Source organism: Passer domesticus, chromosome W (genome assembly GCF_036417665.1).
Source record: "Passer domesticus isolate bPasDom1 chromosome W, bPasDom1.hap1, whole genome shotgun sequence".
NCBI classification, from domain to species: domain Eukaryota; kingdom Metazoa; phylum Chordata; class Aves; order Passeriformes; family Passeridae; genus Passer; species Passer domesticus.
This window is the reverse complement of record NC_087511.1, coordinates 38,250,341-38,321,249: the sequence shown is the minus strand read 5'-3', so window position 1 is coordinate 38,321,249 and position 70,909 is coordinate 38,250,341.

Sequence of the window (70,909 nt, the reverse complement as noted above, 5' to 3'; positions counted from 1 at the left end):
GCAGGCAGCCGGCCTCTCCGGGCCACCGGGCCCTGGCTATGAACCATGGCCTTTAGCCAGAGAAACAAAAGTCATCAGGCCAGGTTCCTGATGTCAGTTTGCAGGAGGCACTTGGCACTGTCAAACCAGCCACAGTTACTTGAGGGGGCACCTTTCATCGGGGCGGCATCCTGATCCGTGCGGAATTTCAGCAGGCAGCCGGCCTCTCCGGGCCACCGCGCCCTGGCTATGAACCATGGCCTTTTGCCAGAGAAACAAAAGTCACCAGGCCAGGTTCCTGATGTCAGTTTGCAGGAGGCACTTGGCATTGTCAAACCAGCCACAGTTGCTTGAGGGGGCACCTTGCATCTGGGCGGCATCCTGATCCGTGTGGAATTTCAGCAGGCAGCCGGCCACTCCGGGCCAACGGGCCCTGGAGAAGAAGGATGGCATTTCCCCAGAGAAACAAAAGTCACGAGGCCAGGTTCCTGATGTCAGTTTGCAGGAGGCACTTGGCACGGTCAAACCAGCCACAGTTGCCTGTGGGGGCACCTTGCATCTGGGAGGTATCCCGATCCGTGCGGAATTTCAGCAGGCAGCCGGTCTCTCGGGGCCACCGGGCCCTGGCTATGAACCATGGCCTTTTGCCAGAGAAACAAAAGTCACCAGGCCAGGTTCCAGATGTCAGTTTGCAGGAGGCACTTGGCACTGTCAAACCAGACACAGTTGCCTGTGGGGGCACCTTTCATTGGGGCGGTATCCTTATCCGTGTGGTATTTCAGCAGGCCGCCGGCCACTCCGGGCCACAGGGCCCTGGCTATGAACCCTGGACTTTCGCCCGAGAAACAAAGGTCACCAGGCCAGTTTCCTGATGTCAGTTTGCAGGAGGCACTTGGCACTGTCAAACCCGCCAGAGCTGTTTGAGGGGGCACCTTGCATCTGGGCGGCAGCCTGATCCGTGCGGAATTTCAACGGGCAGCCGGCCTCTCCGGGCCACCGGGCCCTGGCTATGAACCATGGCCTTTAGCCAGGGAAACAAAAGTCACCAGGCCAGGTTCCTGATGTCAGTTTGCAGGAGGCACTTGGCACTGTCAAACCAGCCACAGTTGCTTGAGGGGGCACCTTTCATCGGGGCGGTATCCTCATCCGTGCGGAATTTCAGCAGGCCGCCGGCCACTCCAGGCCAACGGGCCCTGGAGAAGAAGGCTGGCATTTCCCCAGAGAAACAAAAGTCACCAGGCCAGGTTCCTGATGTCAGTTTGCAGGAGGCACTTGGCACGGTCAAACCAGCCACAGTTGCCTGTGGGGGCACGTTTCATCGGGGAGGTATCCTGATCCGTGCAGAATTTCAGCAGGCAGCCTGCCACTCCAGGCCACCGGGCCCTGGCTATGAACCATGGCCTTTAGCCAGAGAAACAAAGGTCACCAGGCCAGGTTCCTGATGTCAGTTTGCAGGAGGCACTTGGCACTGTCAAACCAGCCACACTTGCTTGTGGAGGCACCTTGCATCTGGGCGGCATACTGATCCGTGCGGAATTTCAGCAGGCAGCCGGCCACTCCAGGCCAATGGGCCCTGGACAAGAAGGATGGCATTTCCCCAGAGAAACAAAAGTCACCAGGCCAGGTTCCTGATGTCAGTTTGCAGGAGGCACTTGGCACTGTCAAACCACTCACAGTTGCCAGTGCGGGCACCTTTCATCGGGGCGGCATACTGATCCGTGCAGAATTTCAGCAGGCAGCCGGCCACTCCGGGCCACCGCGCCCTGCTACAAAAAACAATGGTCTTTCCCCTGAGAAACAAAAGTCACCAGGCCAGGTTCCTGATGTCAGTTTGCAGGAGGCACTTGGCACTGTCAAACCAGCCACAGTTGCCTGTGGGGGCACCTTGCATCTGGGCGGCATCGTGATCCGTGCGGAATTTCAGCAGGCAGCCGGCCTCTCCCGGATACCGGGCCCTGGCTATGAACCATGGCCTTTAGCCAGAGAAACAAAAGTCACCAGGCCAGGTTCCTGATGTCAGTTTGCAGGAGGCACTTGGCACTGTCAAACCAGCCACACTTGCTTGTGGAGGCACCTTGCATCTGGGCGGCATCCTGATCCGTGCGGAATTTCAGCAGGCAGCCGGCCACTCCGGGCCAATGGGCCCTGGAGAAGAAGGATGGCATTTCCCCAGAGAAACAAAAGTCACCAGGCCAGGTTCCTGATGTCAGTTTGCAGGAGGCACTTGGCACTGTCGAACCAGTCACAGTTGCCAGTGCGGGCACCTTTCATCGGGGCGGCATACTGATCCGTGCAGAATTTCAGCAGGCAGCCGGCCACTCCGGGCCACCGCGCCCTGCTACAAAAAACAATGGTCTTTCCCCTGAGAAACAAAAGTCACCAGGCCAGGTTCCTGATGTCAGTTTGCAGGAGGCACTTGGCACTGTCAAACCAGCCACAGTTGCCTGTGGGGACCCCTTGCATCTGGGCGGCATCGTGATCCGTGCGGAATTTCAGCAGGCAGCCGGCCTCTCCGGGATACCGGGCCCTGGCTATGAACCATGGCCTTTCGCCCAAGAAACAAAAGTCACCAGGCCAGGTTCCTGATGTCAGTTTGAAGGAGGCACTTGGCACTGTCAAACCAGCCACACTTGCTTGTGGAGGCACCTTGCATCTGGGCGCCATCCTGATGCGTGCGGAATTTCAGCAGGCCGCCGGCCTCTCGGGGCCACCGGGCCCTGGCTATGAACCATGGCCTTTTGCCAGAGAAACAAAAGTCACGAGGCCAGGTTCCTGATGTCAGTTTGCAGGAGGCACTTGCCACGGTCAAACCAGCCACAGTTGCCTGTGGGGGCACGTTTCATCGGGGCGGTATCCCGATCCGTGCGGAATTTCAGCAGGCAGCCGGCCACTCCGGGCCAACGGGCCCTGGAGAAGAGGGATGGCCTGTCCCCCGAGAAACAAAAGTCACCAGGCCAGGTTCCTGATGTCAGTTTGCAGGAGGCACTTGGTACTGTCAAACCAGCCACACTTGCTTGTGGAGGCACCTTTCATCGGGGCGGCATCCTGATCCGTGCGGTATTTCAGCAGGCCGCTGGCCACTCCGGGCCACAGGGCCCTGGCTAGGAACCATGGACTTTCGCCCGAGAAACAAAGGTCACCAGGCCAGTTTCCTGCTGTCAGTTCGCAGGAGGCACTTGGCACTGTCAAACCAGCCACAGCTGCTTGAGGGGGCACCTTGCATCTGGGCGGCATCCTGATCCGTGCGGAATTTTAACGGGCAGCCGGCCTCTCCGGGCCACCGGGCCCTGGCTATGAACCATGGCCTTTAGCCAGAGAAACAAAAGTCACCAGGCCAGGTTCCTGATGTCAGTTTGAAGGAGGCACTTGGCACTGTCAAACCAGCCACACTTGCTTGTGGAGGCACCTTGCATCTGGGCGGCATCCTGATCCGTGCGGAATTTCAGCAGGCAGCCGGCCTCTCCGGGCCACCGGGCCCTGGACATGAACCATGGCCTGTCCCCCAGAGAAACAAATTCACCTGGCCAGGTTCCTGATGTCAGTTTGCAGGAGGCACTTGGCACTGTCAAACCAGCCACAGTTGCTTGAGGGGGCATCTTTCATCGCGGCGGTATCCTGATCCATGCGGAATTTCAGCAGGCAGCCGGCCTCTCCGGGATACCGGGCCCTGGCTATGAACCATGGCCTTTAGCCAGAGAAACAAAAGTCACCAGGCCAGGTTCCTGATGTCAGTTTGCAGGAGGCACTTGGCACTGTCAAACCAGCCACAGTTGCTTGAGGGGGCACCTTTCATCGGGGCGGTATCCTTATCCGTGCGGAATTTCCGCAGGCCGCCGGCCACTCCGGGCCAACGGGCCCTGGAGAAGAAGGATGGCATTTCCCCAGAGAAACAAAAGTCACCAGGCCAGGTTCCTGATGTCAGTTTGCAGGAGGCACTTGGCACGGTCAAACCAGCCACAGTTGCCTGTGGGGGCACGTTTCATCGGGGAGGTATCCTGATCCGTGCGGAATTTCAGCAGGCAGCCTGCCACTCCAGGCCACCGGGCCCTGGCTATGAACCATGGCCTTTAGCCAGAGAAACAAAGGTCACCAGGCCAGGTTCCTGATGTCAGTTTGCAGGAGGCACTTGGCACTGTCAAACCAGCCACACTTGCTTGTGGAGGCACCTTGCATCTGGGCGGCATACTGATCCGTGCGGAATTTCAGCAGGCAGCCGGCCACTCCAGGCCAATGGGCCCTGGACAAGAAGGATGGCATTTCCCCAGAGAAACAAAAGTCACCAGGCCAGGTTCCTGATGTCAGTTTGCAGGAGGCACTTGGCACTGTCAAACCAGTCACAGTTGCCAGTGCGGGCACCTTTCATCGGGGCGGCATACTGATCCGTGCAGAATTTCAGCAGGCAGCCGGCCACTCCGGGCCACCGCGCCCTGCTACAAAAAACAATGGTCTTTCCCCTGAGAAACAAAAGTCACCAGGCCAGGTTCCTGATGTCAGTTTGCAGGAGGCACTTGGCACTGTCAAACCAGCCACAGTTGCCTGTGGGGGCACCTTGCATCTGGGCGGCATCGTGATCCGTGCGGAATTTCAGCAGGCAGCCGGCCTCTCCCGGATACCGGGCCCTGGCTATGAACCATGGCCTTTAGCCAGAGAAACAAAAGTCACCAGGCCAGGTTCCTGATGTCAGTTTGCAGGAGGCACTTGGCACTGTCAAACCAGCCACACTTGCTTGTGGAGGCACCTTGCATCTGGGCGGCATCCTGATCCGTGCGGAATTTCAGCAGGCAGCCGGCCACTCCGGGCCAATGGGCCCTGGAGAAGAAGGATGGCATTTCCCCAGAGAAACAAAAGTCACCAGGCCAGGTTCCTGATGTCAGTTTGCAGGAGGCACTTGGCACTGTCGAACCAGTCACAGTTGCCAGTGCGGGCACCTTTCATCGGGGCGGCATACTGATCCGTGCAGAATTTCAGCAGGCAGCCGGCCACTCCGGGCCACCGCGCCCTGCTACAAAAAACAATGGTCTTTCCCCTGAGAAACAAAAGTCACCAGGCCAGGTTCCTGATGTCAGTTTGCAGGAGGCACTTGGCACTGTCAAACCAGCCACAGTTGCCTGTGGGGACCCCTTGCATCTGGGCGGCATCGTGATCCGTGCGGAATTTCAGCAGGCAGCCGGCCACTCCGTGCCAACGGGCCCTGGAGAAGAAGGATGGCATTTCCCCAGAGAAACAAAAGTCACCAGGCCAGGTTCCTGATGTCAGTTTGCAGGAGGCACTTGCCACGGTCAAACCAGCCACAGTTGCCTGTGGGGGCACGTTTCATCGGGGCGGTATCCCGATCCGTGCGGAATTTCAGCAGGCAGCCGGCCACTCCGGGCCAACGGGCCCTGGAGAAGAGGGATGGCCTGTCCCCCGAGAAACAAAAGTCACCAGGCCAGGTTCCTGATGTCAGTTTGCAGGAGGCACTTGGTACTGTCAAACCAGCCACAGTTGCTTGAGGGGGCACCTTTCATCGGGGCGGTATCCTTATCGGTGTGGTATTTCAGCAGGCCGCCGGCCACTCCGGGCCACAGGGCCCTGGCTATGAACCATGGCCTTTATCCAGAGAAACAAAAGCCACCAGGCCAGGTTCCTGATGTCAGTTTGAAGGAGGCACTTGGCACTGTCAAACCAGCTACACTTGCTTGTGGAGGCACCTTGCATCTGGGCGGCATCCTGATCTGTGCGGAATTTCAGCAGGCAGCCGGCCACTCCAGGCCAATGGGCCCTGGAGAAGAAGGATGGCATTTCCCCTGAGAAACAAAATTCACCAGGCCAGGTTCCTGATGTCAGTTTGCAGGAGGCACTTGGCACTGTCAAACCAGTCCCAATTGCCAGTGCGGGCACCTTTCATCGGGGCGGCAAACTGATCCGTGCGGAATTTCAGCAGGCAGCCGGCCACTCCGGGCCACCGCGCCCTGCTACAAAAAACAATGGTCTTTCCCCTGAGAAACAAAAGTCACCAGGCCAGGTTCCTGATGTCAGTTTGCAGGAGGCACTTGGCACTGTCAAACCAGCCACAGTTGCTTGTGGAGGCACCTTTCATCGGGGCGGCATCCTGATCCGTGCGGTATTTCAGCAGGCCGCTGGCCACTCCGGGCCACCGGGCCCTGGCTAGGAACCATGGACTTTCGCCCGAGAAACAAAGGTCACCAGGCCAGTTTCCTGCTGTCAGTTCGCAGGAGGCACTTGGCACTGTCAAACCAGCCACAGCTGCTTGAGGGGGCACCTTGCATCTGGGCGGCATCCTGATCCGTGCGGAATTTTAACGGGCAGCCGGCCTCTCCGGGCCACCGGGCCCTGGCTATGAACCATGGCCTTTAGCCAGAGAAACAAAAGTCACCAGGCCAGGTTCCTGATGTCAGTTTGAAGGAGGCACTTGGCACTGTCAAACCAGCCACACTTGCTTGTGGAGGCACCTTGCATCTGGGCGGCATCCTGATCCGTGCGGAATTTCAGCAGGCAGCCGGCCTCTCCGGGCCACCGGGCCCTGGACATGAACCATGGCCTGTCCCCCAGAGAAACAAATTCACCTGGCCAGGTTCCTGATGTCAGTTTGCAGGAGGCACTTGGCACTGTCAAACCAGCCACAGTTGCTTGAGGGGGCATCTTTCATCGCGGCGGTATCCTGATCCATGCGGAATTTCAGCAGGCAGCCGGCCTCTCCGGGATACCGGGCCCTGGCTATGAACCATGGCCTTTAGCCAGAGAAACAAAAGTCACGAGGCCAGGTTCCTGATGTCAGTTTGCAGGAGGCACTTGGCACTGTCAAACCAGCCACAGTTGCTTGAGGGGGCACCTTTCATCGGGGCGGTATCCTTATCCCTGCGGAATTTCAGCAGGCCGCCGGCCACTCCGGGCCAACGGGCCCTGGAGAAGAAGGATGGCATTTCCCCAGAGAAACAAAAGTCACCAGGCCAGGTTCCTGATGTCAGTTTGCAGGAGGCACTTGGCACTGTCAAACCAGCTACACTTTCTTGTGGAGGCACCTTGCATCTGGGCGGCATCCTGATCTGTGCGGAATTTCAGCAGGCAGCCGGCCACTCCGGGCCAATGGGCCCTGGAGAAGAAGGATGGCATTTCCCCTGAGAAACAAAAGTCACCAGGCCAGGTTCCTGATGTCAGTTTGCAGGAGGCACTTGGCACTGTCAAACCAGTCACAGTTGCCAGTGCGGCCACCTTTCATCGGGGCGGCAAACTGATCCGTGCGGAATTTCAGCCGGCAGCCGGCCACTCCGGGCCACCGCGCCCTGCTACAAAAAACAATGGTCTTTCCCCTGAGAAACAAAAGTCACCAGGCCAGGTTCCTGATGTCAGTTTGCAGGAGGCACTTGGCACTGTCAAACCAGTCACAGTTGCCAGTGCGGGCACCTTTCATCGGGGCGGCATACTGATCCGTGCGGAATTTCTGCAGGCAGCCGGCCTCTCCGGGCCACCGGGCCCTGGCTATGAACCATGGCCTTTAGCCAGAGAAACAAAAGTCAACAGGCCAGGTTCCTGATGTCAGTTTGCAGGAGGCACTTGGCACTGTCAAACCAGCCACAGTTGCTTGAGGGGGCACCTTTCATCGGGGCGGCATCCTGATCCGTGCGGAATTTCAGCAGGCAGCCGGCCACTCTGGGCCACCGGGCCCTGGCTATGAACCATGGCCTTTCGCCCGAGAAACAAAAGTCACCAGGCCAGGTTCCTGATGTCAGTTTGCAGGAGGCACTTGGCACTGTCAAACCAGCCACACTTGCTTGAGGGGTCACCTTGCATCTGGGCGGCATCCTGATCCGTGCGGAATTTCAGCAGGCAGCCGGCCACTCCAGGCCAACGGGCCCTGGAGAAGAGGGATGGCCTGTCCCCCGAGAAACAATAGTCACCAGGCCAGGTTCCTGATGTCAGTTTGCAGGAGGCACTTGGCACTGTCAAACCAGCCACAGCTGCTTGAGGGGGCACCTTGCATCTGGGCGGCATCCTGATCCGTGCGGAATTTCAACGGGCAGCCGCCCTCTTTGGGCCACCGGGCCCCGGCTATGAACCATGGCCTTTAGCCAGAGAAACAAAAGTCACCAGGCCAGGTTCCTGATGTCAGTTTGCAGGAGGCACTTGGCACTGTCAAACCAGTCACAGTTGCCAGTGCGGGCACCTTTCATCGGGGCGGCATACTGATCCGTGCGGAATTTCAGCCGGCAGCTGGCCTCTCCGGGCCACCGGGCCCTGTCTATGAACCATGGCCTTTAGCCAGAGAAGCAAAAGTCATCAGGCCAGGTTCCTGATGTCAGTTTGCAGGAGGCACTTGGCACTGTCAAACCAGCCACAGTTGCTTGAGGGGGCACCTTTCATCGGGGCGGCATCCTGATCCGTGCGGAATTTCAGCAGGCAGCCGGCCTCTCCGGGCCACCGCGCCCTGGCTATGAACCATGGCCTTTCGCCAGAGAAACAAAAGTCACCAGGCCAGGTTCCTGATGTCAGTTTGCAGGAGGCACTTGGCACTGTCAAACCAGCCACAGTTGCTTGAGGGGGCACCTTGCATCTGGGCGGCATCCTGATCCGTGTGGAATTTCAGCAGGCAGCCGGCCACTCCGGGCCAACGGGCCCTGGAGAAGAAGGATGGCATTTCCCCAGAGAAACAAAAGTCACGAGGCCAGGTTCCTGATGTCAGTTTGCAGGAGGCACTTGGCACGGTCAAACCAGCCACAGTTGCCTGTGGGGGCACCTTGCATCTAGGAGGTATCCTGATCCGTGCGGAATTTCAGCAGGCAGCCGGCCTCTCGGGGCCACCGGGCCCTGGCTATGAACCATGGCCTTTTGCCAGAGAAACAAAAGTCACCAGGCCAGGTTCCTGATGTCAGTTTGCAGGAGGCACTTGGCACTGTCAAACCAGCCACAGTTGCTTGAGGGGGCACCTTTCATCGGGGCGGTATCCTTATCCGTGTGGTATTTCAGCAGGCCGCCGGCCACTCCGGGCCACAGGGCCCTGGCTATGAACCATGGCCTTTATCCAGAGAAACAAAAGTCACCAGGCCAGGTTCCTGATGTCAGTTTGAAGGAGGCACTTGGCACTGTCAAACCAGCTACACTTGCTTGTGGAGGCACCTTGCATCTGGGCAGCATCCTGATCTGTGCGGAATTTCAGCAGGCAGCCGGCCACTCCGGGCCAATGGGCCCTGGAGAAGAAGGATGGCATTTCCCCTGAGAAACAAAAGTCACCAGGCCAGGTTCCTGATGTCAGTTTGCAGGAGGCACTTGGCACTGTCAAACCAGTCACAGTTGCCAGTGCGGCCACCTTTCATCGGGGCGGCAAACTGATCCATGCGGAATTTCAGCAGGCAGCCGGCCACTCCGGGCCACCGCGCCCTGCTACAAAAAACAATGGTCTTTCCCCTGAGAAACAAAAGTCACCACGCCAGGTTCCTGATGTCAGTTTGCAGGAGGCACTTGGCACTGTCAAACCAGCCACAGTTGCCTGTGGGGGCACCTTACATCTGGGAGGTATCCTGAACCATGCGGAATTTGAGCAGGCAGCCGGCCAATCCGGGCCACCGGGCCCTGGCTATGAACCATGGCCTTTAGCCAGAGAAACAAAAGTCACCAGGCCAGGTTCCTGATGTCAGTTTGAAGGAGGCACTTGGCACTGTCAAACCAGCTACACTTGCTTGTGGAGGCACCTTGCATCTGGGCAGCATCCTGATCTGTGCGGAATTTCAGCAGGCAGCCGGCCACTCCGGGCCAATGGGCCCTGGAGAAGAAGGATGGCATTTCCCCTGAGAAACAAAAGTCACCAGGCCAGGTTCCTGATGTCAGTTTGCAGGAGGCACTTGGCACTGTCAAACCAGCCACAGTTGCTTGAGGGGGCATCTTTCATCGGGGCGGTATCCTGATCCATGCGGAATTTCAGCGGGCAGCCGGCCTCTCCGGGCCCCCGGGCCCTGGATATGAACCATGGCCTTTCGCCAGAGAAACAAAAGTCACCAGGCCAGGTTCCTGATGTCAGTTTGCAGGAGGCACTTGGCACTGTCAAACCAGCTACACTTGCTTGTGGAGGCACCTTGCATCTGGGCGGCATCCTGATCTGTGCGGAATTTCAGCAGGCAGCCGGCCACTCCGGGCCAATGGGCCCTGGAGAAGAAGGATGGCATTTCCCCTGAGAAACAAAAGTCACCAGGCCAGGTTCCTGATGTCAGTTTGCAGGAGGCACTTGGCACTGTCAAACCAGTCACAGTTGCCAGTGCGGGCACCTTTCATCGGGGCGGCAAACTGATCCGTGCGGAATTTCAGCAGGCAGCCGGCCACTCCGGGCCACCGCGCCCTGCTACAAAAAACAATGGTCTTTCCCCTGAGAAACAAAAGTCACCAGGCCAGGTTCCTGATGTCAGTTTGCAGGAGGCACTTGGCACTGTCAAACCAGTCACAGTTGCCAGTGCGGGCACCTTTCATCGGGGCGGCATACTGATCTGTGCGGAATTTCAGCAGGCAGCCGGCCACTCCAGGCCACCGGGCCCTGGCTATGAACCATGGCCTTTAGCCAGAGAAACAAAAGTCATCAGGCCAGGTTCCTGATGTCAGTTTGCAGGAGGCACTTGGCACTGTCAAACCAGCCACAGTTGCTTGAGGGGGCACCTTTCATCGGGGCGGCATCCTGATCCGTGCGGAATTTCAGCAGGCAGCCGGCCACTCTGGGCCACCGGGCCCTGGCTATGAACCATGGCCTTTCGCCCGAGAAACAAAAGTCACCAGGCCAGGTTCCTGATGTCAGTTTGCAGGAGGCACTTGGCACTGTCAAACCAGCCACACTTGCTTGAGGGGTCACCTTGCATCTGGGCGGCATCCTGCTCTGTGCGGAATTTCAGCAGGCAGCCGGCCACTCCGGGCCAACGGGCCCTGGAAAAGAAGGATGGTATTTCCCCAGAGAAACAAAAGGCACCAGGACAGGTTCCTGATGTCAGTTTGCAGGAGGAATTTGGCTCTGTCAAACCAGTCACAGTTGCCTGTGCGGGCACCTTGCATCTGGGCGGCATCCTGATCCGTGCGGAATTTCAGCAGGCAATCGGCCACTCCGGGCCACCGCGCCCTGCTACAAAAAACAATGGTCTTTCCCCAGAGAAACAAAAGTCACGAGGCCAGGATCCTGATGTCAGTTTGCAGGAGGCACTTGGCACGGTCAAACCAGCCACAGTTGCCTGTGGGGGCACGTTTCATCGGGGCGGTATCCTGATCCGTGCGGAATTTCAGCAGGCAGCCGGCCACTCCGGGCCAACGGGCCCTGGAGAAGAGGGATGGCCTTTCCCCCGAGAAACAAAAGTCACCAGGCCAGGTTCCTGATGTCAGTTTGCAGGAGGCACTTGGCACTGTCAAACCAGCCACAGTTGCTTGAGGGGGCACCTTGCATCTGGGCGGCATCCTGATCCGTGTGGTATTTCCGCAGGCAGCCGGCCACTCCAGGCCACCGGGCCCTGGATATGAACCATGGCCTTTCGCCCGAGAAACAAAAGTCACCAGGCCAGGTTCCTGATGTCAGTTTGCAGGAGGCACTTGGCACTGTCAAACCAGCTACACTTGCTTGTGGAGGCACCTTGCATCTGGGCGGCATCCTGATCTGTGCGGAATTTCAGCAGGCAGCCGGCCACTCTGGGCCAATGGGCCCTGGAGAAGAAGGATGGCATTTCCCCTGAGAAAAAAAAGCCACCAGGCCAGGTTCCTGATGTCAGTTTGCAGGAGGCACTTGGCACTGTCAAACCAGTCACAGTTGCCAGTGCGGGCACCTTTCATCGGGGCGGCAAACTGATCCGTGCGGAATTTCAACAGGCAGCCGGCCACTCCGGGCCACCGCGCCCTGCTACAAAAAACAATGGTCTTTCCCCTGAGAAGCAAAAGTCACGAGGCCAGGTTCCTGATGTCAGTTTGCAGGAGGCACTTGGCACTGTCAAAAAAGCCACAGTTGCCTGTGGGGGCACCTTACATCTGCGAGGTATCCTGATCCATGCGGAATTTGAGCAGGCAGCCGGCCTCTCCGGGCCACCGGGCCCTGGACATGAACCAGGGCCTGTCCCCCAGAGAAACAAATTCACCAGGCCAGGTTCCTGATGTCAGTTTGCAGGAGGCACTTGGCACTGTCAAACCAGCCACAGTTGCTTGAGGGGGCATCTTTCATCGGGGCGGTATCCTGATCCATGCGGAATTTCAGCGGGCTGCCGGCCTCTCCGGGCCCCCGGGCCCAGGATATGAACCATGGCCTTTCGCCAGAGAAACAAAAGTCACCAGGCCAGGTTCCTGATGTCAGTTTGCAGGAGGCACTTGGCACTGTCAAACAAGCCACAGTTGCCTGTGGGGACACCTTGCACCTGGGCGGCATCCTGATCCGTGCGGAATTTCAGCAGGCAGCCGGCCTCTCCGGGATACCGGGCCCTGGCTATGAACCATGGCCTTTCGCCAGAGAAACAAAAGTCACCAGGCCAGGTTCCTGATGTCAGTTTGCAGGAGGCACTTGGCACTGTCAAACCAGCCACAGTTGCTTGAGGGGGCACCTTGCATCTGGGCGGCATCCTGATCCGTGCGGAATTTTAACGGGCAGCCGGCCTCTCCGGGCCACCGGGCCCTGGCTATGAACCATGGCCTTTAGCCAGAGAAACAAAAGTCACCAGGCCAGGTTCCTGATGTCAGTTTGAAGGAGGCACTTGGCACTGTCAAACCAGCCACACTTGCTTGTGGAGGCACCTTGCATCTGGGCGGCATCCTGATCCGTGCGGAATTTCAGCAGGCAGCCGGCCTCTCCGGGCCACCGGGCCCTGGACATGAACCATGGCCTGTCCCCCACAGAAACAAATTCACCAGGCCAGGTTCCTGATGTCAGTTTGCAGGAGGCACTTGGCACTGTCAAACCAGCCACAGTTGCTTGAGGGGGCATCTTTCATCGGGGCGGTATCCTGATCCATGCGGAATTTCAGCGGGCAACCGGCCTCTCCGGGCCCCCGGGCCCTGGATATGAACCATGGCCTTTCGCCAGAGAAACAAAAGTCACCAGGCCAGGTTCCTGATGTCAGTTTGGAGGAGGCACTTGGCACTGTCAAACCAGCCACAGTTGCCTGTGGGGGCACCTTGCATCTAGGAGGTATCCTGATCCGTGCGGAATTTCAGCAGGCAGCCGGCCTCTCAGGGCCACAGGGCCCTGGCTATGAACCATGGCCTTTAGCCAGAGAAACAAAAGTCACCAGGCCAGGTTCCTGATGTCAGTTTGAAGGAGGCACTTGGCACTGTCAAACCAGCTACACTTGCTTGTGGAGGCACCTTGCATCTGGGCAGCATCCTGATCTGTGCGGAATTTCAGCAGGCAGCCGGCCACTCCGGGCCAATGGGCCCTGGAGAAGAAGGATGGCATTTCCCCAGAGAAACAAAAGTCACCAGGCCAGGTTCCTGATGTCAGTTTGCAGGAGGCACTTGGCACTGTCAAACCAGCTACACTTGCTTGTGGAGGCACCTTGCATCTGGGCGGCATCCTGATCTGTGCGGAATTTCAGCAGGCAGCCGGCCACTCCGGGCCAATGGGCCCTGGAGAAGAAGGATGGCATTTCCCCTGAGAAACAAAAGTCACCAGGCCAGGTTCCTGATGTCAGTTTGCAGGAGGCACTTGGCACTGTCAAACCAGTCACAGTTGCCAGTGCGGGCACCTTTCATCGGGGCGGCAAACTGATCCGTGCGGAATTTCAGCAGGCAGCCGGCCACTCCGGGCCACCGCGCCCTGCTACAAAAAACAATGGTCTTTCCCCTGAGAAACAAAAGTCACCAGGCCAGGTTCCTGATGTCAGTTTGCAGGAGGCACTTGGCACTGTCAAACCAGTCACAGTTGCCAGTGCGGGCACCTTTCATCGGGGCGGCATACTGATCTGTGCGGAATTTCAGCAGGCAGCCGGCCACTCCAGGCCACCGGGCCCTGGCTATGAACCATGGCCTTTAGCCAGAGAAACAAAAGTCATCAGGCCAGGTTCCTGATGTCAGTTTGCAGGAGGCACTTGGCACTGTCAAACCAGCCACAGTTGCTTGAGGGGGCACCTTTCATCGGGGCGGCATCCTGATCCGTGCGGAATTTCAGCAGGCAGCCGGCCACTCTGGGCCACCGGGCCCTGGCTATGAACCATGGCCTTTCGCCCGAGAAACAAAAGTCACCAGGCCAGGTTCCTGATGTCAGTTTGCAGGAGGCACTTGGCACTGTCAAACCAGCCACACTTGCTTGAGGGGTCACCTTGCATCTGGGCGGCATCCTGCTCTGTGCGGAATTTCAGCAGGCAGCCGGCCACTCCGGGCCAACGGGCCCTGGAAAAGAAGGATGGTATTTCCCCAGAGAAACAAAAGGCACCAGGACAGGTTCCTGATGTCAGTTTGCAGGAGGAATTTGGCTCTGTCAAACCAGTCACAGTTGCCTGTGCGGGCACCTTGCATCTGGGCGGCATCCTGATCCGTGCGGAATTTCCGCAGGCAATCGGCCACTCCGGGCCACCGCGCCCTGCTACAAAAAACAATGGTCTTTCCCCAGAGAAACAAAAGTCACGAGGCCAGGATCCTGATGTCAGTTTGCAGGAGGCACTTGGCACGGTCAAACCAGCCACAGTTGCCTGTGGGGGCACGTTTCATCGGGGCGGTATCCTGATCCGTGCGGAATTTCAGCAGGCAGCCGGCCACTCCGGGCCAACGGGCCCTGGAGAAGAGGGATGGCCTGTCCCCCGAGAAACAAAAGTCACCAGGCCAGGTTCCTGATGTCAGTTTGCAGGAGGCACTTGGCACTGTCAAACCAGCCACAGTTGCTTGAGGGGGCACCTTGCATCTGGGCGGCATCCTGATCCGTGTGGTATTTCCGGAGGCAGCCGGACTCTCGGGGCCACCGGGCCCTGGCTATGAACCATGGCCTTTCGCCCGAGAAACAAAAGTCACCAGGCCAGGTTCCTGATGTCAGTTTGCAGGAGGCACTTGGCACTGTCAAACCAGCTACACTTGCTTGTGGAGGCACCTTGCATCTGGGCGGCATCCTGATCTGTGCGGAATTTCAGCAGGCAGCCGGCCACTCTGGGCCAATGGGCCCTGGAGAAGAAGGATGGCATTTGCCCTGAGAAACAAAAGCCACCAGGCCAGATTCCTGATGTCAGTTTGCAGGAGGCACTTGGCACTGTCAAACCAGTCACAGTTGCCAGTGCGGGCACCTTTCATCGGGGCGGCAAACTGATCCGTGCGGAATTTCAACTGGCAGCCGGCCACTCCGGGCCACCGCGCCCTGCTACAAAAAACAATGGTCTTTCCCCTGAGAAACAAAAGTCACGAGGCCAGGTTCCTGATGTCAGTTTGCAGGAGGCACTTGGCACTGTCAAAAAAGCCACAGATGCCTGTGGGGGCACCTTACATCTGCGAGGTATCCTGATCCATGCGGAATTTGAGCAGGCAGCCGGCCTCTCCGGGCCACCGGGCCCTGGACATGAACCAGGGCCTGTCCCCCAGAGAAACAAATTCACCAGGCCAGGTTCCTGATGTCAGTTTGCAGGAGGCACTTGGCACTGTCAAACCAGCCACAGTTGCTTGAGGGGGCATCTTTCATCGGGGCGGTATCCTGATCCATGCGGAATTTCAGCGGGCTGCCGGCCTCTCCGGGCCCCCGGGCCCTGGATATGAACCATGGCCTTTCGCCAGAGAAACAAAAGTCACCAGGCCAGGTTCCTGATGTCAGTTTGCAGGAGGCACTTGGCACTGTCAAACAAGCCACAGTTGCCTGTGGGGACACCTTGCACCTGGGCGGCATCCTGATCCGTGCGGAATTTCAGCAGGCAGCCGGCCTCTCCGGGATACCGGGCCCTGGCTATGAACCATGGCCTTTCGCCAGAGAAACAAAAGTCACCAGGCCAGGTTCCTGATGTCAGTTTGCAGGAGGCACTTGGCACTGTCAAACCAGCCACAGTTGCTTGAGGGGGCACCTTGCATCTGGGCGGCATCCTGATCCGTGCGGAATTTTAACGGGCAGCCGGCCTCTCCGGGCCACCGGGCCCTGGCTATGAACCATGGCCTTTAGCCAGAGAAACAAAAGTCACCAGGCCAGGTTCCTGATGTCAGTTTGAAGGAGGCACTTGGCACTGTCAAACCAGCCACACTTGCTTGTGGAGGCACCTTGCATCTGGGCGGCATCCTGATCCGTGCGGAATTTCAGCAGGCAGCCGGCCTCTCCGGGCCACCGGGCCCTGGACATGAACCATGGCCTGTCCCCCACAGAAACAAATTCACCAGGCCAGGTTCCTGATGTCAGTTTGCAGGAGGCACTTGGCACTGTCAAACCAGCCACAGTTGCTTGAGGGGGCATCTTTCATCGGGGCGGTATCCTGATCCATGCGGAATTTCAGCGGGCAGCCGGCCTCTCCGGGCCCCCGGGCCCTGGATATGAACCATGGCCTTTCGCCAGAGAAACAAAAGTCACCAGGCCAGGTTCCTGATGTCAGTTTGGAGGAGGCACTTGGCACTGTCAAACCAGCCACAGTTGCCTGTGGGGGCACCTTGCATCTAGGAGGTATCCTGATCCATGCGGAATTTCAGCAGGCAGCCGGCCTCTCGGGGCCACCGGGCCCTGGCTATGAACCATGGCCTTTTGCCAGAGAAACAAAAGTCACCAGGCCAGGTTCCTGATGTCAGTTTGCAAGAGGCACTTGGCACTGTCAAACCAGCCACAGTTGCTTGAGGGGGCACCTTTCATCGGGGCGGTATCCTTATCCGTGTGGTATTTCAGCAGGCCGCCGGCCACTCCGGGCCACAGGGCCCTGGCTATGAACCATGGCCTTTAGCCAGAGAAACAAAAGTCACCAGGCCAGGTTCCTGATGTCAGTTTGAAGGAGGCACTTGGCACTGTCAAACCAGCTACACTTGCTTGTGGAGGCACCTTGCATCTGGGCAGCATCCTGATCTGTGCGGAATTTCAGCAGGCAGCCGGCCACTCCGGGCCAATGGGCCCTGGAGAAGAAGGATGGCATTTCCCCAGAGAAACAAAAGTCACCAGGCCAGGTTCCTGATGTCAGTTTGCAGGAGGCACTTGGCACTGTCAAACCAGTCACAGTTGCCAGTGCGGGCACCTTTCATCGGGGCGGCAAACTGATCCATGCGGAATTTCAGCAGGCAGCCGGCCACTCCGGGCCACCGCGCCCTGCTACAAAAAACAATGGTCTTTCCCCTGAGAAACAAAAGTCACCACGCCAGGTTCCTGATGTCAGTTTGCAGGAGGCACTTGGCACTGTCAAACCAGCCACAGTTGCCTGTGGGGGCACCTTACATCTGGGAGGTATCCTGAACCATGCGGAATTTGAGCACGCAGCCGGCCAATCCGGGCCACCGGGCCCTGGCTATGAACCATGGCCTTTAGCCAGAGAAACAAAAGTCACCAGGCCAGGTTCCTGATGTCAGTTTGAAGGAGGCACTTGGCACTGTCAAACCAGCTCCACTTGCTTGTGGAGGCACCTTGCATCTGGGCAGCATCCTGATCTGTGCGGAATTTCAGCAGGCAGCCGGCCACTCCGGGCCAATGGGCCCTGGAGAAGAAGGATGGCATTTCCCCTGAGAAACAAAAGTCACCAGGCCAGGTTCCTGATGTCAGTTTGCAGGAGGCACTTGGCACTGTCAAACCAGCCACAGTTGCTTGAGGGGGCATCTTTCATCGGGGCGGTATCCTGATCCATGCGGAATTTCAGCGGGCAGCCGGCCTCTCCGGGCCCCCGGGCCCTGGATATGAACCATGGCCTTTCGCCAGAGAAACAAAAGTCACCAGGCCAGGTTCCTGATGTCAGTTTGCAGGAGGCACTTGGCACTGTCAAACCAGCCACAGTTGCCTGTGGGGGCACCTTGCACCTGGGCGGCATCCTGATCCGTGCGGAATTTCAGCAGGCAGCCGGCCTCTCGGGGCCACCGGGCCCTGGCTATGAACCATGGCCTTTTGCCAGAGAAACAAAAGTCACGAGGCCGGGTTCCTGATGTCAGTTTGCAGGAGGCACTTGGCACTGTCAAACCAGTCACAGTTGCCAGTGCGGGCACCTTTCATCGGGGCGGCATCCTGATCCGTGCGGTATTTCAGCAGGCCGCTGGCCACTCCGGGCCACAGGGCCCTGGCTAGGAACCATGGACTTTCGCCCGAGAAACATAGGTCACCAGGCCAGTTTCCTGATGTCAGTTTGCAGGAGGCACTTGGCACTGTCAAACCAGCCACAGCTGCTTGAGGGGGCACCTTGCATCTGGGCGGCATCCTGATCCGTGCGGAATTTTAACGGGCATCCGGCCTCTCCGGGCCACCGGGCCCTGGCTATGAACCATGGCCTTTAGCCAGAGAAACAAAAGTCACCAGGCCAGGTTCCTGATGTCAGTTTGCAGGAGGCACTTGGCACTGTCAAACCAGTCACAGTCGCCAGTGCGGGCACCTTTCATCGCGGCGGTATCCTGATCCATGCGGAATTTCAGCAGGCCGCCGGCCACTCCGGGCCAACGGGCCCTGGAGAAGAAGGATGGCATTTCCCCAGAGAAACAAAAGTCACCAGGCCAGGTTCCTGATGTCAGTTTGCAGGAGGCACTTGGCACTGTCAAACCAGTCACAGTTGCCAGTGCGGGCACCTTTCATCGGGGCGGCAAACTGATCCATGCGGAATTTCAGCAGGCAGCCGGCCACTCCGGGCCACCGCGCCCTGCTACAAAAAACAATGGTCTTTCCCCTGAGAAACAAAAGTCACGAGGCCAGGTTCCTGATGTCAGTTTGCAGGAGGCACTTGGCACTGTCAAACCAGCCACAGTTGCCTGTGGGGGCACCTTACATCTGGGAGGTATCCTGAACCATGCGGAATTTGAGCAGGCAGCCGGCCAATCCGGGCCACCGGGCCCTGGCTATGAACCATGGCCTTTAGCCAGAGAAACAAAAGTCACCAGGCCAGGTTCCTGATGTCAGTTTGAAGGAGGCACTTGGCACTGTCAAACCAGCTACACTTGCTTGTGGAGGCACCTTGCATCTGGGCAGCATCCTGATCTGTGCGGAATTTCAGCAGGCAGCCGGCCACTCCGGGCCAATGGGCCCTGGAGAAGAAGGATGGCATTTCCCCTGAGAAACAAAAGTCACCAGGCCAGGTTCCTGATGTCAGTTTGCAGGAGGCACTTGGCACTGTCAAACCAGCCACAGTTGCTTGAGGGGGCATCTTTCATCGGGGCGGTATCCTGATCCATGCGGAATTTCAGCGGGCAGCCGGCCTCTCCGGGCCCCCGGGCCCTGGATATGAACCATGGCCTTTCGCCAGAGAAACAAAAGTCACCAGGCCAGGTTCCTGATGTCAGTTTGCAGGAGGCACTTGGCACTGTCAAACCAGCCACAGTTGCCTGTGGGGGCACCTTTCATCGGGGCGGCATCCTGATCCGTGCGGAATTTCAGCAGGCAGCCGGCCTCTCGGGGCCACCGGGCCCTGGCTATGAACCATGGCCTTTTGCCAGAGAAACAAAAGTCACGAGGCCGGGTTCCTGATGTCAGTTTGCAGGAGGCACTTGGCACTGTCAAACCAGTCACAGTTGCCAGTGCGGGCACCTTTCATCGGGGCGGCATCCTGATCCGTGCGGTATTTCAGCAGGCCGCTGGCCACTCCGGGCCACAGGGCCCTGGCTAGGAACCATGGACTTTCGCCCGAGAAACATAGGTCACCAGGCCAGTTTCCTGATGTCAGTTTGCAGGAGGCACTTGGCACTGTCAAACCAGCCACAGCTGCTTGAGGGGGCACCTTGCATCTGGGCGGCATCCTGATCCGTGCGGAATTTTAACGGGCATCCGGCCTCTCCGGGCCACCGGGCCCTGGCTATGAACCATGGCCTTTAGCCAGAGAAACAAAAGTCACCAGGCCAGGTTCCTGATGTCAGTTTGCAGGAGGCACTTGGCACTGTCAAACCAGTCACAGTCGCCAGTGCGGGCACCTTTCATCGCGGCGGTATCCTGATCCATGCGGAATTTCAGCAGGCCGCCGGCCACTCCGGGCCAACGGGCCCTGGAGAAGAAGGATGGCATTTCCCCAGAGAAACAAAAGTCACCAGGCCAGGTTCCTGATGTCAGTTTGCAGGAGGCACTTGGCACTGTCAAACCAGCTACACTTGCTTCTGGAGGCACCTTGCATCTGGGCGGCATCCTGATCTGTGCGGAATTTCAGCAGGCAGCCGGCCACTCCGGGCCAATGGGCCCTGGAGAAGAAGGATGGCATTTCCCCTGAGAAACAAAAGTCACCAGGCCAGGTTCCTGATGTCAGTTTGCAGGAGGCACTTGGCACTGTCAAACCAGTCACAGTTGCCAGTGCGGGCACCTTTCATCGGGGCGGCAAACTGATCCGTGCGGAATTTCAGCAGCCAGCCGGCCACTCCGGGCCACCACGCCCTGCTACAAAAAACAATGGTCTTTCCCCTGAGAAACAAAAGTCACCAGGCCAGGTTCCTGATGTCAGTTTGCAGGAGGCACTTGGCACTGTCAAACCAGTCACAGTTGCCAGTGCGGGCACCTTTCATCGGGGCGGCATACTGATCTGTGCGGAATTTCAGCAGGCAGCCGGCCACTCCGGGCCACCGGGCCCTGGCTATGAACCATGGCCTTTAGCCAGAGAAACAAAAGTCATCAGGCCAGGTTCCTGATGTCAGTTTGCAGGAGGCACTTGGCACTGTCAAACCAGCCACACTTGCTTGAGGGGTCACCTTGCATCTGGGCGGCATCCTGCTCTGTGCGGAATTTCAGCAGGCAGCCGGCCACTCCGGGCCAACGGGCCCTGGAAAAGAAGGATGGTATTTCCCCAGAGAATCAAAAGGCACCAGGACAGGTTCCTGATGTCAGTTTGCAGGAGGAATTTGGCTCTGTCAAGCCAGTCACAGTTGCCTGTGCGGGCACCTTGCATCTGGGCGGCATCCTGATCCGTGCGGAATTTCAGCAGGCAATCGGCCACTCCGGGCCACCGCGCCCTGCTACAAAAAACAATGGTCTTTCCCCAGAGAAACAAAAGTCACGAGGCCAGGATCCTGATGTCAGTTTGCAGGAGGCACTTGGCACGGTCAAACCAGCCACAGTTGCCTGTGGGGGCACGTTTCATCGGGGCGGTATCCTGATCCGTGCGGAATTTCAGCAGGCAGCCGGCCACTCCGGGCCAACGGGCCCTGGAGAAGAGGGATGGCCTGTCCCCCGAGAAACAAAAGTCACCAGGCCAGGTTCCTGATGTCAGTTTGCAGGAGGCACTTGGCACTGTCAAACCAGCCACAGTTGCTTGAGGGGGCACCTTGCATCTGGGCGGCATCCTGATCCGTGTGGTATTTCCGCAGGCAGCCGGCCACTCCAGGCCACCGGGCCCTGGATATGAACCATGGCCTTTCGCCCGAGAAACAAAAGTCACCAGGCCAGGTTCCTGATGTCAGTTTGCAGGAGGCACTTGGCACTGTCAAACCAGCTACACTTGCTTGTGGAGGCACCTTGCATCTGGGCGGCATCCTGATCTGTGCGGAATTTCAGCAGGCAGCCGGCCACTCTGGGCCAATGGGCCCTGGAGAAGAAGGATGGCATTTCCCCTGAGAAACAAAAGCCACCAGGCCAGGTTCCTGATGTCAGTTTGCAGGAGGCACTTGGCACTGTCAAACCAGTCACAGTTGCCAGTGCGGGCACCTTTCATCGGGGCGGCAAACTGATCCGTGCGGAATTTCAACAGGCAGCCGGCCACTCCGGGCCACCGCGCCCTGCTACAAAAAACAATGGTCTTTCCCCTGAGAAACAAAAGTCACGAGGCCAGGTTCCTGATGTCAGTTTGCAGGAGGCACTTGGCACTGTCAAACCAGCCACAGTTGCCTGTGGGGGCACCTTACATCTGCGAGGTATCCTGATCCATGCGGAATTTGAGCAGGCAGCCGGCCTCTCCGGGCCACCAGGCCCTGGACATGAACCAGGGCCTGTCCCCCAGAGAAACAAATTCACCAGGCCAGGTTCCTGATGTCAGTTTGCAGGAGGCACTTGGCACTGTCAAACCAGCCACAGTTGCTTGAGGGGGCATCTTTCATCGAGGCGGTATCCTGATCCATGCGGAATTTCAGCGGGCTGCCGGCCTCTCCGGGCCCCCGGGCCCTGGATATGAACCATGGCCTTTCGCCAGAGAAACAAAAGTCACCAGGCCAGGTTCCTGATGTCAGTTTGCAGGAGGCACTTGGCACTGTCAAACAAGCCACAGTTGCCTGTGGGGACACCTTGCACCTGGGCGGCATCCTGATCCGTGCGGAATTTCAGCAGGCAGCCGGCCTCTCCGGGATACCGGGCCCTGGCTATGAACCATGGCCTTTCGCCAGAGAAACAAAAGTCACCAGGCCAGGTTCCTGATGTCAGTTTGAAGGAGGCACTTGGCACTGTCAAACCAGCCACACTTGCTTGTGGAGGCACCTTGCATCTGGGCGGCATCCTGATCCGTGCGGAATTTCAGCAGGCAGCCGGCCTCTCCGGGCCACCGGGCCCTGGACATGAACCATGGCCTGTCCCCCAGAGAAACAAATTCACCAGGCCAGGTTCCTGATGTCAGTTTGCAGGAGGCACTTGGCACTGTCAAACCAGCCACAGTTGCTTGAGGGGGCATCTTTCATCGGGGCGGTATCCTGATCCATGCGGAATATCAGCGGGCAGCCGGCCTCTCCGGGCCCCCGGGCCCTGGATATGAACCATGGCCTTTCGCCAGAGAAACAAAAGTCACCAGGCCAGGTTCCTGATGTCAGTTTGGAGGAGGCACTTGGCACTGTCAAACCAGCCACAGTTGCCTGTGGGGGCACCTTGCACCTGGGCGGCATCCTGATCCGTGCGGAATTTCAGCAGGCAGCCGGCCTCTCCGGGATACCGGGCCCTGGCTATGAACCATGGCCTTTCGCCAGAGAAACAAAAGTCACCAGGCCAGGTTCCTGATGTCAGTTTGCAGGAGGCACTTGGCACTGTCAAACCAGCCACAGTTGCTTGAGGGGGCACCTTTCATCGGGGCGGTATCCTTATCCGTGCGGAATTTCAGCAGGCCGCCGGCCACTCCGGGCCAACGGGCCCTGGAGAAGAAGGATGGCATTTCCCCAGAGAAACAAAAGTCCCCAGGCCAGGTTCCTGATGTCAGTTTGCAGGAGGCACTTGGCACTGTCAAACCAGTCACAGTTGCCAGTGCGGGCGCCTTTCATCGGGGCGGCATCCTGATCCGTGCGGAATTTCAGCAGGCAGCCGGCCTCTCGGGGCCACCGGGCCCTGGCTATGAACCATGGCCTTTAGCCAGAGAAACAAAAGTCACCAGGCCAGGTTCCTGATGTCAGTTTGAAGGAGGCACTTGGCACTGTCAAACCAGCCACACTTGCTTGTGGAGGCACCTTGCATCTGGGCGGCATCCTGATCCGTGCGGAATTTCAGCAGGCAGCCGGCCACTCCAGGCCAATGGGCCCTGGAGAAGAAGGATGGCATTTTCCCAGAGAAACAAAAGTCACCAGGCCAGGTTCCTGATGTCAGTTTGCAGGAGGCACTTGGCACTGTCAAACCAGCCACAGTTGCCAGTGCGGGCACCTTTCATCGGTGCGGCATACTGATCCGTGCGGAATTTCAGCAGGCAGCCGGCCACTCCGGGCCACCGGGCCCTGGCTATGAACCATGGCCTTTAGCCAGAGTAACAAAAGTCATCAGGCCAGGTTCCTGATGTCAGTTTGCAGGAGGCACTTGGCACTGTCAAACCAGCCACAGTTGCCTGTGGGGGCACCTTACATCTGGGAGGTATCCTGAACCATGCGGAATTTGAGCAGGCAGCCGGCCAATCCGGGCCACCGGGCCCTGGCTATGAACCATGGCCTTTAGCCAGAGAAACAAAAGTCACCAGGCCAGGTTCCTGATGTCAGTTTGAAGGAGGCACTTGGCACTGTCAAACCAGCTACACTTGCTTGTGGAGGCACCTTGCAACTGGGCAGCATCCTGATCTGTGCGGAATTTCAGCAGGCAGCCGGCCACTCCGGGCCAATGGGCCCTGGAGAAGAAGGATGGCATTTTCCCTGAGAAACAAAAGTCACCAGGCCAGGTTCCTGATGTCAGTTTGCAGGAGGCACTTGGCACTGTCAAACCAGCCACAGTTGCTTGAGGGGGCATCTTTCATCGGGGCGGTATCCTGATCCATGCGGAATTTCAGCGGGCAGCCGGCCTCTCCGGGCCCCCGGGCCCTGGATATGAACCATGGCCTTTCGCCAGAGAAACAAAAGTCACCAGGCCAGGTTCCTGATGTCAGTTTGCAGGAGGCACTTGGCACTGTCAAACCAGCCACAGTTGCCTGTGGGGGCACCTTGCACCTGGGCGGCATCCTGATCCGTGCGGAATTTCAGCAGGCAGCCGGCCTCTCGGGGCCACCGGGCCCTGGCTATGAACCATGGCCTTTTGCCAGAGAAACAAAAGTCACGAGGCCGGGTTCCTGATGTCAGTTTGCAGGAGGCACTTGGCACTGTCAAACCAGTCACAGTTGCCAGTGCGGGCACCTTTCATCGGGGCGGCATCCTGATCCGTGCGGTATTTCAGCAGGCCGCTGGCCACTCCGGGCCACAGGGCCCTGGCTAGGAACCATGGACTTTCGCCCGAGAAACATAGGTCACCAGGCCAGTTTCCTGATGTCAGTTTGCAGGAGGCACTTGGCACTGTCAAACCAGCCACAGCTGCTTGAGGGGGCACCTTGCATCTGGGCGGCATCCTGATCCGTGCGGAATTTTAACGGGCATCCGGCCTCTCCGGGCCACCGGGCCCTGGCTATGAACCATGGCCTTTAGCCAGAGAAACAAAAGTCACCAGGCCAGGTTCCTGATGTCAGTTTGCAGGAGGCACTTGGCACTGTCAAACCAGTCACAGTCGCCAGTGCGGGCACCTTTCATCGCGGCGGTATCCTGATCCATGCGGAATTTCAGCAGGCCGCCGGCCACTCCGGGCCAACGGGCCCTGGAGAAGAAGGATGGCATTTCCCCAGAGAAACAAAAGTCACCAGGCCAGGTTCCTGATGTCAGTTTGCAGGAGGCACTTGGCACTGTCAAACCAGCTACACTTGCTTGTGGAGGCACCTTGCATCTGGGCGGCATCCTGATCTGTGCGGAATTTCAGCAGGCAGCCGGCCACTCCGGGCCAATGGGCCCTGGAGAAGAAGGATGGCATTTCCCCTGAGAAACAAAAGTCACCAGGCCAGGTTCCTGATGTCAGTTTGCAGGAGGCACTTGGCACTGTCAAACCAGTCACAGTTGCCAGTGCGGGCACCTTTCATCGGGGCGGCAAACTGATCCGTGCGGAATTTCAGCAGGCAGCCGGCCACTCCGGGCCACCGCGCCCTGCTACAAAAAACAATGGTCTTTCCCCTGAGAAACAAAAGTCACGAGGCCAGGTTCCTGATGTCAGTTTGCAGGAGGCACTTGGCACTGTCAAACCAGTCACATTTGCCAGTGCGGGCACCTTTCATCGGGGCGGCATACTGATCTGTGCGGAATTTCAGCAGGCAGCCGGCCACTCCGGGCCACCGGGCCCTGGCTATGAACCATGGCCTTTAGCCAGAGAAACAAAAGTCATCAGGCCAGGTTCCTGATGTCAGTTTGCAGGAGGCACTTGGCACTGTCAAACCAGCCACAGTTGCTTGAGGGGGCACCTTTCATCGGGGCGGCATCCTGATCCGTGCGGAATTTCAGCAGGCAGCCGGCCACTCTGGGCCACCGGGCCCTGGCTATGAACCATGGCCTTTCGCCCGAGAAACAAAAGTCACCAGGCCAGGTTCCTGATGTCAGTTTGCAGGAGGCACTTGGCACTGTCAAACCAGCCACACTTGCTTGAGGGGTCACCTTGCATCTGGGCGGCATCCTGCTCTGTGCGGAATTTCAGCAGGCAGCCGGCCACTCCGGGCCAACGGGCCCTGGAAAAAAGGATGGAATTTCCCCAGAGAAACAAAAGGCGCCAGGACAGGTTCCTGATGTCAGTTTGCAGGAGGAATTTGGCTCTGTCAAACCAGTCACAGTTGCCTGTGCGGGCACCTTGCATCTGGGCGGCATCCTGATCCGTGCGGAATTTCAGCAGGCAATCGGCCACTCCGGGCCACCGCGCCCTGCTACAAAAAACAATGGTCTTTCCCCAGAGAAACAAAAGTCACGAGGCCAGGATCCTGATGTCAGTTTGCAGGAGGCACTTGGCACGGTCAAACCAGCCACAGTTGCCTGTGGGGGCACGTTTCATCGGGGCGGTATCCTGATCCGTGCGGAATTTCAGCAGGCAGCCGGCCACTCCGGGCCAACGGGCCCTGGAGAAGAGGGATGGCCTGTCCCCCGAGAAACAAAAGTCACCAGGCCAGGTTCCTGATGTCAGTTTGCAGGAGGCACTTGGCACTGTCAAACCAGCCACAGTTGCTTGAGGGGGCACCTTGCATCTGGGCGGCATCCTGATCCGTGTGGTATTTCCGCAGGCAGCCGGCCACTCCAGGCCACCGGGCCCTGGATATGAACCATGGCCTTTCGCCCGAGAAACAAAAGTCACCAGGCCAGGTTCCTGATGTCAGTTTGCAGGAGGCACTTGGCACTGTCAAACCAGCTACACTTGCTTGTGGAGGCACCTTGCATCTGGGCGGCATCCTGATCTGTGCGGAATTTCAGCAGGCAGCCGGCCACTCTGGGCCAATGGGCCCTGGAGAAGAAGGATGGCATTTCCCCTGAGAAACAAAAGCCACCAGGCCAGGTTCCTGATGTCAGTTTGCAGGAGGCACTTGGCACTGTCAAACCAGTCACAGTTGCCAGTGCGGGCACCTTTCATCGGGGCGGCAAACTGATCCGTGCGGAATTTCAACAGGCAGCCGGCCACTCCGGGCCACCGCGCCCTGCTACAAAAAACAATGGTCTTTCCCCTGAGAAACAAAAGTCACGAGGCCAGGTTCCTGATGTCAGTTTGCAGGAGGCACTTGGCACTGTCAAACCAGCCACAGTTGCCTGTGGGGGCACCTTACATCTGCGAGGTATCCTGATCCATGCGGAATTTGAGCAGGCAGCCGGCCTCTCCGGGCCACCGGGCCCTGGACATGAACCAGGGCCTGTCCCCCAGAGAAACAAATTCACCAGGCCAGGTTCCTGATGTCAGTTTGCAGGAGGCACTTGGCACTGTCAAACCAGCCACAGTTGCTTGAGGGGGCATCTTTCATCGGGGCGGTATCCTGATCCATGCGGAATTTCAGCGGGCTGCCGGCCTCTCCGGGCCCCCGGGCCCTGGATATGAACCATGGCCTTTCGCCAGAGAAACAAAAGTCACCAGGCCAGGTTCCTGATGTCAGTTTGCAGGAGGCACTTGGCACTGTCAAACAAGCCACAGTTGCCTGTGGGGACACCTTGCACCTGGGCGGCATCCTGATCCGTGCGGAATTTCAGCAGGCAGCCGGCCTCTCCGGGATACCGGGCCCTGGCTATGAACCATGGCCTTTCGCCAGAGAAACAAAAGTCACCAGGCCAGGTTCCTGATGTCAGTTTGCAGGAGGCACTTGGCACTGTCAAACCAGCCACAGTTGCTTGAGGGGGCACCTTGCATCTGGGCGGCATCCTGATCCGTGCGGAATTTTAACGGGCAGCCGGCCTCTCCGGGCCACCGGGCCCTGGCTATGAACCATGGCCTTTCGCCCGAGAAACAAAAGTCACGAGGCCAGGTTCCTGATGTCAGTTTGAAGGAGGCACTTGGCACTGTCAAACCAGCCACACTTGCTTGTGGAGGCACCTTGCATCTGGGCGGCATCCTGATCCGTGCGGAATTTCAGCAGGCAGCCCGCCACTCTGGGCCACCGGGCCCTGGCTATGAACCATGGCCTTTCGCCCGAGAAACAAAAGTCACCAGGCCAGGTTCCTGATGTCAGTTTGCAGGAGGCACTTGGCACTGTCAAACCAGCCACACTTGCTTGTGGAGGCACCTTGCATCTGGGCGGCATACTGATCCGTGCGGAATTTCAGCAGGCAGCCGGCCACTCCAGGCCAATGGGCCCTGGACAAGAAGGATGGCATTTCCCCAGAGAAACAAAAGTCACCAGGCCAGGTTCCTGATGTCAGTTTGCAGGAGGCACTTGGCACTGTCAAACCAGCCACACTTGCTTGAGGGGTCACCTTGCATCTGGGCGGCATCCTGCTCTGTGCGGAATTTCAGCAGGCAGCCGGCCACTCCGGGCCAACGGGCCCTGGAAAAGAAGGATGGTATTTCCCCAGAGAAACAAAAGGCACCAGGACAGGTTCCTGATGTCAGTTTGCAGGAGGAATTTGGCTCTGTCAAACCAGTCACAGTTGCCTGTGCGGGCACCTTGCATCTGGGCGGCATCCTGATCCGTGCGGAATTTCAGCAGGCAATCGGCCACTCCGGGCCACCGCGCCCTGCTACAAAAAACAATGGTCTTTCCCCAGAGAAACAAAAGTCACGAGGCCAGGATCCTGATGTCAGTTTGCAGGAGGCACTTGGCACGGTCAAACCAGCCACAGTTGCCTGTGGGGGCACGTTTCATCGGGGCGGTATCCTGATCCGTGCGGAATTTCAGCAGGCAGCCGGCCACTCCGGGCCAACGGGCCCTGGAGAAGAGGGATGGCCTGTCCCCCGAGAAACAAAAGTCACCAGGCCAGGTTCCTGATGTCAGTTTGCAGGAGGCACTTGGCACTGTCAAACCAGCCACAGTTGCTTGAGGGGGCACCTTGCATCTGGGCGGCATCCTGATCCGTGTGGTATTTCCGCAGGCAGCCGGCCACTCCAGGCCACCGGGCCCTGGATATGAACCATGGCCTTTCGCCCGAGAAACAAAAGTCACCAGGCCAGGTTCCTGATGTCAGTTTGCAGGAGGCACTTGGCACTGTCAAACCAGCTACACTTGCTTGTGGAGGCACCTTGCATCTGGGCGGCATCCTGATCTGTGCGGAATTTCAGCAGGCAGCCGGCCACTCTGGGCCAATGGGCCCTGGAGAAGAAGGATGGCATTTCCCCTGAGAAACAAAAGTCACCAGGCCAGGTTCCTGATGTCAGTTTGCAGGAGGCACTTGGCACTGTCAAACCAGTCACAGTTGCCAGTGCGGGCACCTTTCATCGGGGCGGCAAACTGATCCGTGCGGAATTTCAACAGGCAGCCGGCCACTCCGGGCCACCGCGCCCTGCTACAAAAAACAATGGTCTTTCCCCTGAGAAACAAAAGTCACGATTCCAGGTTCCTGATGTCAGTTTGCAGGAGGCACTTGGCACTGTCAAACCAGCCACAGTTGCCTGTGGGGGCACCTTACATCTGCGAGGTATCCTGATCCATGCGGAATTTGAGCAGGCAGCCGGCCTCTCCGGGCCACCGGGCCCTGGACATGAACCAGGGCCTGTCCCCCAGAGAAACAAATTCACCAGGCCAGGTTCCTGATGTCAGTTTGCAGGAGGCACTTGGCACTGTCAAACCAGCCACAGTTGCTTGAGGGGGCATCTTTCATCGAGGCGGTATCCTGATCCATGCGGAATTTCAGCGGGCTGCCGGCCTCTCCGGGCCCCCGGGCCCTGGATATGAACCATGGCCTTTCGCCAGAGAAACAAAAGTCACCAGGCCAGGTTCCTGATGTCAGTTTGCAGGAGGCACTTGGCACTGTCAAACAAGCCACAGTTGCCTGTGGGGACACCTTGCACCTGGGTGGCATCCTGATCCGTGCGGAATTTCAGCAGGCAGCCGGCCTCTCCGGGATACCGGGCCCTGGCTATGAACCATGGCCTTTCGCCAGAGAAACAAAAGTCACCAGGCCAGGTTCCTGATGTCAGTTTGCAGGAGGCACTTGGCACTGTCAAACCAGCCACAGTTGCTTGAGGGGGCACCTTTCATCGGGGCGGTATCCTTATCCGTGCGGAATTTCAGCAGGCCGCCGGCCACTCCGGGCCAACGGGCCCTGGAGAAGAAGGATGGCATTTCCCCAGAGAAACAAAAGTCCCCAGGCCAGGTTCCTGATGTCAGTTTGCAGGAGGCACTTGGCACTGTCAAACCAGTCACAGTTGCCAGTGCGGGCGCCTTTCATCGGGGCGGCATCCTGATCCGTGCGGAATTTCAGCAGGCAGCCGGCCTCTCGGGGCCACCGGGCCCTGGCTATGAACCATGGCCTTTAGCCAGAGAAACAAAAGTCACCAGGCCAGGTTCCTGATGTCAGTTTGAAGGAGGCACTTGGCACTGTCAAACCAGCCACACTTGCTTGTGGAGGCACCTTGCATCTGGGCGGCATCCTGATCCGTGCGGAATTTCAGCAGGCAGCCGGCCACTCCAGGCCAATGGGCCCTGGAGAAGAAGGATGGCATTTTCCCAGAGAAACAAAAGTCACCAGGCCAGGTTCCTGATGTCAGTTTGCAGGAGGCACTTGGCACTGTCAAACCAGCCACAGTTGCCTGTGCGGGCACCTTTCATCGGTGCGGCATACGGATCCGTGCGGAATTTCAGCAGGCAGCCGGCCACTCCGGGCCACCGGGCCCTGGCTATGAACCATGGCCTTTAGCCAGAGTAACAAAAGTCATCAGGCCAGGTTCCTGATGTCAGTTTGCAGGAGGCACTTGGCACTGTCAAACCAGCCACAGTTGCTTGAGGGGGCACCTTTCATCGGGGCGGCATCCTGATCCGTGCGGAATTTCAGCAGGCAGCCGGCCACTCCGGGCCAACGGGCCCTGGAGAAGAAGGATGGTATTTCCCCAGAGAAACAAAAGTCACCAGGCCAGGTTCCTGATGTCAGTTTGCAGGAGGAACTTGGCTCTGTCAAACCAGTCACAGTTGCCTGTACGGGCACCTTGCATCTGGGCGGCATCCTGATCCGTGCGGAATTTCAGCAGGCAATCGGCCACTCCGGGCCACCGCGCCCTGCTACAAAAAACAATGGTCTTTCCCCAGAGAAACCAAAGTCACCAGGCCAGGTTCCTGATGTCAGTTTGCAGGAGGCACTTGGCACGGTCAAACCAGCCACAGTTGCCTGTGGGGGCACGTTTCATCGGGGCGGCATCCTGATCCGTGCGGAATTTCAGCAGGCAGCCGGCCTCTCCGGGCCACCGGGCCCTGGACATGAACCATGGCCTGTCCCCCACAGAAACAAATTCACCAGGCCAGGTTCCTGATGTCAGTTTGCAGGAGGCACTTGGCACTGTCAAACCAGCCACAGTTGCTTGAGGGGGCATCTTTCATCGGGGCGGTATCCTGATCCATGCGGAATTTCAGCGGGCAGCCGGCCTCTCCGGGCCCCCGGGCCCTGGATATGAACCATGGCCTTTCGCCAGAGAAACAAAAGTCACCAGGCCAGGTTCCTGATGTCAGTTTGGAGGAGGCACTTGGCACTGTCAAACCAGCCACAGTTGCCTGTGGGGGCACCTTGCACCTGGGCGGCATCCTGATCCGTGCGGAATTTCAGCAGGCAGCCGGCCTCTCCGGGATACCGGGCCCTGGCTATGAACCATGGCCTTTCGCCAGAGAAACAAAAGTCACCAGGCCAGGTTCCTGATGTCAGTTTGCAGGAGGCACTTGGCACTGTCAAACCAGCCACAGTTGCTTGAGGGGGCACCTTTCATCGGGGCGGTATCCTTATCCGTGCGGAATTTCAGCAGGCCGCCGGCCACTCCGGGCCAACGGGCCCTGGAGAAGAAGGATGGCATTTCCCCAGAGAAACAAAAGTCCCCAGGCCAGGTTCCTGATGTCAGTTTGCAGGAGGCACTTGGCACTGTCAAACCAGTCACAGTTGCCAGTGCGGGCGCCTTTCATCGGGGCGGCATCCTGATCCGTGCGGAATTTCAGCAGGCAGCCGGCCTCTCGGGGCCACCGGGCCCTGGCTATGAACCATGGCCTTTAGCCAGAGAAACAAAAGTCACCAGGCCAGGTTCCTGATGTCAGTTTGAAGGAGGCACTTGGCACTGTCAAACCAGCCACACTTGCTTGTGGAGGCACCTTGCATCTGGGCGGCATCCTGATCCGTGCGGAATTTCAGCAGGCAGCCGGCCACTCCAGGCCAATGGGCCCTGGAGAAGAAGGATGGCATTTTCCCAGAGAAACAAAAGTCACCAGGCCAGGTTCCTGATGTCAGTTTGCAGGAGGCACTAGGCACTGTCAAACCAGCCACAGTTGCCAGTGCGGGCACCTTTCATCGGTGCGGCATACTGATCCGTGCGGAATTTCAGCAGGCAGCCGGCCACTCCGGGCCACCGGGCCCTGGCTATGAACCATGGCCTTTAGCCAGAGTAACAAAAGTCATCAGGCCAGGTTCCTGATGTCAGTTTGCAGGAGGCACTTGGCACTGTCAAACCAGCCACAGTTGCTTGAGGGGGCACCTTGCATCTGGGCGGCATCCTGATCCGTGCGGAATTTCAGCAGGCAGCCCGCCACTCTGGGCCACCGGGCCCTGGCTATGAACCATGGCCTTTCGCCCGAGAAACAAAAGTCACCAGGCCAGGTTCCTGATGTCAGTTTGCAGGAGGCACTTGGCACTGTCAAACCAGCCACAGTTGCTTGAGGGGGCACCTTGCATCTGGGCGGCATCCTGCTCTGTGCGGAATTTCAGCAGGCAGCCGGCCACTCCGGGCCAACGGGCCCTGGAGAAGAAGGATGGTATTTCCCCAGAGAAACAAAAGTCACCAGGCCAGGTTCCTGATGTCAGTTTGCAGGAGGAACTTGGCTCTGTCAAACCAGTCACAGTTGCCTGTGCGGGCACCTTGCATCTGGGCGGCATCCTGATCCGTGCGGAATTTCAGCAGGCAATCGGCCACTCCGGGCCACCGCGCCCTGCTACAAAAAACAATGGTCTTTCCCCAGAGAAACCAAAGTCACCAGGCCAGGTTCCTGATGTCAGTTTGCAGGAGGCACTTGGCACGGTCAAACCAGCCACAGTTGCCTGTGGGGGCACGTTTCATCGGGGCGGTATCCTGATCCGTGCGGAATTTCAGCAGGCAGCCGGCCACTCCTGGCCAACGGGCCCTGGAGAAGAGGGATGGCCTGTCCCCCGAGAAACAAAAGTCACCAGGCCAGGTTCCTGATGTCAGTTTGCAGGAGGCACTTGGCACTGTCAAACCAGCCACAGTTGCCTGTGGGGGCACCTTACTTCTGGGCGGCATCCTGATCCGTGCGGAATTTTAACGGGCATCCGGCCTCTCCGGGCCACCGGGCCCTGGCTATGAACCATGGCCTTTAGCCAGAGAAACAAAAGTCACCAGGCCAGGTTCCTGATGTCAGTTTGCAGGAGGCACTTGGCACTGTCAAACCAGTCACAGTCGCCAGTGCGGGCACATTTCATCGCGGCGGTATCCTGATCCATGCGGAATTTCAGCAGGCCGCCGGCCACTCCGGGCCAACGGGCCCTGGAGAAGAAGGATGGCATTTCCCCAGAGAAACAAAAGTCACCAGGCCAGGTTCCTGATGTCAGTTTGCAGGAGGCACTTGGCACTGTCAAACCAGCTACACTTGCTTGTGGAGGCACCTTGCATCTGGGCGGCATCCTGATCTGTGCGGAATTTCAGCAGGCAGCCGGCCACTCCGGGCCACCGCGCCCTGCTACAAAAAACAATGGTCTTTCCCCTGAGAAACAAAAGTCACCAGGCCAGGTTCCTGATGTCAGTTTGCAGGAGGCACTTGGCACTGTCAAACCAGTCACAGTTGCCAGTGCGGGCACCTTTCATCGGGGCGGCATACTGATCTGTGCGGAATTTCAGCAGGCAGCCGGCCACTCCGGGCCACCGGGCCCTGGCTATGAACCATGGCCTTTAGCCAGAGAAACAAAAGTCATCAGGCCAGGTTCCTGATGTCAGTTTGCAGGAGGCACTTGGCTCTGTCAAACCAGTCACAGTTGCCTGTGCGGGCACCTTGCATCTGGGCGGCATCCTGATCCGTGCGGAATTTCAGCAGGCAATCGGCCACTCCGGGCCACCGCGCCCTGCTACAAAAAACAATGGTCTTTCCCCAGAGAAACAAAAGTCACGAGGCCAGGATCCTGATGTCAGTTTGCAGGAGGCACTTGGCACTGTCAAACCAGCTACACTTGCTTGTGGAGGCACCTTGCATCTGGGCGGCATCCTGATCTGTGCGGAATTTCAGCAGGCAGCCGGCCACTCTGGGCCAATGGGCCCTGGAGAAGAAGGATGGCATTTCCCCTGAGAAACAAAAGCCACCAGGCCAGGTTCCTGATGTCAGTTTGCAGGAGGCACTTGGCACTGTCAAACCAGTCACAGTTGCCAGTGCGGGCACCTTTCATCGGGGCGGCAAACTGATCCGTGCGGAATTTCAACAGGCAGCCGGCCACTCCGGGCCACCGCGCCCTGCTACAAAAAACAATGGTCTTTCCCCTGAGAAACAAAAGTCACGAGGCCAGGTTCATGATGTCAGTTTGCAGGAGGCACTTGGCACTGTCAAACCAGCCACAGTTGCCTGTGGGGGCACCTTACATCTGCGAGGTATCCTGATCCATGCGGAATTTGAGCAGGCAGCCGGCCTCTCCGGGCCACCGGGCCCTGGACATGAACCAGGGCCTGTCCCCCAGAGAAACAAATTCACCAGGCCAGGTTCCTGATGTCAGTTTGCAGGAGGCACTTGGCACTGTCAAACCAGCCACAGTTGCTTGAGGGGGCATCTTTCATCGGGGCGGTATCCTGATCCATGCGGAATTTCAGCGGGCTGCCGGCCTCTCCGGGCCCCCGGGCCCTGGATATGAACCATGGCCTTTCGCCAGAGAAACAAAAGTCACCAGGCCAGGTTCCTGATGTCAGTTTGCAGGAGGCACTTGGCACTGTCAAACAAGCCACAGTTGCCTGTGGGGACACCTTGCACCTGGGCGGCATCCTGATCCGTGCGGAATTTCAGCAGGCAGCCGGCCTCTCCGGGATACCGGGCCCTGGCTATGAACCATGGCCTTTCGCCAGAGAAACAAAAGTCACCAGGCCAGGTTCCTGATGTCAGTTTGAAGGAGGCACTTGGCACTGTCAAACCAGCCACACTTGCTTGTGGAGGCACCTTGCATCTGGGCGGCATCCTGATCCGTGCGGAATTTCAGCAGGCAGCCGGCCTCTCCGGGCCACCGGGCCCTGGACATGAACCATGGCCTGTCCCCCAGAGAAACAAATTCACCAGGCCAGGTTCCTGATGTCAGTTTGCAGGAGGCACTTGGCACTGTCAAACCAGCCACAGTTGCTTGAGGGGGCATCTTTCATCGGGGCGGTATCCTGATCCATGCGGAATTTCAGCGGGCAGCCGGCCTCTCCGGGCCCCCGGGCCCTGGATATGAACCATGGCCTTTCGCCAGAGAAACAAAAGTCACCAGGCCAGGTTCCTGATGTCAGTTTGGAGGAGGCACTTGGCACTGTCAAACCAGCCACAGTTGCCTGTGGGGGCACCTTGCACCTGGGCGGCATCCTGATCCGTGCAGAATTTCAGCAGGCAGCCGGCCTCTCCGGGATACCGGGCCCTGGCTATGAACCATGGCCTTTCGCCAGAGAAACAAAAGTCACCAGGCCAGGTTCCTGATGTCAGTTTGCAGGAGGCACTTGGCACTGTCAAACCAGCCACAGTTGCTTGAGGGGGCACCTTTCATCGGGGCGGTATCCTTATCCGTGCGGAATTTCAGCAGGCCGCCGGCCACTCCGGGCCAACGGGCCCTGGAGAAGAAGGATGGCATTTCCCCAGAGAAACAAAAGTCCCCAGGCCAGGTTCCTGATGTCAGTTTGCAGGAGGCACTTGGCACTGTCAAACCAGTCACAGTTGCCAGTGCGGGCGCCTTTCATCGGGGCGGCATCCTGATCCGTGCGGAATTTCAGCAGGCAGCCGGCCTCTCGGGGCCACCGGGCCCTGGCTATGAACCATGGCCTTTAGCCAGAGAAACAAAAGTCACCAGGCCAGGTTCCTGATGTCAGTTTGAAGGAGGCACTTGGCACTGTCAAACCAGCCACACTTGCTTGTGGAGGCACCTTGCATCTGGGCGGCATCCTGATCCGTGCGGAATTTCAGCAGGCAGCCGGCCACTCCAGGCCAATGGGCCCTGGAGAAGAAGGATGGCATTTTCCCAGAGAAACAAAAGTCACCAGGCCAGGTTCCTGATGTCAGTTTGCAGGAGGCACTTGGCACTGTCAAACCAGCCACAGTTGCCAGTGCGGGCACCTTTCATCGGTGCGGCATACTGATCCGTGCGGAATTTCAGCAGGCAGCCGGCCACTCCGGGCCACCGGGCCCTGGCAATGAACCATGGCCTTTAGCCAGAGTAACAAAAGTCATCAGGCCAGGTTCCTGATGTCAGTTTGCAGGAGGCACTTGGCACTGTCAAACCAGCCACAGTTGCTTGAGGGGGCACCTTTCATCGGGGCGGTATCCTGATCCGTGCGGAATTTCAGCAGGCAGCCGGCCACTCCGGGCCAACGGGCCCTGGAGAAGAGGGATGGCCTGTCCCCCGAGAAACAAAAGTCACCAGGCCAGGTTCCTGATGTCAGTTTGCAGGAGGCACTTGGCACTGTCAAACCAGCCACAGTTGCCTGTGGGGGCACCTTACTTCTGGGAGGTATCCTGATCCATGCGGAATTTGAGCAGGCAGCCGGCCTCTCCGGGCCACCGGGCCCTGGACATGAACCATGGCCTTTCGCGAGAGAAACAAAAGTCACCAGGCCAGGTTCCTGATGTCAGTTTGCAGGAGGCACTTGGCACTGTCAAACCAGCCACAGTTGCCTGTGGGGGCACCTTACATCTGCGAGGTATCCTGATCCATGCGGAATTTGAGCAGGCAGCCGGCCTCTCCGGGCCACCGGGCCCTGGACATGAACCAGGGCCTGTCCCCCAGAGAAACAAATTCACCAGGCCAGGTTCCTGATGTCAGTTTGCAGGAGGCACTTGGCACTGTCAAACCAGCCACAGTTGCTTGAGGGGGCACCTTTCATCGGGGCGGTATCCTTATCCGTGCGGAATTTCCGCAGGCCGCCGGCCACTCCGGGCCAACGGGCCCTGGAGAAGAAGGATGGCATTTCCCCAGAGAAACAAAAGTCACCAGGCCAGGTTCCTGATGTCAGTTTGCAGGAGGCACTTGGCACTGTCAAACCAGCCACAGCTGCTTGAGGGGGCACCTTGCATCTGGGCGGCATCCTGATCCGTGCGGAATTTTTACGGGCAGCCGGCCTCTCCGGGCCACCGGGCCCTGGCTATGAACCATGGCCTTTAGCCAGAGAAACAAAAGTCACCAGGCCAGGTTCCTGATGTCAGTTTGAAGGAGGCACTTGACACTGTCAAACCAGCCACACTTGCTTGTGGAGGCACCTTGCATCTGGGCGGCATCCTGATCCGTGCGGAATTTCAGCAGGCAGCCGGCCTCTCCGGGCCACCGGGCCCTGGACATGAACCAGGACCTGTCCCCCAGAGAAACAAATTCACCAGGCCAGGTTCCTGATGTCAGTTTGGAGGAGGCACTTGGCACTGTCAAACCAGCCACAGTTGCCTGTGGGGGCACCTTGCATCTGGGCGGCATCCTGATCCGTGCGGAATTTCAGCAGGCAGCCGGCCTCTCCGGGATACCGGGCCCTGGCTATGAACCATGGCCTTTCGCCAGAGAAACAAAAGTCACCAGGCCAGGTTCCTGATGTCAGTTTGCAGGAGGCACTTGGCACTGTCAAACCAGCCACAGTTGCTTGAGGGGGCACCTTTCATCGGGGCGGTATCCTTATCCGTGCGGAATTTCAGCAGGCCGCCGGCCACTCCGGGCCAACGGGCCCTGGAGAAGAAGGATGGCATTTCCCCAGAGAAACAAAAGTCCCCAGGCCAGGTTCCTGATGTCAGTTTGCAGGAGGCACTTGGCACTGTCAAACCAGTCACAGTTGCCAGTGCGGGCGCCTTTCATCGGGGCGGCATCCTGATCCGTGCGGAATTTCAGCAGGCAGCCGGCCTCTCGGGGCCACCGGGCCCTGGCTATGAACCATGGCCTTTTGCCAGAGAAACAAAAGTCACCAGGCCAGGTTCCTGATGTCAGTTTGAAGGAGGCACTTGACACTGTCAAACCAGCCACACTTGCTTGTGGAGGCACCTTGCATCTGGGCGGCATCCTGATCCGTGCGGAATTTCAGCAGGCAGCCGGCCACTCCAGGCCAAGGGGCCCTGGAGAAGAAGGATGGCATTTTCCCAGAGAAACAAAAGTCACCAGGCCAGGTTCCTGATGTCAGTTTGCAGGAGGCACTTGGCACTGTCAAACCAGTCACAGTTGCCAGTGCGGGCACCTTTCATCGGGGCGGCATACTGATCCGTGCGGAATTTCAGCAGGCAGCCGGCCACTCCGGGCCACCGGGCCCTGGCTATGAACCATGGCCTTTAGCCAGAGTAACAAAAGTCATCAGGCCAGGTTCCTGATGTCAGTTTGCAGGAGGCACTTGGCACTGTCAAACCAGCCACAGTTGCTTGAGGGGGCACCTTTCATCGGGGCGGCATCCTGATCCGTGCGGAATTTCAGCAGGCAGCCCGCCACTCTGGGCCACCGGGCCCTGGCTATGAACCATGGCCTTTCGCCCGAGAAACAAAAGTCACCAGGCCAGGTTCCTGATGTCAGTTTGCAGGAGGCACTTGGCACTGTCAAACCAGCCACAGTTGCTTGAGGGGGCACCTTGCATCTGGGCGGCATCCTGCTCTGTGCGGAATTTCAGCAGGCAGCCGGCCACTCCGGGCCAACGGGCCCTGGAGAAGAAGGATGGTATTTCCCCAGAGAAACAAAAGTCACCAGGCCAGGTTCCTGATGTCAGTTTGCAGGAGGAACTTGGCTCTGTCAAACCAGTCACAGTTGCCTGTGCGGGCACCTTGCATCTGGGCGGCATCCTGATCCGTGTGGTATTTCAGCAGGCAGCCGGCCACTCCAGGCCACCGGGCCCTGGATATGAACCATGGCCTTTCGCCAGAGAAACAAAAGTCACCAGGCCAGGTTCCTGATGTCAGTTTGCAGGAGGCACTTGGCACTGTCAAACCAGCCACAGTTGCCTGTGGGGGCACCTTACTTCTGGGAGGTATCCTGATCCATGCGGAATCTGAGCAGGCAGCCGGCCTCTCCGGGCCACCGGGCCCTGGACATGAACCATGGCCTTTCGCGAGAGAAACAAAAGTCACCAGGCCAGGTTCCTGATGTCAGTTTGCAGGAGGCACTTGGCACTGTCAAACCAGCCACAGTTGCCTGTGGGGGCACCATGCATTGGGCCGGCATCCTGATCCGTGCGGAATTTGAGCCGGCAGCCGGCCTCTCCGGGCCCCCGGGCCCTGGATACGAACCATGGCCATTCGCCAGAGAAACAAAAGTCACCAGGCCAGGTTCCTGATGTCAGTTTGCAGGAGGCACTTGGCACTGTCAAACCAGCCACAGTTGCTTGAGAGGGCACCTTTCATCGGGGCGGCATCCTTATCCGTGCGGAATTTCAGCAGGCCGCCGGCCACTCCGGGATACCGGGCCCTGGCTATTAACCATGCCCTTTAGCCAGAGAAACAAAAGTCACCAGGCCAGGTTCCTGATGTCAGTTTGAAGGAGGCACTTGGCACTGTCAAACCAGCCACACTTGCTTGAGGAGGCACCTTGCATGTGGCCAGCATCCTGAACCGAGCGGAATTTCAGCAGGCAGCCGGCCACTCCGGGCCAACGGGCCCTGGAGAAGAGGGATGGCCTGTCCCCCGAGAAACAAAAGTCACCAGGCCAGGTTCCTGATGTCAGTTTGCAGGAGGCACTTGGCACTGTCAAACCAGCCACAGTTGCCTGTGGGGGCACGTTTCATCGGGGCGGCATCCTGATCCGTGCGGAATTTCAGCAGGCAGCCGGCCACGCCGGGCCAACGGGCCCTGGATATGAACCATGGCCTTTCGCCAGAGAAACAAAAGTCACCAGGCCAGGTTCCTGATGTCAGTTTGCAGGAGGCACTTGGCACTGTCAAACCAGCCACACTTGCTTGTGGAGGCACCTTTCATCGGGGCGGTATCCTTATCCGTGCGGAATTTCAGCAGGCAGCCGGCCACTCCGGGCCAACGGGCCCTGGAGAAGAAGGATGGCATTTCCCCAGAGAAACAAAAGTCACCAGGCCAGGTTCCTGATGTCAGTTTGCAGGAGGCACTTGGCACTGTCAAACCAGTCACAGTTGCCAGTGCGGGCACCTTTCATCGAGGCGGCATCCTGATCCGTGCGGAATTTCAGCAGGCAGCCGGCCACCCCGGGCCACCGCGCCCTGCTACAAAAAACAATGGTCTTTCCCCTGAGAAACAAAAGTCACCAGGCCAGGTTCCTGATGTCAGTTTGCAGGAGGCACTTGGCACTGTCAAACCAGCCACAGTTGCCTGTGGGGGCACCTTACATCTGGGAGGTATCCTGATCCATGCGGAATTTGCGCAGGCAGCCGGCCACTCCGGGCCTCCGGGCTCTGGACATGAACGATGGCCTTTCCCCAGAGAAACAAAAGTCACCAGGCCAGGTTCCTGATGTCAGTTTGCAGGAGGCACTTGGCACTGTCAAACCAGCCACAGTTGCTTGAGGGGGCAGGTTTCATCGGGGCGGTATCCTGATCCATGCGGAATTTGAGCAGGCAGCCGGCCTCTCCGGGCCACCGGGCCCTGGCTATGAACCATGGCCTTTTGCCAGAGAAACAAAAGTCACCAGGCCAGGTTCCTGATGTCAGTTTGCAGGAGGCACTTGGCACTGTCAAACCAGTCACAGTTGCCAGTGCGGGCACCTTTCATCGGGGCGGCATCCTGATCCGTGCGGAATTTCCGCAGGCAGCCGGCCACCCCGGGCCACCGCGCCCTGCTACAAAAAACAATGGTCTTTCCCCTGAGAAACAAAAGTCACCAGGCCAGTTTCCTGATGTCAGTTTGCAGGAGGCACTTGGCACTGTCAAACCAGCCACAGTTGCCTGTGGGGGCACCTTACATCTGGGAGGTATCCTGATCCATGCGGAATTTGAGCAGGCAGCCGGCCACTCCGGGCCTCCGGGCTCTGGACACGAACGATGGCCTTTCCCCAGAGAAACAAAAGTCACCAGGCCAGGTTCCTGATGTCAGTTTGCAGGAGGCACTTGGCACTGTCAAACCAGCCACACTTGCTTGAGGCGGCACCTTTCATCGGGGCGGTATCCTGATCCGTGCGGAATTTCAGCAGGCAGCCGGCCACTCCGGACCACCGGGCCTTGGATATGAACCATGGCCTTTCGCCCGAGAATCAAAAGTCACCAGGCCAGGTTCCTGATGTCAGTTTGCAGGAGGCACTTGGCACTGTCAAAGCAGCCACAGTTGCCTGTGGGGGCACCATGCATTTGGCCGGCATCCTGATCCGTGCGGAATTTCAGCAGTCAGCCGGCCACTCCGAGACAACGGGCCCCGGCTATGTACTACGGGCTTTCCCCAGAGAGAGAAAAGTCACATGGCCAGGTTCCTGATGTCAATTTGCAGGAGGCACTTGGCTCTGTCAAACCAGCCACAGTTGCTTGAGGGGGCACCTTTCATTGGGGCGGCATCTTGATCCGTGGGGAATTTCAGCAGGCAGCTGTCCACTCCGGGCCACCGGGCCCTGGATATGAACCATGGCCTTTCGCCAGAGAAAAAAATGTCACGAGGCCCGGTTCCTGATGTCAGTTTGCAGGAGGCACTCGGCACTGTCAAACCAGCCACAGGTCCTTGAGGGGGCAACTTTCATCGGGGCGGCATCCTGATCCGTGCGGAATTTCAGCAGGCAGCCGGCCACTCCGGGCCAATGGGCCCTGGCTAAGAACCATGGCCTTTAGCCAGAGAAAGAAAAGTCACCAGGCCAGGTTCCTGATGTCAGTTTGCAGGAGGCACTTGGCACTGTCAAAGCAGCCACAGTTGCCTGTGGGGGCACCATGCCTTTGGCCGGCATCCTGATCCGTGCGGAATTTCAGCAGGCAGCCGGCCACTCCGTGCCACAGGGCCCCGGCTATGAACCATGGCCTTTTGCCAGAGAAACAAAAGTCAACAGGCCAGGTTCCTGATCTCAGTTTGCAGGAGGCACTTGTCACTGTCAAACCAGCCACAGTTGCCTGTGGGGGCACCTTTCATCGGGGCGGCATCCTGATCCGTGCGGAATTTCAGCAGGCAGCCGTCCACTCCGGGCCACCAGGCCCTGGATATGAACCATGGCCTTTCGCCAGAGAAACAAAAGTCACCAGGCCAGGTTCCTGATGTCAGTTTGCAGGAGGCACTTGGCGCTGTCAAACAAACCACACTTGCTTGAGGGGGCACCTTGCACCTGGGCGGCATCCTGATCCGTGCGGAATTTCAACAGGCAGCCGGCCACTCCGTGCCACCGGGCCCCGGCTATGAACCACGGCCTTTCCCCAGAGAAACAAAAGTCACCAGGCCAGGTTCCTGATGTCAGTTTGCAGGAGGCACTTGGCACTGTCAAACCAGCCACAGTTGCTTGAGGGGGCACCTTTCATCGGGGCGGTATCCTGATCCGTGCGGAATTTCAGCAGGCAGCCGGCCCCTCCGGGCCACCGGGCCTTGGATATGAACCATGGCTTTTCGCCCGAGAATCAAAAGTCACCAGGCCAGGTTCCTGATGTCAGTTTGCAGAAGGCACTTGGCACTGTCAAAGCAGCCACAGTTGCCTGTGGGGGCACCATGAATTTGGCCGGCATCCTGATCCGTGCGGAATTTCAGCAGGCAGCCGGCCACTCCGAGACAACGGGCCCCGGCTATGTACTACGGGCTTTCCCCAGAGAAACAAAAGTCACCAGGCCAGGTTCCTGATGTCAATTTGCAGGAGGCACTTGGCTCTGTCAAACCAGCCACAGTTGCTTGAGGGGGCACCTTTCATCGGGGCGGCATCCTGATCCGTGCGGAATTTCAGCAGGCAGCTGTCCACTCCGGGCCACCGGGCCCTGGATATGAACCATGGCCTTTCGCCAGAGAAAAAAATGTCACGAGGCCCGGTTCCTGATGTCAGTTTGCAGGAGGCACTCGGCACTGTCAAACCAGCCACAGGTCCTTGAGGGGGCAACTTTCATCGGGGCGGCAAACTGATCCGTGCGGAATTTCAGCAGGCAGCCGGCCACTCCGGGCCAACGGGCCCTGGCTAAGAACCATGGCCTTTAGCCAGAGAAAGAAAAGTCACCAGGCCAGGTTCCTGATGTCAGTTTGCAGGAGGCACTTGGCACTGTCAAACCAGCCACAGTTGCCTGTGGGGACACCTTGCATCTGGGCGGCATCCTGATCCGTGCGGAATTTCAGCAGGCAGCCGTCCACTCCGGGCCACCAGGCCCTGGATATGAACCATCGCCTGTCGCCAGAGAAACAAAAGTCACCAGGCCAGGTTCCTGATGTCAGTTTGCAGGAGGCACTTGGCGCTGTCAAACAAACCACACTTGCTTGAGGGGGCACCTTGCATCTGGGCGGCATCCTGATCCGTGCGGAATTTCAGCAGGCAGCCGGCCACTCCGGGCCAATGGGCCCTGGCTAAGAACCATGGCCTTTAGCCAGAGAAAGAAAAGTCACCAGGCCAGGTTCCTGATGTCAGTTTGCAGGAGGCACTTGGCACTGTCAAAGCAGCCACAGTTGCCTGTGGGGGCACCATGCCTTTGGCCGGCATCCTGATCCGTGCGGAATTTCAGCAGGCAGCCGGCCACTCCGTGCCACAGGGCCCCGGCTATGAACCATGGCCTTTTGCCAGAGAAACAAAAGTCAACAGGCCAGGTTCCTGATCTCAGTTTGCAGGAGGCACTTGTCACTGTCAAACCAGCCACAGTTGCCTGTGGGGGCACCTTTCATCGGGGCGGCATCCTGATCCGTGCGGAATTTCAGCAGGCAGCCGTCCACTCCGGGCCACCAGGCCCTGGATATGAACCATGGCCTTTCGCCAGAGAAACAAAAGTCACCAGGCCAGGTTCCTGATGTCAGTTTGCAGGAGGCACTTGGCGCTGTCAAACAAACCACACTTGCTTGAGGGGGCACCTTGCACCTGGGCGGCATCCTGATCCGTGCGGAATTTCAACAGGCAGCCGGCCACTCCGTGCCACCGGGCCCCGGCTATGAACCACGGCCTTTCCCCAGAGAAACAAAAGTCACCAGGCCAGGTTCCTGATGTCAGTTTGCAGGAGGCACTTGGCACTGTCAAACCAGCCACAGTTGCTTGAGGGGGCACCTTTCATCGGGGCGGTATCCTGATCCGTGCGGAATTTCAGCAGGCAGCCGGCCCCTCCGGGCCACCGGGCCTTGGATATGAACCATGGCTTTTCGCCCGAGAATCAAAAGTCACCAGGCCAGGTTCCTGATGTCAGTTTGCAGAAGGCACTTGGCACTGTCAAAGCAGCCACAGTTGCCTGTGGGGGCACCATGAATTTGGCCGGCATCCTGATCCGTGCGGAATTTCAGCAGGCAGCCGGCCACTCCGAGACAACGGGCCCCGGCTATGTACTACGGGCTTTCCCCAGAGAAACAAAAGTCACCAGGCCAGGTTCCTGATGTCAATTTGCAGGAGGCACTTGGCTCTGTCAAACCAGCCACAGTTGCTTGAGGGGGCACCTTTCATCGGGGCGGCATCCTGATCCGTGCGGAATTTCAGCAGGCAGCTGTCCACTCCGGGCCACCGGGCCCTGGATATGAACCATGGCCTTTCGCCAGAGAAAAAAATGTCACGAGGCCCGGTTCCTGATGTCAGTTTGCAGGAGGCACTCGGCACTGTCAAACCAGCCACAGGTCCTTGAGGGGGCAACTTTCATCGGGGCGGCAAACTGATCCGTGCGGAATTTCAGCAGGCAGCCGGCCACTCCGGGCCAACGGGCCCTGGCTAAGAACCATGGCCTTTAGCCAGAGAAAGAAAAGTCACCAGGCCAGGTTCCTGATGTCAGTTTGCAGGAGGCACTTGGCACTGTCAAACCAGCCACAGTTGCCTGTGGGGACACCTTGCATCTGGGCGGCATCCTGATCCGTGCGGAATTTCAGCAGGCAGCCGTCCACTCCGGGCCACCAGGCCCTGGATATGAACCATCGCCTGTCGCCAGAGAAACAAAAGTCACCAGGCCAGGTTCCTGATGTCAGTTTGCAGGAGGCACTTGGCGCTGTCAAACAAACCACACTTGCTTGAGGGGGCACCTTGCATCTGGGCGGCATCCTGATCCGTGCGGAATTTCAACAGGCAGCCGGCCACTCCGTGCCACCGGGCCCCGGCTATGAACCACGGACTTTCCCCAGAGAAACAAAAGTCACCAGGCCAGGTTCCTGATGTCAGTTTGCAGGAGGCACTTGGCTCTGTCAAACCAGCCACAGTTGCCTGTGCAGGCTCCTTGTATCTGGGCGGCATCCTGATCCGTGCGGAATTTCAACAGGCAGCTGTCCACTCCGGGCCACCGGGCCCTGGATATGAACCATGGCCTTTCGCCAGAGAAAAAAAAGTCACGAGGCCCGGTTCCTGATGTCAGTTTGCAGGAGGCACTCGGCACTGTCAAACCAGCCACAGGTCCTTGAGGGGGCAACTTTCATCGGGGCGGCATCCTGATCCGTGCGGAATTTCAGCAGGCAGCCGGCCACTCCGGGCCACCGGGCCCTGGCTATGAACCATGGCCTTTCCCCAGAGAAGCAGAAGTCACCGGGACAGGTTCCTGATGTCAGTTTGCAGGAGGCACTTGGCTCTGTCAAACCAGTCACAGTTGCCTGTGCAGGCTCCTTGCATCTGGGCGGCATCCTCATCCGTGTGGAATTTCAGCAGGCAGCCGGCCACACCGGGCCAACGGGCCCTGCTACAAAAAACAATGGTCTTATCCCCGCGAGACAAAAGTCACCAGGCCAGGTTCCTGATGTCAGCTTGCAGGAGGCACTTGGCACTGTCAAACCAGCCACAGTTGCTTGAGGGGGCACCTTGCATCTGGGCGGCATCCTGATCCGTGCGGAATTTCAGCAGGCAGCCGGCCACTCCGGGCCACCGGGCCCTGGATATGAACCATGGCCTTTCGCCCGAGAATCAAAAGTCACCAGGCCAAGTTCCTGATGTCAGTTTGCAGGAGGCACTTGGCACTGTCAAACAAGCCACAGTTGCCTGTGGGGGCACCATGCATTGGGCCGGCATCCTGATCCGTGCGGAATTTCAGCAGGCAGCCGTCCACTCCGGGACAACGGGCCCCGGCTATGTACTACGGCCTTTCCCCAGAGAAACAAAAGTCACCAGGCCAGGTTCCTGATGTCAATTATCAGGAGGCACTTGGATCTGTCAAACCAGCCACACTTGCTTGAGGGGGCACCTTTCATCGGGGCGGCATCCTGATCCGTGCGGAATTTCAGCAGGCAGCTGTCCACTCCGGGCCACCGGGCCCTGGATATGAACCATGGCCTTTCGCCAGAGAAAAAAATGTCACGAGGCCCGGTTCCTGATGTCAGTTTGCAGGAGGCACTCGGCACTGTCAAACCAGCCACAGGTCCTTGAGGGGGCAACTTTCATCGGGGCGGCATCCTGATCCGTGCGGAATTTCAGCAGGCAGCCGGCGACTCTGGGCCACCGGGCCCTGGCTATGAACCATGGCCTTTCCCCAGAGAAGCAGAAGTCACCCGGACAAGTTCCTGATGTCAGTTTGCAGGCGGCACTTGGCTCTGTCAAACCAGTCACAGTTGCCTGTGCAGGCTCCTTGCATCTGGGCGGCATCCTCATCCGTGTGGAATTTCAGCAGGCAGCCGGCCACTCCGGGCCAACGGGCCCTGCTACAAAAAACAATGGTCTTATCCCCGCGAGACAAAAGTCACCAGGCCAGGTTCCTGATGTCAGCTTGCAGGAGGCACTTGGCACTGTCAAACCAGCCGCAGTTGCTTGAGGGGGCACCTTGCATCTGGGCGGCATCCTGATCCGTGCGGAATTTCAGCAGGCAGCCGGCCACTCCGGGCCACCGGGCCCTGGATATGAACCATGGCCTTTCGCCCGAGAATCAAAAGTCACCAGGCCCGGTTCCTGATGTCAGTTTGCAGGAGGCACTTGGCACTGTCAAACAAGCCACAGTTGCCTGTGGGGGCACCATGCATTGGGCCGGCATCCTGATCCGTGCGGAATTTCAGCAGGCAGCCGGCCACTCCGGGACAACGGGCCCCGGCTATGTACTACGGCCTTTCCCCAGAGAAACAAAAGTCACCAGGCCAGGTTCCTGATGTCAATTATCAGGAGGCACTTGGATCTGTCAAACCAGCCACACTTGCTTGAGGGGGCGCCTTTCATCGGGGCGGCATCCTGATCCGTGCGGAATTTCAGCAGGCAGCTGTCCACTCCGGGCCACCGGGCCCTGGATATGAACCATGGCCTTTCGCCAGAGAAAAAAATGTCACGAGGCCCGGTTCCTGATGTCAGTTTGCAGGAGGCACTCGGCACTGTCAAACCAGCCCCAGGTCCTTGAGGGGGCAACTTTCATCGGGGCGGCAACCTGATCCGTGCGGAATTTCAGCAGGCAGCCGGCCACTCCGGGCCAACGGGCCCTGGCTAAGAACCATGGCCTTTAGCCAGAGAAAGAAAAGTCACCAGGCCAGGTTCCTGATGTCAGTTTGCAGGAGGCACTTGGCACTGTCAAACCAGCCACAGTTGCCTGTGGGGACACCTTGCATCTGGGCGGCATCCTGATCCGTGCGGAATTTCAGCAGGCAGCCGTCCACTCCGGGCCACCAGGCCCTGGATATGAACCATGGCCTGTCGCCAGAGAAACAAAAGTCACCAGGCCAGGTTCCTGATGTCAGTTTGCAGGAGGCACTTGGAGCTGTCAAACAAACCACACTTGCTTGAGGGGGCACCTTGCATCTGGGCGGCATCCTGATCCGTGCGGAATTTCAACAGGCAGCCGGCCACTCCGTGCCACCGGGCCCCGGCTATGAACCACGGACTTTCCCCAGAGAAACAAAAGTCACCAGGCCAGGTTCCTGATGTCAGTTTGCAGGAGGCACTTGGCTCTGTCAAACCAGCCACAGTTGCCTGTGCAGGCTCCTTGCATCTGGGCGGCATCCTGATCCGTGCGGAATTTCAACAGGCAGCTGTCCACTCCGGGCCACCGGGCCCTGGATATGAACCATGGCCTTTCGCCAGAGAAAAAAAAGTCACGAGGCCCGGTTCCTGATGTCAGTTTGCAGGAGGCACTCGGCACTGTCAAACCAGCCACAGGTCCTTGAGGGGGCAACTTTCATCGGGGCGGCATCCTGATCCGTGCGGAATTTCAGCAGGCAGCCGGCCACTCCGGGCCACCGGGCCCTGGCTATGAACCATGGCCTTTCCCCAGAGAAGCAGAAGTCACCCGGACAGGTTCCTGATGTCAGTTTGCAGGAGGCACTTGGCTCTGTCAAACCAGTCACAGTTGCCTGTGCAGGCTCCTTGCATCTGGGCGGCATCCTCATCCGTGTGGAATTTCAGCAGGCAGCCGGCCACACCGGGCCAACGGGCCCTGCTACAAAAAACAATGGTCTTATCCCCGCGAGACAAAAGTCACCAGGCCAGGTTCCTGATGTCAGCTTGCAGGAGGCACTTGGCACTGTCAAACCAGCCACAGTTGCTTGAGGGGGCACCTTGCATCTGGGCGGCATCCTGATCCGTGCGGAATTTCAGCAGGCAGCCGGCCACTCCGGGCCACCGGGCCCTGGATATGAACCATGGCCTTTCGCCCGAGAATCAAAAGTCACCAGGCCAGGTTCCTGATGTCAGTTTGCAGGAGGCACTTGGCACTGTCAAACAAGCCACAGTTGCCTGTGGGGGCACCATGCATTGGGCCGGCATCCTGATCCGTGCGGAATTTCAGCAGGCAGCCGGCCACTCCGGGACAACGGGCCCCGGCTATGTACTACGGCCTTTCCCCAGAGAAACAAAAGTCACCAGGCCAGGTTCCTGATGTCAATTATCAGGAGGCACTTGGATCTGTCAAACCAGCCACACTTGCTTGAGGGGGCACCTTTCATCGGGGCGGCATCCTGATCCGTGCGGAATTTCAGCAGGCAGCTGTCCACTCCGGGCCACCGGGCCCTGGATATGAACCATGGCCTTTCGCCAGAGAAAAAAATGTCACGAGGCCCGGTTCCTGATGTCAGTTTGCAGGAGGCACTCGGCACTGTCAAACCAGCCCCAGGTCCTTGAGGGGGCAACTTTCATCGGGGCGGCATCCTGATCCGTGCGGAATTTCAGCAGGCAGCCGGCCTCTCCGGGATACCGGGCCCTGGCTATGAACCATGGCCTTTCGCCAGAGAAACAAAAGTCACCAGGCCAGGTTCCTGATGTCAGTTTGCAGGAGGCACTTGGCACTGTCAAACCAGCCACAGTTGCCTGTGGGGACACCTTGCATCTGGGCGGCATCCTGATCCGTGCGGAATTTCAGCAGGCAGCCGGCCACTCCGTGCCACAGGGCCCCGGCTATGAACCATGGCCTTTTGCCAGAGAAACAAAAGTCACCAGGCCAGGTTCCTGATGTCAGTTTGCAGGAGGCACTTGTCACTGTCAAACCAGCCACAGTTGCCTGTGGGGGCACCTTTCATCGGGGCGGCATCCTGATCCGTGCGGAATTTCAGCAGGCAGCCGTCCACTCCGGGCCACCAGGCCCTGGATATGAACCATGGCCTTTCGCCAGAGAAACAAAAGTCACCAGGCCAGGTTCCTGATGTCAGTTTGCAGGAGGCACTTGGCACTGTCAAACCAGCCACACTTGCTTGAGGGGGCACCTTGCATCTGGGCGGCATCCTGATCCGTGCGGAATTTCAACAGGCAGCCGGCCACTCCGTGCCACCGGGCCCCGGCTATGAACCACGGCCTTTCCCCAGAGAAACAAAAGTCACCAGGCCAGGTTCCTGATGTCAGCTTGCAGGAGGCACTTGGCACTGTCAAACCAGCCACAGTTGCTTGAGGGGGCACCTTTCATCGGGGCGGTATGCTGATCCGTGCGGAATTTCAGCAGGCAGCCGGCCCCTCCGGGCCACCGGGCCTTGGATATGAACCATGGCTTTTCGCCCGAGAATCAAAAGTCACCAGGCCAGGTTCCTGATGTCAGTTTGCAGGAGGCACTTGGCACTGTCAAAGCAGCCACAGTTGCCTGTGGGGGCACCATGAATTTGGCCGGCATCCTGATCCGTGCGGAATTTCAGCAGGCAGCCGGCCACTCCGAGACAACGGGCCCCGGCTATGTACTACGGGCTTTCCCCAGAGAAACAAAAGTCACCAGGCCAGGTTCCTGATGTCAATTTGCAGGAGGCACTTGGCTCTGTCAAACCAGCCACAGTTGCTTGAGGGGGCACCTTTCATCGGGGCGGCATCCTGATCCGTGCGGAATTTCAGCAGGCAGCTGTCCACTCCGGGCCACCGGGCCCTGGATATGAACCATGGCCTTTCGCCAGAGAAAAAAATGTCACGAGGCCCGGTTCCTGATGTCAGTTTGCAGGAGGCACTCGGCACTGTCAAACCAGCCACAGGTCCTTGAGGGGGCAACTTTCATCGGGGCGGCAACCTGATCCGTGCGGAATTTCAGCAGGCAGCCGGCCACTCCGGGCCAACGGGCCCTGGCTAAGAACCATGGCCTTTAGCCAGAGAAAGAAAAGTCACCAGGCCAGGTTCCTGATGTCAGTTTGCAGGAGGCACTTGGCACTGTCAAACCAGCCACAGTTGCCTGTGGGGACACCTTGCATCTGGGCGGCATCCTGATCCGTGCGGAATTTCAGCAGGCAGCCGTCCACTCCGGGCCACCAGGCCCTGGATATGAACCATGGCCTGTCGCCAGAGAAACAAAAGTCACCAGGCCAGGTTCCTGATGTCAGTTTGCAGGAGGCACTTGGCGCTGTCAAACAAACCACACTTGCTTGAGGGGGCACCTTGCATCTGGGCGGCATCCTGATCCGTGCGGAATTTCAACAGGCAGCCGGCCACTCCGTGCCACCGGGCCCCGGCTATGAACCACGGACTTTCCCCAGAGAAACAAAAGTCACCAGGCCAGGTTCCTGATGTCAGTTTGCAGGAGGCACTTGGCTCTGTCAAACCAGCCACAGTTGCCTGTGCAGGCTCCTTGCATCTGGGCGGCATCCTGATCCGTGCGGAATTTCAACAGGCAGCTGTCCACTCCGGGCCACCGGGCCCTGGATATGAACCATGGCCTTTCGCCAGAGAAAAAAAAGTCACGAGGCCCGGTTCCTGATGTCAGTTTGCAGGAGGCACTCGGCACTGTCAAACCAGCCACAGGTCCTTGAGGGGGCAACTTTCATCGGGGCGGCATCCTGATCCGTGCGGAATTTCAGCAGGCAGCCGGCCACTCCGGGCCACCGGGCCCTGGCTATGAACCATGGCCTTTCCCCAGAGAAGCAGAAGTCACCCGGACAGGTTCCTGATGTCAGTTTGCAGGAGGCACTTGGCTCTGTCAAACCAGTCACAGTTGCCTGTGCAGGCTCCTTGCATCTGGGCGGCATCCTCATCCGTGTGGAATTTCAGCAGGCAGCCGGCCACACCGGGCCAACGGGCCCTGCTACAAAAAACAATGGTCTTATCCCCGCGAGACAAAAGTCACCAGGCCAGGTTCCTGATGTCAGCTTGCAGGAGGCACTTGGCACTGTCAAACCAGCCACAGTCGCTTCAGGGGGCAACTTTCATCGGGGCGGCATCCTGATCCGTGTGGAATTTCAGCAGGCAGCCGGCCACTCCGGGCCAACGGACCCTGGCTAAGAACCATGGCCTTTAGCCAGAGAAAGAAAAGTCACCAGGCCAGGTTCCTGATGTCAGTTTGCAGGAGGCACTTGGCACTGTCAAACCAGCCACAGTTGCCTGTGGGGACACCTTGCATCTGGGCGGCATCCTGATCCGTGCGGAATTTCAGCAGGCAGCCGGCCACTCCGTGCCACCGGGTCCCGGCTATGAACCACGGCCTTTCCCCAGAGAAACAAAAGTCAACAGGCCAGGTTCCTGATGTCAGTTTGCAGAAGGCACTTGTCACTGTCAAACCAGCTACAGTTGCCTGTGGGGGCACCTAGCATCTGGGAGGTATCCTGATCCGTGCGGAATTTCAGCAGGCAGCCGGCCACTCCGGGCCAACGGGCCCTGGACATGAACCATGGCCTTTCGCCAGAGAAACAAAAGTCACGAGGCCCGTTTCCTGATGTCAGTTTGCAGTAGGCACTTTGCACGGTCAAACCAGCCACAGTTGCTTGATGGGGCACCTTTCATCCGGGCGGCATCCTGATCGGAGCGAAATTTCAGCAGGCAGCCGGCCTCTCCGGGCCACCGGGCCCTGGCTATAAACCATGGCCTTTCCCCACAGAAGCAGAAGTCACCCGGACAGGTTCCTGATGTCAGTTTGCAGGAGGCACTTGGCACTGTCAAACCAGCCACAGTTTCTTGAGGGGGCACCTTGCGTCTGGGAGGTATCCTGATCCGTGCGGAATTTCCGCAGGCAGCCGGCCTCCCCAGGCCACCGGGCCCTGGATATCAACCATGGACTTTCCCCAGAGAAACAAAAGTCACCAGGCCAGGTTCCTGATGTCAGTTTGCAGGAGGCACTTTGCACTGTCAAACCAGCCACAGTTGCCTGTGGGGGCACCATGCATTTGGCCGGCATCCTGATCCGTGCGGAATTTCAGCAGGCAGCCGGCCACTCCGGGACAACGGGCCCCGGCTATGTACTACGGGCTTTCCCCAGAGAAACAAAAGTCACCAGGCCAGGTTCCTGATGTCAATTTGCAGGAGGCACTTGGCTCTGTCAAACCAGCCACAGTTGCTTGAGGGGGCACCTTTCATCGGGGCGGCATCCTGATCCGCGCGGAATTTCAGCAGGCAGCTGTCCACTCCGGGCCACCGGGCCCTGGATATGAACCATGGCCTTTCGCCAGAGAAAAAAATGCCACGAGGCCCGGTTCCTGATGTCAGTTTGCAGGAGGCACTTGGCACTGTCAAACCAGCCACAGTTGCCTGTGGGGACACCTTGCATCTGGGCGGCATCCTGATCCGTGCGCAATTTCAGCAGGCAGCCGGCCACTCCGTGCCACAGGGCCCCGGCTATGAACCATGGCCTTTTGCCAGAGAAACAAAAGTCACCAGGCCAGGTTCCTGATGCCAGTTTGCAGGAGGCACTTGTCACTGTCAAACCAGCCACAGTTGCCTGTGGGGGCACCTTTCATCGGGGCGGCATCCTGATCCGTGCGGAATTTCAGCAGGCAGCCGTCCACTCCGGGCCACCAGGCCCTGGATATGAACCATGGCCTGTCGCCAGAGAAACAAAAGTCACCAGGCCAGGTTCCTGATGTCAGTTTGCAGGAGGCACTTGGCGCTGTCAAACAAACCACACTTGCTTGAGGGGGCACCTTGCATCTGGGCGGCATCCTGATCCGTGCGGAATTTCAACAGGCAGCCGGCCACTCCGTGCCACCGGGCCCCGGCTATGAACCACGGACTTTCCCCAGAGAAACAAAAGTCACCAGGCCAGGTTCCTGATGTCAGTTTGCAGGAGGCACTTGGCTCTGTCAAACCAGTCACAGTTGCCTGTGCAGGCTCCTTGCATCTGGGCGGCATCCTCATCCGTGTGGAATTTCAGCAGGCAGCCGGCCACTCTGGGCCAACGGGCCCTGCTGCAAAAAACAATGGTCTTATCCCCGCGAGACAAAAGTCACCAGGCCAGGTTCCTGATGTCAGCTTGCAGGAGGCACTTGGCACTGTCAAACCAGGCACAGTTGCTTGAGGGGGCACCTTGCATCTGGGCGGCATCCTGATCCGTGCGGAATTTCAGCAGGCAGCCGTCCACTCCGGGACAACGGGCCCCGGCTATGTACTACGGCCTTTCCCCAGAGAAACAAAAGTCACCAGGCCAGGTTCCTGATGTCAATTATCAGGAGGCACTTGGATCTGTCAAACCAGCCACACTTGCTTGAGGGGGCACCTTTCATCGGGGCGGCATCCTGATCCGTGCGGAATTTCAGCAGGCAGCTGTCCACTCCGGGCCACCGGGCCCTGGATATGAACCATGGCCTTTCGCCAGAGAAAAAAATGTCACGAGGCCCGGTTCCTGATGTCAGTTTGCAGGAGGCACTCGGCACTGTCAAACCAGCCACAGGTCCTTGAGGGTGCAACTTTCATCGGGGCGGCATCCTGATCCGTGCGGAATTTCAACAGGCAGCCGGCCACTCCGGGCCACCGGGCCCTGGCTATGAACCATGGCCTTTCGCCCGAGAATCAAAAGTCACCAGGCCAGGTTCCTGATGTCAGTTTGCAGGAGGCACTTGGCACTGTCAAAGCAGCCACAGTTGCCTGTGGGGGCACCATGCCTTTGGCCGGCATCCTGATCCGTGCGGAATTTCAGCAGGCAGCCGGCCACTCCGTGCCACAGGGCCCCGGCTATGAACCATGGCCTTTTGCCAGAGAAACAAAAGTCAACAGGCCAAGTTCCTGATGTCAGTTTACAGGAGGCACTTGTCACTGTCAAACCAGCCACAGTTGCCTGTGGGGGCACCTTTCATCGGGGCGGCATCCTGATCCGTGCGGAATTTCAGCAGGCAGCCGTCCACTCCGGGCCACCAGGCCCTGGATATGAACCATGGCCTTTCGCCAGAGAAACAAAAGTCACCAGGCCAGGTTCCTGATGTCAGTTTGCAGGAGGCACTTGGCGCTGTCAAACAAACCACACTTGCTTGAGGGGGCACCTTGCATCTGGGCGGCATCCTGATCCGTGCGGAATTTCAACAGGCAGCCGGCCACTCCGTGCCACCGGGCCCCGGCTATGAACCATGGACTTTCCCCAGAGAAACAAAAGTCACCAGGCCAGGTTCCTGATGTCAATTTGCAGGAGGCACTTGGCTCTGTCAAACCAGTCACAGTTGCCTGTGCAGGCTCCTTGCATCTGGGCGGCATCCTCATCCGTGCGGAATTTCAGCAGGCAGCCGGCCACTCCGGGCCACCGGGCCCTGGATATGAACCATGGCCTTTCGCCCGAGAATCAAAAGTCACCAGGCCAGGTTCCTGATGTCATTTTGCAGGAGGCACTTGGCACTGTCAAACCAGCCACAGTTGCCTGTGGGGGCACCTTGCATCTGGGCGGCATCCTGATCCGTGCGGAATTTCAACAGGCAGCCGGCCACTCCGTGCCACCGGGCCCCGGCTATGAACCACGGACTTTCCCCAGAGAAACAAAAGTCACCAGGCCAGGTTCCTGATGTCAATTTGCAGGAGGCACTTGGCTCTGTCCAACCAGCCACAGTTGCTTGAGGGGGCACCTTTCATCCGGGCGGCGTCCTGATCCGTGCGGAATTTCAGCAGGCAGCTGTCCACTCCGGGCCACCGGGCCCTGGATATGAACCATGGCCTTTTGCCAGAGAAAAAAAAGTCACGAGGCCCGGTTCCTGATGTCAGTTTGCAGGAGGCACTTGGCACTGTCAAACCAGCCACAGGCCCTTGAGGGGGCAACATTAATCGGGGCGGCATCCTGATCCGTGCGGAATTTCAGCAGGCAGCCGGCCACTCCGGGCCAACTGGCCCTGGCTAAGAACCATGGCCTTTAGCCAGAGAAAGAAAAGTCACCAGGCCAGGTTCCTGATGTCAGTTTGCAGTAGGCACTTGGCACGGTCAAACCAGCCACAGTTGCATGAGGGGGCACCTTTCATCGGGGCGGCATCCTGATTGGAGCGAAATTTCAGCAGGCAGCCGGCCACTCCGGGCCACCGGGCCCTGGCTATGAACCATGGCCTTTCCCCAGAGAAGCAGAAGTCACCCGGACAGGTTCCTGATGTCAGTTTGCAGGAGGCACTTGGCTCTGACAAACCAGTCACAGTTGCCTGTGCAGGCTCCTTGCATCTGGGCGGCATCCTGATCCGTGCGGAATTTCAGCAGGCAGCCGGCCACTCCGGGCCAACGGGCCCTGCTACAAAAAACAATGGTCTTATCCCCGAGAGACAAAAGTCACCAGGCCAGGTTCCTGATGTCAGTTTCCAGGAGGCACTTGGCACTGTCAAACCAGCCACAGTAGCTTGAGGGGGCAACTTTCATCGGGGCGGCATCCTGATCCGTGCGGAATTTCAGCAGGCAGCCGGCCACTCCGCGCCAACGGGCCCTGGCTAAGAACCATGGCCTTTAGCCAGAGAAAGAAAAGTCACCAGGCCAGGTTCCTGATGTCAGTTTGCAGGAGGCACTTGGCACTGTCAAACCAGCCACAGTTGCCTGTGGGGACACCTTGCATCGGGGCGGCATCCTGATCCGTGCGGAATTTCAGCAGGCAGCCGGCCACTCCGGGACAACGGGCCCCGGCTATGTACTACGGGCTTTCCCCAGAGAAACAAAAGTCACCAGGCCAGGTTCCTGATGTCAGTTTGCAGGAGGCACTTGGCACTGTCAAACCAGCCACAGTTTCTTGAGGGGGCACCTTGCGTCTGGGAGGTATCCTGATCCGTGCGGAATTTCCGCAGGCAGCCGGCCTCTCCCGGCCACCGGGCCCTGGATATCAACCACGGACTTTCCCCAGAGAAAAAAAAGTCACCAGGCCAGGTTCCTGATGTCAGTTTGCAGGAGGCACTTGGCACTGTCAAAGCAGCCACAGTTGCCTGTGGGGGCACCATGCATTTGGCCGGCATCCTGATCCGTGCGGAATTTCAGCAGGCAGCCGGCCACTCCGGGCCAACGGGCCCTGGCTAAGAACCATGGCCTTTAGCCAGAGAAAGAAAAGTCACCAGGCCAGGTTCCTGATGTCAGTTTGCAGGAGGCACTTGTCACTGTCAAACCAGCCACAGTTGCCTGTGGGGGCACCTTTCATCGGGGCGGCATCCTGATCCGTGCGGAATTTCAGCAGGCAGCCGTCCACTCCGGGCCACCGGGCCCTGAATATGAACCATGGCCTTTCGCCAGAGAAAGAAAAGTCACCAGGCCAGGTTCCTGATGTCAGTTTGCAGGAGGCACTTGGCGCTGTCAAAAAAAACACACTTGCTTGAGGGGGCACCTTGCATGTGGGCGGCATCCTGATCCGTGCGGAATTTCAACAGGCAGCCGGCCACTCCGTGCCACCGGGCCCCGGCTATGAACCATGGCCTTTCGCCAGAGAAACAAAAGTCACCAGGCCAGGTTCCTGATGTCAGTTTGCAGGAGGCACTCGGCGCTGTCAAACCAGTCACTGTTGCTGGAGGGGGCACCTTGCATCTGGGCGGCATCCTGATCCATGCGGAATTTCAACAGGCAGCCGGCCACTCCGTGCCACCGGGCACCGGCTATGAACCACGGTCTTTCGCCAGAGAAACAAAAGTCACCAGGCCAGGTTCCTGATGTCAGTTTGCAGGAGGCACTTGGCTCTGTCAAACCAGTCACAATTGCCCGTGCAGGCTCCTTGCATCTGGGCGGCATCCTCATCCGTGCGGAATTTCAGCAGGCAGCCGGCCACTCCGGGACAACGGGCCCCGGCTATGTACTACGGCCTTTCCCCAGAGAAACAAAAGTCACCAGGCCAGGTTCCTGATGTCTATTTGCAGGAGACACTTGGCTCTGTCAAACCAGCCACAGTTGCTTGAGGGGGCACCTTTCATCCGGGCGGCATCCTGATCCGTGCGGAATTTCAGCAGGCAGCTGTCCACTCCGGGCCACCGGGCCCTGGATATGAACCATGGCGTTTAGCCAGAGAAACAAAAGTCACGAGGCCCGGTTCCTGATGTCAATTTGCAGGAGGCACTTGGCACTGTCAAACCAGCCACAGTTGCCTGTGGGGACACCTTGCATCTGGGCGGCATCCTGATCCGTGCGGAATTTCAGCAGGCAGCCGGCCACTCCGGGCCAACGGGCCCTGATACAAAAAACAATGGTCTTATCCCCGAGAGACAAAAGTCACCAGGCCAGGTTCCTGATGTCAGTTTGCAGGAGGCACTCGGCACTGTCAAACCAGCCACAGGTCCTTGAGGGGGCAACTTTCATCGGGGCGGCATCCTGATCCGTGCGGAATTTCAGCAGGCAGCCGGCCACTCCGCGCCAACGGGCCCTGGCTAAGAACCATGGCCTTTAGCCAGAGAAAGAAAAGTCACCAGGCCAGGTTCCTGATGTCAGTTTGCAGGAGGCACTTGGCACTGTCAAACCAGCCACAGTTGCCTGTGGGGGCACCTTGCATCTGGGAGGTATCCTGATCCGTGCGGAATTTCAGCAGGCAGCCGGCCAGTCCGGGCCAACGGGCCCTGGACATGAACCATGGCCTTTCCCCAGAGAAGCAGAAGTCACCCGGACAGGTTCCTGATGTCAGTTTGCAGGAGGCACTTGGCACTGTCAAACCAGCCACAGTTTCTTGAGGGGGCACCTTGCGTCTGGGAGGTATCCTGATCCGTGCGGAATTTCCGCAGGCAGCCGGCCTCTCCAGGCCACCGGGCCCTGGATATCAACCACGGACTTTCCGCAGAGAAACAAAAGTCACCAGGCCAGGTTCCTGATGTCAGTTTGCCGGAGGCACTTTGCGCTGTCAAACCAACCACACTTGCTTGAGGGGGCACCTTGCATCTGGGCGGCATCCTGATCCGTGCGGAATTTCAGCAGTCAGCCGGCCACTCCGTGCCACCGGGCCCCGGCTATGAACCACGGACTTTCCCCAGAGAAACAAAAGTCACCAGGCCAGGTTCCTGATGTCAGTTTGCAGGAGGCACTTGGCACTGTCAAACCAGCCACAGTTGCTTGAGGGGGCACCTTTCATCGGGGCGGTATCCTGATCCGTGCGGAATTTCAGCAGGCAGCCGGCCACTCCGGGCCACCAGGCCCTGGCTATGAACCATGGCCTTTCGCCCGAGAAACAAAAGTCACCAGGCCAGGTTCCTGATGTCAGTTTGCAGGAGGCACTTGGCACTGTCAAAGCAGCCACAGTTGCCTGTGGGGGCACCATGCATTTGGCCGGCATCCTGAACCGTGCGGAATTTCAGCAGGCAGCCGTCCACTCCGGGCTACCGGGCCCTGGCTAAGAATCATGGCCTTTCCCCACAGAAAAAAAAGTCACCAGGCCAGGTTCCTGATGTCAGTTTGCAGGAGGCACTTGGCACTGTCAAACCAGCCACAGTTGCTTGAGGGGGCACCTTTCATCGGGGCGGTATCCTGATCCGTGCGGAATTTTAACAGGCAGCCGGCCTCTCCGGGCCACCGGGCCCTGGCTATGAACCATGGCCTTTCGCCAGAGAAACAAAAGTCAGCAGGCCAGGTTCCAGATGTCAGTTTGCAGGAGGCACTTGGCTCTGTCAAACCAGTCACAGTTGCCTGTGCATGCTCCTTGCATCTGGGCGGCATCCTCATCCGTGCGGAATTTCAGCAGGCAGCCGGCCACTCCGGGCCACCGGGCCCTGGATATGAACCATGGCCTTTCGCCCGAGAATCAAAAGTCACCAGGCCAGGTTCCTGATGTCATTTTGCAGGAGGCACTTGGCACTGTCAAACCAGCCACAGTTGCCTGTGGGGGCACCTTGCATCTGGGCGGCATCCTGATCCGTGCGGAATTTCAACAGGCAGCCGGCCACTCCGTGCCACCGGGCCCCGGCTATGAACCATGGCCTTTCGCCAGAGAAACAAAAGTCACCAGGCCAGGTTCCTGATGTCAGTTTGCAGGAGGCACTTGGCGCTGTCAAAAAAACCACACTTGCTTGAGGGGGCACCTTGCCTCTGGGCGGCATCCTGATCCGTGCGGAATTTCAACAGGCAGCCGGCCACTCCGTGCCACCGGGCCCCGGCTATGAACCACGGACTTTCCCCAGAGAAACAAAAGTCACCAGGCCAGGTTCCTGATGTCAATTTGCAGGAGGCACTTGGCTCTGTCAAACCAGCCACAGTTGCTTGAGGGGGCACCTTTCATCGGGGCGGCATCCTGATCCGTGCGGAATTTCAGCAGGCAGCTGTCCACTCCGGGCCACCGGGCCCTGGATATGAACCATGGCCTTTCGCCAGAGAAAAAAATGCCACGAGGCCCGGTTCCTGATGTCAGTTTGCAGGAGGCACTCGGCACTGTCAAACCAGCCACAGGTCCTTGAGGGGGCAACTTTCATTGGGGCGGCATCCTGATCCGTGCGGAATTTCAGCAGGCAGCCGGCCACTCCGGGCCAACGGGCCCTGGCTAAGAACCATGGCCTTTAGCCAGAGAAAGAAAAGTCACCAGGCCAGGTTCCTGATGTCAGTTTGCAGGAGGCACTTGGCACTGTCAAACCAGCCACAGTTGCCTGTGGGGACACCTTGCATCTGGGCGGCATCCTGATCCGTGCGGAATTTCAGCAGGCAGCCGGCCACTCCGTGCCACAGGGCCCCGGCTATGAACCATGGCCTTTTGCCAGAGAAACAAAAGTCACCAGGCCAGGTTCCTGATGTCAGTTTGCAGGAGGCACTTGTCACTGTCAAACCAGCCACAGTTGCCTGTGGGGGCACCTTTCATCGGGGCGGCATCCTGATCCGTGCGGAATTTCAGCAGGCAGCCGTCCACTCCGGGCCACCGGGCCCTGAATATGAACCATGGCCTTTCGCCAGAGAAAGAAAAGTCACCAGGCCAGGTTCCTGATGTCAGTTTGCAGGAGGCACTTGGCTCTGTCAAACCAGTCACTATTGCCTGTGCAGGCTCCTTGCATCTGGGCGGCATCCTCATCCGTGCGGAATTTCAGCAGGCAGCCGGCCACTCCGGGCCACCGGGCCCTGGATATGAACCATGGCCTTTCGCCCGAGTATCAAAAGTCACGAGGCCAGGTTCCTGATGTCAGTTTGCAGGAGGCACTTGGCACTGTCAAACCAGCCACAGTTGCCTGTGGGGGCACCTTGCATGTGGGCGGCATCCTGATCCGTGCGGAATTTCAACAGGCAGCCGGCCACTCCGTGCCACCGGGCCCCGGCTATGAACCATGGCCTTTCGCCAGAGAAACAAAAGTCACCAGGCCAGGTTCCTGATGTCAGTTTGCAGGAGGCACTTGGCGCTGTCAAACCAGTCACAGTTGCTGGAGGGGGCACCTTGCATCTGGGCGGCATCCTGATCCGTGCGGAATTTCAACAGGCAGCCGGCCACTCCGTGCCACCGGGCACCGGCTATGAACCACGGTCTTTCGCCAGAGAAACAAAAGTCACCAGGCCAGGTTCCTGATGTCAGTTTGCAGGAGGCACTTGGCTCTGTCAAACCAGTCACAATTGCCCGTGCAGGCTCCTTGCATCTGGGCGGCATCCTCATCCGTGCGGAATTTCAGCAGGCAGCCGGCCACTCCGGGACAACGGGCCCCGGCTATGTACTACGGCCTTTCCCCAGAGAAACAAAAGTCACCAGGCCAGGTTCCTGATGTCTATTTGCAGGAGACACTTGGCTCTGTCAAACCAGCCACAGTTGCTTGAGGGGGCACCTTTCATCCGGGCGGCATCCTGATCCGTGCGGAATTTCAGCAGGCAGCTGTCCACTCCGGGCCACCGGGCCCTGGATATGAACCATGGCCTTTCGCCAGAGAAAAAAAAGTCACGAGGCCCGGTTCCTGATGTCAATTTGCAGGAGGCACTTGGCACTGTCAAACCAGCCACAGTTGCCTGTGGGGACACCTTGCATCTGGGCGGCATCCTGATCCGTGCGGAATTTCAGCAGGCAGCCGGCCACTCCGGGCCAACGGGCCCTGATACAAAAAACAATGGTCTTATCCCCGAGAGACAAAAGTCACCAGGCCAGGTTCCTGATGTCAGTTTGCAGGAGGCACTCGGCACTGTCAAACCAGCCACAGGTCCTTGAGGGGGCAACTTTCATCGGGGCGGCATCCTGATCCGTGCGGAATTTCAGCAGGCAGCCGGCCACTCCGGGCCAACGGGCCCTGGCTAAGAACCATGGCCTTTAGCCAGAGAAAGAAAAGTCACCAGGCCAGGTTCCTGATGTCAGTTTGCAGGAGGCACTTGGCACTGTCAAACCAGCCACAGTTGCCTGTGGGGGCACCTTGCATCTGGGAGGTATCCTGATCCGTGCGGAATTTCAGCAGGCAGCCGGCCAGTCCGGGCCAACGGGCCCTGGACCTGAACCATGGCCTTTCGCCAGAGAAACAAAAGTCACGAGGCCCGTTTCCTGATGTCAGTTTGCAGTAGGCACTTGGCACGGTCAAACCAGCCACAGTTGCTTGAGGGGGCACCTTTCATCCGGGCGGCATCCTGATCGGAGCGAAATTTCAGCAGGCAGCCGGCCACTCTGGGCCACCGGGCCCTGGCTATGAACCATGGCCTTTCCCCAGAGAAGCAGAAGTCACCAGGACAGGTTCCTGATGTCAGTTTGCAGGAGGCACTTGGCACTGTCAAACCAGCCACAGTTTCTTGAGGGGGCACCTTGCGTCTGGGAGGTATCCTGATCCGTGCGGAATTTCCGCAGGCAGCCGGCCTCTCCAGGCCACTGGGCCCTGGATATCAACCACGGACTTTCCGCAGAGAAAAAAAAGTCACCAGGCCAGGTTCCTGATGTCAGTTTGCCGGAGGCACTTTGCGCTGTCAAACCAACCACACTTGCTTGAGGGGGCACCTTGCATCTGGGCGGCATCCTGATCCGTGCGGAATTTCAGCAGGCAGCCGGCCACTCTGTGCCACCGGGCCCCGGCTATGAACCACGGACTTTCCCCAGAGAAACAAAAGTCACCAGGCCAGGTTCCTGATGTCAGTTTGCAGGAGGCACTTGGCACTGTCAAACCAGCCACAGTTGCTTGAGGGGGCACATTTCATCGGGGCGGTATCCTGATCCGTGCGGAATTTCAGCAGGCAGCCGGCCACTCCGGGCCACCGGGCCCTGGCTATGAACCATGGCCTTTCGCCCGAGAAACAAAAGTCACCAGGCCAGGTTCCTGATGTCAGTTTGCAGGAGGCACTTGGCACTGTCAAAGCAGCCACAGTTGCCTGTGGGGGCACCATGCATTTGGCCGGCATCCTGAACCGTGCGGAATTTCAGCAGGCAGCCGTCCACTCCGGGCTACCGGGCCCTGGCTAAGAATCATGGCCTTTCCCCAGAGAAAAAAAAGTCGCCAGGCCAGGTTCCTGATGTCAGTTTGCAGGAGGCACTTGGCACTGTCAAACCAGCCACAGTTGCTTGAGGGGGCACCTTTCATCGGGGCGGTATCCTGATCCGTGCGGAATTTTAACAGGCAGCCGGCCTCTCCGGGCCACCGGGCCCTGGCTATGAACCATGGCCTTTCGCCAGAGAAACAAAAGTCACCAGGCCAGGTTCCAGATGTCAGTTTGCAGGAGGCACTTGGCTCTGTCAAACCAGTCACAGTTGCCTGTGCATGCTCCTTGCATCTGGGCGGCATCCTCATCCGTGCGGAATTTCAGCAGGCAGCCGGCCACTCCGGGCCACCGCGCCCTGCTACAAAAAACAATGGTCTTTCCCCTGAGAAACAAAAGTCACCAGGCCAGGTTCCTGATGTCAGCTTGCAGGAGGCACTTGGCACTGTCAAACCAGCCACAGTAGCTTGAGGGGGCAACTTTCATCGGGGCGGCATCCTGATCCGTGCGGAATTTCAGCAGGCAGCCGGCCACTCCGGGCCAACGGACCCTGGCTAAGAACCATGGCCTTTAGCCAGAGAAAGAAAAGTCACCAGGCCAGGTTCCTGATGTCAGTTTGCAGGAGGCACTTGGCACTGTCAAACCAGCCACAGTTGCCTGTGGGGGCACCATGCATTTGGCCGGCATCCTGATCCGTGCGGAATTTCAGCAGGCAGCCGGCCACTCCGGGACAACGGGCCCCGGCTATGTACTACGGGCTTTCCCCAGAGAAACAAAAGTCACCAGGCCAGGTTCCTGATGTCAATTTGCAGGAGGCACTTGGCTCTGTCAAACCAGCCACAGTTGCTTGAGGGGGCAACTTTCATCGGGGCGGCATCCTGATCCGTGCGGAATTTCAGCAGGCAGCTGTCCACTCCGGGCCACCGGGCCCTGGATATGAACCATGGCCTTTCGCCAGAGAAAAAAATGCCACGAGGCCCGGTTCCTGATGTCAGTTTGCAGGAGGCACTCGGCACTGTCAAACCAGCCACAGGTCCTTGAGGGGGCAACTTTCATTGGGGCGGCATCCTGATCCGTGCGGAATTTCAGCAGGCAGCCGGCCACTCCGGGCCAACGGGCCCTGGCTAAGAACCATGGCCTTTAGCCAGAGAAAGAAAAGTCACCAGGCCAGGTTCCTGATGTCAGTTTGCAGGAGGCACTTGGCACTGTCAAACCAGCCACAGTTGCCTGTGGGGACACCTTGCATCTGGGCGGCATCCTGATCCGTGCGGAATTTCAGCAGGCAGCCGGCCACTCCGTGCCACAGGGCCCCGGCTATGAACCATGGCCTTTTGCCAGAGAAACAAAAGTCACCAGGCCAGGTTCCTGATGTCAGTTTGCAGGAGGCACTTGTCACTGTCAAACCAGCCACAGTTGCCTGTGGGGGCACCTTTCATCGGGGCGGCATCCTGATCCGTGCGGAATTTCAGCAGGCAGCCGTCCACTCCGGGCCACCGGGCCCTGAATATGAACCATGGCCTTTCGCCAGAGAAAGAAAAGTCACCAGGCCAGGTTCCTGATGTCAGTTTGCAGGAGGCACTTGGCTCTGTCAAACCAGTCACTATTGCCTGTGCAGGCTCCTTGCATCTGGGCGGCATCCTCATCCGTGCGGAATTTCAGCAGGCAGCCGGCCACTCCGGGCCACCGGGCCCTGGATATGAACCATGGCCTTTCGCCCGAGAATCAAAAGTCACGAGGCCAGGTTCCTGATGTCAGTTTGCAGGAGGCACTTGGCACTGTCAAACCAGCCACAGTTGCCTGTGGGGGCACCTTGCATGTGGGCGGCATCCTGATCCGTGCGGAATTTCAACAGGCAGCCGGCCACTCCGTGCCACCGGGCCCCGGCTATGAACCATGGCCTTTCGCCAGAGAAACAAAAGTCACCAGGCCAGGTTCCTGATGTCAGTTTGCAGGAGGCACTTGGCGCTGTCAAACCAGTCACAGTTGCTGGAGGGGGCACCTTGCATCCGGGCGGCATCCTGATCGGAGCGAAATTTCAGCAGGCAGCCGGCCACTCTGGGCCACCGGGCCCTGGCTATGAACCATGGCCTTTCCCCAGAGAAGCAGAAGTCACCCGGACAGGTTCCTGATGTCAGTTTGCAGGAGGCACTTGGCACTGTCAAACCAGCCACAGTTTCTTGAGGGGGCACCTTGCGTCTGGGAGGTATCCTGATCCGTGCGGAATTTCCGCAGGCAGCCGGCCTCTCCAGGCCACCGGGCCCTGGATATCAACCACGGACTTTCCGCAGAGAAAAAAAAGTCACCAGGCCAGGTTCCTGATGTCAGTTTGCAGGAGGCACTTGACACTGTCAAACCAGCCACAGTTGCTTGAGGGGGCACCTTTCATCGGGGCGGTATCCTGATCCGTGCGGAATTTCAGCAGGCAGCCGGCCACTCCGGGCCACCGGGCCCTGGCTATGAACCATGGCCTTTCGCCCGAGAAACAAAAGTCACCAGGCCAGGTTCCTGATGTCAGTTTGCAGGAGGCACTTGGCACTGTCAAAGCAGCCACAGTTGCCTGTGGGGGCACCATGCATTTGGCCGGCATCCTGAACCGTGCGGAATTTCAGCAGGCAGCCGTCCACTCCGGGCTACCGGGCCCTGGCTAAGAATCATGGCCTTTCCCCAGAGAAAAAAAAGTCGCCAGGCCAGGTTCCTGATGTCAGTTTGCAGGAGGCACTTGGCACTGTCAAACCAGCCACAGTTGCTTGAGGGGGCACCTTTCATCGGGGCGGTATCCTGATCCGTGCGGAATTTTAACAGGCAGCCGGCCTCTCCGGGCCACCGGGCCCTGGCTATGAACCATGGCCTTTCGCCAGAGAAACAAAAGTCACCAGGCCAGGTTCCAGATGTCAGTTTGCAGGAGGCACTTGGCTCTGTCAAACCAGTCACAGTTGCCTGTGCATGCTCCTTGCATCTGGGCGGCATCCTCATCCGTGCGGAATTTCAGCAGGCAGCCGGCCACTCCGGGCCACCGCGCCCTGCTACAAAAAACAATGGTCTTTCCCCTGAGAAACAAAAGTCACCCGGCCAGGTTCCTGATGTCAGTTTTCAGGAGGTACTTGGCACTGTCAAACCAGCCACAGTTGCTTGAGGGGGCACCTTGCATCTGGGCGGCATCCTGATCCGTGCGGAATTTCAGCAGGCAGCCGTCCACTCTTGGCCACCGGGCCCTGGCTAAGAACCATGGCCTTTCCCCAGAGAAACAAAAGTTACCAGGCCAGGTTCCTGATGTCAGTTTGCAGGAGGCACTTGGCACTGTCAAACCAGCCACAGGTCCTTGAGGGGGCACGTTTCATCGGGGCGTCATCCTGATCCGTGCGGAATTTCAGCAGGCAGCCGGCCACTCCGGGCCACCGGGCCCTGGATATGAACCATGGCCTTTCGCCCGAGAATCAAAAGTCACCAGGCCAGGTTCCTGATGTCAATTTGCAGGAGGCACATGGCACTGTAAAACCAGCCACAGTTGCTTGAGGGGGCACCTTTCATCGGGCCGGCATCCTGATCTGTGCGGAATTTACGCAGGCAGCCGGCCTCTCCGGGCCAGCGGGCCCTGGCTATTAACCATGGCCTTTCGCCCGAGAATCAAAAGTCACCAGGCCAGGTTCCTGATGTCAGTTTGCAGGAGGCACTTGGCACTGTCAAACCAGCCACAGTTGCCTGTGGGGGCACCATGTATTGGGCGGCATCCTGATCCGTGCGGAATTTGAGCCGGCAGCCGGCCTCTCCGGGCCACCGGGCCCTGGATATCAACCACGGACTTTCCCCAGAGAAACAAAAGTCACCAGGCCAGGTTCCTGATGTCAGTTTGCAGGAGGCACTTGGCGCTGTCAAACCAACCACACTTGCTTGAGGGGGCACCTTGCATCTGGGCGGCATCCTGATCCGTGCGGAATTTCAGCAGGCAGCCGGCCACTCCGGGCCACCGGGCCCTGGCTATGAACCATGGCCTTTCGCCAGAGAAACAAAAGTCGACAGGCCAGGTTCCTGATGTCAGTTTGCAGGAGGCACTTGGCACTGTCAAACCAGCCACAGTTGCTTGAGGGGGCACCTTTCATCTGGGCGGTATCCTCATCCGTGCGGAATTTTAACAGGCAGCCGGCCTCTCCGGGGCACCGGGCCCAGTCTAAGTACTATGGCCTTTCCCCAGAGAAACAAAAGTCACCAGGCCAGGTTCCTGATGTCAGTTTGCAGGAGGCACTTGGCACTGTCAAATCAGCCACACTTGCTTGAGGGGGCACCTTGCATCTGGGCGGCATCCTGATCCGTGCGGAATCTCAGCACGCAGCCTGCCTCTCCAGGCCACCGGGCCCTGGATATGAACCATGGCCTTTCGCCAGAGAAACCAAAGTCACCAGGCCAGGTTCCTGATGTCAGTTTGCAGGAGGCACTTGGCGCTGTCAAACCAACCACACTTGCTTGAGGGGGCACCTTGCATCTGGGCGGCATCCTGATCCGTGCGGAATTTCAACAGGCAGCCGGCCACTCCGTGCCACCGGGCCCCGGCTATGAACCACGGACTTTCCCCAGAGAAACAAAAGTCACCAGGCCAGGTTCCTGATGTCAGTTTGCAGGAGGCACTTGGCTCTGTCAAACCAGTCACAGTTGCCTGTGCAGGCTCCTTGCATCTGGGCGGCATCCTCATCCGTGCGGAATTTCAGCAAGCAGCCGGCCACTCCGGGCCACCGCGCCCTGCTACAAAAAACAATGGTCTTTCCCCTGAGAAACAAAAGTCACCAGGCCAGGTTCCTGATGTCAGTTTGCAGGAGGCACATGGCACTGTCAAACCAGCCACAGTTGCTTGAGGGGGCACCTTTCATCGGGGCGGCATCCTGATCTGTGCGGAATTTCCGCAGGCAGCCGGCCTCTCCGGGCCAGCGGGCCCTGGCTATGAACCATGGCCTTTCGCCCGAGAATCAAAAGTCACCAGGCCAGGTTCCTGATGTCAGTTTGCAGGAGGCACTTGGCACTGTCAAACCAGACACAGTTGCCTGTAGGGGCACCATGTATTGGGCCGGCATCCTGATCCGTGCGGAATTTGAGCAGGCAGCCGGCCTCTCTGGGCCACCGGGCCCTGGCTATGAACCATGGCCTTTCGCCAGAGAAACAAAAGTCAACAGGCCAGGTTCCTGATGTCAGTTTGCAGGAGGCACATGGCACTGTCAAACCAGTCACAGTTGCTGGAGGGGGCACCTTTCATCGGGGCGGCATCCTGATCCGTGCGGAATTTCAACAGGCAGCCGGCCACTCCGGGCCACCGGGCCCTGGATATGAACCATGGCCTTTCGCCAGAGAAACAAAAGTCACCAGGCCAGGTTCCTGATGTCAGTTTTCAGGAGGCACTTGGCGCTGTCAAACCAACCACACTTGCTTGAGGGGGCACCTTGCATCTGGGCGGCATCCTGATCCGTGCGGAATTTCAGCAGGCAGCCGGCCACTCCGTGCCACCGGGCCCCGGCTATGAACCACGGACTTTCCCCAGAGAAACAAAAGTCACCAGGCCAGGTTCCTGATGTCAGTTTGCAGGAGGCACTTGGATCTGTCAAACCAGCCACAGTTGCTTGAGGGGGCACCTTTCATCGGGGCGGTATCCTGATCCGTGCGGAATTTCATCAGGCAGCCGGCCACTCCGTGCCACCGGGTCCCGGCTAAGAACCACGGCCTTTCCCCAGAGAAACAAAAGTCAACAGGCCAGGTTCCTGATGTCAGTTTGCAGGAGGCACTTATCACTGTCAAACCAGCCACAGTTGCCTGTGGGGGCACCTTGCATCTGGGAGGTATCCTGATCCGTGCGGAATTTCTGCAGGCAGCCGGCCTCTCCAGGCCACCGGGCCCTGGATATCAACCACGGACTTTCCCCAGAGAAAAAAAAGTCGCCAGGCCAGGTTCCTGATGTCAGTTTGCAGGAGGCACTTTGCGCTGTCAAACCAACCACACTTGCTTGAGGGGGCACCTTGCATCTGGGCGGCATCCTCATCCGTGCGGAATTTCAGCAGGCAGCCGGCCACTCCGTGCCACCGGGCCCCGGCTATGAACCACGGCCTTTCCCCAGAGAAACAAAAGTCACCAGGCCAGGTTCCTGATGTCAGTTTGCAGGAGGCACTTGGCACTGTCAAACCAGCCACAGTTGCTTGAGGGGGCAACTTTCATCGCGGCGGTATCCTGATCCGTGCGGAATTTCAGCAGGCAGCCGGCCACTCCGGGCCACCGGGCCCTGGCTATGAACCATGGCCTTTCGCCCGAGAAACAAAAGTCACCAGGCCAGGTTCCTGATGTCAGTTTGCAGGAGGCACTTGGCACTGTCAAAGCAGCCACAGTTGCTTGAGGGGGCACCTTTCATCAGGGCGGCGTCCTGATCCGTGCGGAATTTCAGCAGGCAGCTGTCCACTCCGGGCCACCGGGCCCTGGCTAAGAATCATGGCCTTTCCCCACAGAAAAAAAAGTCACCAGGCCAGGTTCCTGATGTCAGTTTGCAGGAGGCACTTGGCACTGTCAAACCAGCCACAGTTGCTTGAGGGGGCACCTTTCATCGGGGCGGTATCCTGATCCGTGCGGAATTTTAACAGGCAGCCGGCCTCTCCGGGCCACCGGGCCCTGGATATCAACCACGGACTTTCCCCAGAGAAAAAAAAGTCACCAGGCCAGGTTCCTGATGTCAGTTTGCAGGAGGCACTTGGCACTGTCAAACCAGCCACAGTTGCCTGTGGGGGCACCATGTATTGGGCCGGCATCCTGATCCGTGCGGAATTTGAGCCGGCAGCGGGCCTCTCCGGGCCACCGGGCCCTGGATATCAACCACGGACTTTCCCCAGAGAAAAAAAAGTCACCAGGCCATGTTCCTGATGTCAGTTTGCAGGAGGCACTTTGCGCTGTCAAACCAACCACACTTGCTTGAGGGCGCACCTTGCATCTGGGCGGCATCCTGATCCGTGCGGAATTTCAGCAGGCAGCCGGCCTCTCCGGGCCACCGGGCCCTGTCTAAGTACTATGGCCTTTCCCCAGAGAAACAAAAGTCACCAGGCCAGGTTCCTGATGTCAGTTTGCAGGAGGCACTTGGCACTGTGAAACCAGCCACAGTTTCTTGAGGGGGCACCTTTCATCTGGGCGGTATCCTGATCCGTGCGGAATTTTAACAGGCAGCCGGCCTCTCCGGGCCACCGGGCCCTGTCTAAGTACTATGGCCTTTCCGCAGAGAAACAAAAGTCACCAGGCCAGGTTCCTGATGTCAGTTTGCAGGAGGCACTTGGCACTGTCAAATCAGCCACACTTGCTTGAGGGGGCACCTTGCATCTGGGCGGCATCCTGATCCGTGCGGAATCTCAGCACGCAGCCTGCCTCTCCAGGCCACCGGGCCCTGGATATGAACCATGGCCTTTCGCCAGAGAAACCAAAGTCACCAGGCCAGGTTCCTGATGTCAGTTTGCAGGAGGCACTTGGCGCTGTCAAACCAACCACACTTGCTTGAGGGGGCACCTTGCATCTGGGCGGCATCCTGATCCGTGCGGAATTTCAACAGGCAGCCGGCCACTCCGTGCCACCGGGCCCCGGCTATGAACCACGGACTTTCCCCAGAGAAACAAAAGTCACCAGGCCAGGTTCCTGATGTCAGTTTGCAGGAGGCACTTGGCTCTGTCAAACCAGTCACAGTTGCCTGTGCAGGCTCCTTGCATCTGGGCGGCATCCTCATCCGTGCGGAATTTCAGCAGTCAGCCGGCCACTCCGGGCCACCGAGCCCTGCCACAAAAAACAATGGTCTTTCCCCAGAGAAACAAAAGTCACCAGGCCAGGTTCCTGATGTCAGTTTGCAGGAGGCACATGGCACTGTCAAACCAGCCACAGTTGCTTGAGGGGGCACCTTTCATCGGGCCGGCATCCTGATCCGTGCGGAATTTCCGCAGGCAGCCGGCCTCTCCGGGCCAGCGGGCCCTGGCTATGAACCATGGCCTTTCGCCCGAGAATCAAAAGTCACCAGGCCAGGTTCCTGATGTCAGTTTGCAGGAGGCACTTGGCACTGTCAAACCAGCCACAGTTGCCTGTGGGG